Here is a 59,578-nt window from a genome sequence, read left to right as displayed (position 1 = left end):
AGTAGATGTCGCCATTGCTATATTAATGAGATTTACTTGCGGATGTTGGGGGGGAAAAATGTTTCAGGTCACACATTGGTTTCAACATTTCAGTGACTCTTGAACCTGTCAGTGGTCTCTTTGAATTTCCCCTGTAAAATTGTTTTTGTATGCAGAAATTGTCTAACCACTTTCTTTGCCATCAGCTGGAGTCAGAATTTATGATTCCATATTGATTAAACCTTCGTTTCTTGATGGTCTTGAAATTATATAGATATTACAATAAAGGGAACCGAAAGACGTGATTCTGCTAAACATGGTAGTCCTACAACTCAAGACCGTGAAGAAGATGGTGAAGTGGTATCTTAAACAAAAATCCTATAATCTGAGAGCTCTATTGATCTCTTGCTGACCAGCATAATGTGTTCGACATGCATGGGATGGCAGGGAGATGGAAATGAAAATCAGAACAAGGCATAAATCTCCGCAGTATACATTCAACACGGCACCATTTTTTAATGTGTGTTTGAGAGACTCGTGAGTATTATCATAATCTAATCTGATGTAACAGAAGGCAATGTGCGTGAGGCTGATTTGAGATGAGATGGGTAGAGAGTTTATGTGTGAGAAAAGGTTCCCATGCTCTGATGCTTCTAAAGACAGTGATGGAATCATGCAGGATGACCTTCCCTTTCTTTGGTTTGTCAGGACTCGTTAACAGCAGTGCAACGTGAGTGTGTCTGTGGCTTTGACGCATGTGATCAGTCTGACATGGTTTGTCCAAGACATACAGGTGCATGTGTGTGTGTGTGTGTGTGTTCTTGTTTAACTATATTCATAGGGTCCAAAAACCGGGAATACAGTATACTTGTGGGGTCCGGACAGCTTTGTAGGGCCAAAATGCTGGACCCCACAAGTTTAAAGGGCTGTTTGAGGGTTAAGACTTGGTTTTAGGATTAGGGTTAGAATTAGGTTATGGTTAGGGTGAGGGTAAGGATTAACGTTAGGCATTTAGTTGTGATGGTTAAAGGGATACTTCACCGATTTAGCATTAAGCTTTGTATCAGCAGAAACACGGTAGTATTTTTGAATGACCGTGCTTCCTTCCCTCATGTTCCCCTGAGAGGGGAGATCTCTGTATTGTGGGTCTTGAAAAATTTATACCGATGACGCAAAAATCGTCGTTTTACGTCATCGGTATTAATTTTTCCAGAGGCAAAGGACTACAGCCTGTACTTCCACATAGTCCATAGGGGGTTGGACGTCGGCTTTTTCCAGAGATTGCCGAGGTAAAAACGAGTGTCAGCCATCTTGAATCATCGCTTAGCTTCTCAGCAGAAACAGATTTATTCATTCCAAAGGAAATTTTAGAACAACAATTATGTGCATTCAAACTACCGCACACGTGTACCACCGGGATACATTGGTACAGATCGGAGAATATGCAGGACACTTTATTACAGATGGAATACTCAACACAGCTTCGCCCGCCTGCTATGGAGACCAGCGGTGTTGCTCGATGCCTCTGGCCGGTAAAGGGACATCATCAGCGGGGGACATTGAACGAGTTTGCGGGTGGAAAACTAACGTTAGCCGGCCACCTGTTCCATCAATCCTGCTTGCAATTGTCCGCTCATTAGACAACAAACTGGACTACATCCAACTTTAACGAAACTCCCAACGTGAGTTCAACATTGCTGAACAACAGCTGTCGCCGGGTAAGACTAGTGGAGGTGGGCTGTGTTAACACGGACTGGTGCTTGTATCCAACTAACTGCTAACTGCTGGTGGAGTTTGTGACTGTTAAATGCCGACCATTCTACATTACACGCAAATTTGTATACTCAATGATACAGCCCACCAAGTGCTAATGCTAGTAGCTAGCTATGTGTTAGCTGAACTTTACGGAGCATATCATGTGTGTGTACTAAATGTAGCCTGTTTTGTATGTTGTTTTCATATATTTTAATTGTGTAACCAATTGAGCCACGGTGAAACATTGTTTCGTGTATATGGTTGAAATGACAATATAATACACTAAAGTTGAATTGACTGTCTCACTGTCTGTCTGTAACGGTAGACGTGGCTTGGGAGTAGACACTAAAGCAGCGAAGCAAGTGCATTCTGGGATTTGGTGTCTTTCATCCACATGAGCCAAAAACACATTTTCTGGCTTTTCTCGGCCTAGAAGCCACCAATTTCTAAATGTTTTCACATTTCTACTACATAAGTGACCCAATTTAAAGATATATTCATCTTTCCAACTGTGAAATATCCCTTTAAGGTTAGGGTAAGGGGCTAGGGAATGCATTATGTCAATGACGGGTCCCCACAAAGATAGTGCCACACACTAGGTGTGTGTGTGTGTGTGTGTGCGTGTGTGTGTGTTTGTGTGGTAATCAGTGCTCTTAAGCTACCTGGCAGTGTCAAAGGTGCTCTCTCTGGAGGAAGAGAGGGAACATATTTGGTTGCCATGATGACTGCAATTCAGTCCCTCTCCTCTTTTTCTATTCTTCACTCCCTGTATCCTCTTTCTGTCTCACGTATGCTCTTTTTCCCTTCTTCTTTCCTCTCCATTCTTTGTAGCTCAACATATCTGCTCTTCTTTACGTCTGTTTCCCACATCTTTCCCTTTACTCCACCTTCCCCTTCTGATTCTTCTTCCTTCTCTGACAACTTGACTTCTCTTATTCTCTCTCTCTCTCAGTCATTCCTCATCGGTAAACCCATCGCTCTTCCAGCACTCTTAATTGGAAATAACTCATTTTAACACTTCCCCTCTTCATTATTTTGTGGCAGACAAGATCAATATCCAGGGCTGTGTTGTAAGTGTACTTGTGTAAGTGTGTGTGTGTGTGTGTGTGTGTGTGTGTGTATGTGTGTGTGTGTGTGTGTGTGTGTGTGTGTGTGTGTGTGTATGTATGTGTGTGTGTGTGTGTGTGTGTGTGTGTGCTTGTTCTGCATCCACTTAGATAAATTGAGCAATAAGGCTCGGGACTCACCTCCTCCCCTGACTCCTTTGGTTCACTGTACTCATACTGATGGTCAAACAAATATAAGGTGGGGTGTGTGTTGATTGACCTGATTGACCAGTATATGTCAAAAGAGGGGAGGGACACAAACCTGTGTACCATACACATTTCATAGAAATGTTACATGAGCTCAGTCGTAATGTGAAAATAAGTGTGTGTGTGTTTGTGTGTGTGCTGTTTAGACACTGTGATGCTTGTGTGAAGGACAGCCCTCCGGCCCTTCCACACACATCAAATCAATCATGTTAGGGCTTTGATTAACACATTCAAATCCCCTTGCTCAGAGTAGGCCCTGGAGGAACACACACAATCACACACACACACACACACACACACGCACACACACACACACACACACACACACACACACACACACACACACACACACACACGTGTGTGATTTCAGCAGACAGCCGGCATATCCTGTGTTGTCAGTTTCTTTAAATCTATTTCATGTGATGAGCACTGCGGATGTTTAACACATCCCTGTGTTTCCTTCACCTGTGCGATGTCACTTACTCAGTGTGTGTGAATAAATGTGCTGAAATGTGTGGAATGAAATGATTCACCTCAGCTTACATAAAACCTTTGTCTATATTTAGCACCAGCATGACTCCAGATTTCTGCACCGAAGCTATCAGCCACACATTGAGATGTGCGTGGGCCCGCTCTGAGCTGACTGCAGTCCTGGGATACATGTTCTGCGTGCCTGCCTCACCTTAGGCTTGATTTTATCTTAGCAATATGGTAATACATAAACTCAAGAGAATGTGTTGGTTTACAGCATCGTGATAGTGTTACGTTGGGGACTTCATATAAAGATTGGAGTTTATTTATTTGCACAGAAACCATAACATAAAAACAAAGACACAAAACATAACTGCTGTGCAGAAGAAGACAGAAATGTGGGAGGGTTGTAGGAGTTGTCTGAAAAATCAAGTCCCAAACACCAAGACAAGCAACAATAAAACACAGAAAAAACAACAACAATAAATATAACAACAAAAGACAAATACATGTGAGTTCCTTGTTTGAGGATGGAACACAACTGAAGGTAAGATGTGTATGATAAGGGGGACGCACTCAGAGACTTGTCTGTAGAGATGTTGTTTTATGAAGATTAGAATGAGTGTGGTGGATGACTGTATTGTGCAACATAACATTCAGCGAAGCCAGGTTTTAAATGTGGATGCCAAACAACCACATAGAACAAACATCGACATTTTGTGAATTATCTCAAACTATTTTGTCATTCGCTACAAACTGAATGCTTGTACAATCTTTTCAGGGCAACTTTCCATCTGGCACCTTAGTTTGCCATAAACAGGGGTGCATGGAAGTAACGAATTACACACACTGTCATCAATCAGTCATTTTACTTTTACCTAAGTATTTTTTTTTAAATCTCAAGTATTGTTCTTCGCTGTATTTCAAGTCGCATCCGTTACAGAATAAGAAGGCATGATAAAATGTGAGCTGCCGCTGAGAAGAAGCTGCTTTTGTCCAGAGAGGTGATAGCTGATTCTCGGAAACATGTCTTTACGTCCAGGGACACGTTCAATCTCAAAACGGTGTGCACCGTTTTGCTACGGTTTGCTGGTTGAACAACATGTCTCTGTGACAGATGGAATAATGTGTATTACCAGTAAGTCACAGCAAAAAGTAAAAGTAATGTGTATTAGCCTACCAGTAAGTCAAAGCAAGCAGTTGAGTAACAGCAGTTGAGGGTTCATATTGAGTAATTTTGGCATTTTCATATTGTAATGGTATATCACAGTTCATGGTTAAAGTTGTTATTGTCAGTTGCAGCAGTTACAGTACAGTACGTTTGTGATTTCTTATTTTTCATGTGCAAAATGTCATTCCAACACCAGCAGCAGTGTGAACAAGAGCGTTGTAGTTACTAGAGGGGGGGAACAAAGCAGGGGGAACGTAAAACTGTTGAGCTATGTTGAGGTGCACGTCGCCTCCTCCCTTCAGTCATTACACATATGATCTGAGTAAAGTTTGTGTCCGTGCATCTTTCATTCAACTACTCCCCTTTTCAGGGCTGTTACATATCCTCGGAACGGTGCGCAACCAAAGACTTTACGGTCTATGTGTGCAACGTGCTTTGAGTTATGTTTTCTGTCGTTTGGTGGGTGTGTCTCTTGTTTATTGGCTGTATCACAGGTGATACCCAATCAGCAGAGACGTGTCTCTAAACTCGTGTTATTAAAAAGGCAGAGCGCTTGTGCACACATCAGGATGTTCAACGCACCTCCGTTTCAGTTTTTTTTAAAAACGTGTTGCTACCATATGGACTATGGTTGCTACGTTTTGTGGGGGCTCAACGTGGCCCAGGTTAGGGGGTATGGGGATGCGATCGTGTGTGGGCGGGGCCAGATGGCTCTGGGCGGGGCTAGCAGGAGTGTAGTCCTACAGAATAGCACCACAATGCAATTCAATTAGGGATAACATCATGATAGGCTATGATTGAGATTGGCATGATTTTATCTCGGCGTAGGTAACAAAAAATGTCGCATTTAGGTTGATCACTGATTTTTGCACCACCCGTTAAGCACGCTGAATCAAATCAAACACACCAATGATGATAGTGGATCTAGCTAAAATAGAAATGCACATGCTCATGGATGGATACTCCAGTGGTGATTCCTATAGTTCACCCAAGTGCTTTTACCTGAGGTGTTTGAGGCCTTCCTGCTGTTTGTGACAATAATCTGTGTCACAGTTGTAACGCTCATTGAACTCAAAATGTGTGAAGATTTTGGATCGCAGTGGGACCAGAGAGCATGAGTGGACTTAATAGCCTATGTGTAGAAAGTTAAATAAAATATGCTTTGAGAATGAACGTGCAGAGAAGTTGAACCTGCAGCAGATTGAGGAGGACTTCCGGTGCCCTAAACTCACGACGTTCATACAGGTGAGTACAAGAACAAACGTTTTGATCATTTGTAACTCACTAGCCTACAGAGGACGTCAGCAACCGTTGGGTTGCCAAGAGCTGTGTGTATTTCTCTCTTTTTGCTATAGGCTACCTAATGTGTGAGTCTGTGGGTTGTAGTTGCTGTCAAATTTTATTTTGTCTTTACATCTCTGTATTGGCTGCCTTTGGTGATGCTTAATTTACTTATTTTGGTGATGCTTTTTTTATGGCAGTTCATAAAAAGAGGAGGTAGTCTAATAATATTGTTGCACCCGCCGCAGTGGCCATAGTTCTTTTTGTTTATTGTTGAGTTTTGTCCTTTATTCTGGCTAATTATTTTAAGACTATAGGCTACTGAGGAAGGTGGTTGTTTATATATAGCTGATAATCAGTTGTAAGCATATGCGCAGGCAGCAAATGTCTACTGAACATAGAAAAGGAATGTATTGTTGGTTTGGACCAAAGGACAGGCCTTTGTTAGATTTATTTTTCACTGCTACACTTTACTGTGTAATGGGTCACTTTCATGATCAGAACAGGTTCTGTTTTTTAATATTTAGTCGTTTTCTGTTCAGTCAAAGTGTCTCACAGAGAAGAAATTGTGCAGTTCTTCACCTGCAACTTGATATTCAAATGGTATAACTGACATTGATATTCTTTGGTGTGCACTGTGGCTGATTAAAACCTAAGCTGAACTGTGAGCTTGACACAGCTTGATTCTCAGACAAGTACCAAATAAAATGTCTATAAATATCTATCAGACTGAGCGAGCTCTATTGTACACTTATCCCCATTTGGTGCCATTAAAGGGCTTTACTGGAATCCAGTAGTGGATTGCTGTTGCAGTTTACTTTACAATTATGTTAGTTAGGTTTTGTGCCAGTATGATAAAAATGCTTGTTTGTATTTAATTGGCCTCTGTATTTGTGAGGATTACAATGTACCAGTCAATCCTCAATGGTGGAAGCCCAAGGGAACTTACCGTTTTGTCCCAGGCAAACCGCAGAAAAGCCCTGACAGCTAGGAGAGTACACTGTCATTGACCTGCCCTAGAGTGACTGTGACTGTGTGTGTGTGTGTGTGTGTGTGTGTGTGTGTGTGTGTGTGTGTGTGTGTGTGTGGGGTGCAGACATGTATGCACAGCAGCACAGGTGACCTTTACACAGAGTAAGCCCTTTCAAACATCAAGTGTCAGTCCTTAGCTGCACTGCACATATCTGGGTTATATTTGAAAGCTAATATTATCAAACCTGCTTTTAAAGCCTGCAGAAGCAGCAAAGTGAAATAGATGAGGCAGATACTGTAGAGCATGTTTTCAATTGGTGGCTGCGTTTACATCACTGAACATGTGTGCATCTCTTTTTAGGGGATTCAAGTAAAGCAATACATGTGACAGGGAGGGGGACTGTGCTTTTATGTTTCAGTATGAATCACCTATAACCTCCGACCAGATTTGTAATGCACCTCACACACGTTGTGTCAAAGTCATTCACCTTGTTTACTTGAGTTGTCTCCTTGGCTGGAATGAAGCTCATCGCCGTAGTAATGCTAAAAGACAGACATGGATTGACAAGGCCAGTGACTTTTAAATACCACTCTAAAGCACACAAACGTCAGGACCACTGGTTTGATGCTGCAGGCTAAACTGAGACTGACCTTTAGTATCATATCTGATAACGGATCTGTAAGACCTGATATTGAATTCTAAAGTTTTGACATTGTAGGATGAAAGTGAATACTTGCTCAAGCTCTGCTTAATTTAAACCTCCAGGGTGTGTGGCAGGAATAACTGTCTCTCACTGCAGGGTTATACTGTAAATACAGCTGTAGACTTGTATGCTTTACTTACAGTAACATTTTGCATTGTGTTTTTTCCACCACTGATGATAAACATTTCTTTGTAAGTTTTTCATAGCACTTTAGAATTATCTGCCAGTGTCCCCTTATGCCCGAGGCACATTTGCTTATTTTACAAAGTCACTTTGGTAAATCCCTAAATTCTTGGGCCAGAGACTGCAGAATAGAAATAATGGTTTCATAAATCAAACCTCCATTACAATGCATAGATCTACATTTATGTGCAATCCAAGGGGAACATATATTTACCTCTGGCAAGCATGTAATGAGTCACATTCAGGCCATGCCTTCATTATTTATATGCCAAGTCATTTAATGTTCCTATAAACTTGGACAGCACAGTCACGATGCCACCATTTTTTCTATCTGTCCACCTCTTGATACCGGTGAATTAAACTACTGATCCATTATATGGTCCATCAGGCAGCTGTTGACGCGGAACAGAGTTACATTGACTGTGCTCATTTAATGTTAATACAGTCACCAAATATTCAGGAAATTGTGATGTACCCTTAACATCAAGTAAACTGTGGACTAAATTGTGGGAGTTTGATGATTAATATTTGAAAAGCGTCTGTAAGAACAAATTATAACCTACTCCTCCAATCCAAAAAAAAACCCAGGTTCTCCTCATTCTAACAGTAAAGAAATAAAAAAAGATGCCTCCTAAACTTTTTTTGTTGTTGTCTTCAGACGTTGTGAGAACAGAGCTGTCAAATGAAACATTGTTCTAAATGACAAATCTACGCTGACGGAGCTGACAAGAAACGCACTGTGATTGTGGGTGTGCATCAGTGATAAAATAAGGAACCATAAACTCCACTGTGGTGTTAATCCAGATAACGCCCTTGTTAGTTTGCCTACTGTCGACGCAGGGAGGGAGTTTCAGACTGAACGTTCTTTGACATCCTCTTCCCCATCTGTCTGTTCAGTCCAACGTTAGCTCGCTTTTGTCGAGCAGCTTGCATACACGTCTTCCCTATTGTTTCCCAGTAGCTTTCATTCGTTTAAGTCACTTTCATCCTCTTGTGTTACAATAAGCTACATTCATTAGCATGTACGTATCTAAGTGCATGCATGCTCAGCGAGCGTCTAACAGTCTCCTGTGTTCCTGTGAAACATGCTGTGAGAAGATTTGTCTTCTAGTACGTGAGGAAATTGAGGTTTTACTCTTACTAATTTATCAAAGAATGGTCATCTAAACGAAGGGGTGTATTCTTCGTCCAGTACTCTCTCTGGGTCGCCGTGTGCTTTTTTTTTTTTTATATTCTCCTCTTTCAATAGTTTGTGGTCACTGAGCCTATGTTTGGTCAGGACCTGTCTTTGTGTTTTACTTCCGACAGAATGGACATTCTGGACATGCACAGCTAACTGATAATTTTTTTTTCTTAAATTCAGCTAGCAGTGGAGACTGTTGTGTTTTTGTATGTTCCCAATTGTATGTCTCCTTCTTCTATTCCTCACTTGATCCCCCCCCGCCTCGGCTCCTTCACACCCCTCTCTGAACTCATCTCTTCCCTTTATCCGCTCTGTTGACTCTCACCAACACCTTTCTCTCTCTCACCCTCCATCTACCGGCGTCTCTGAAGAAATGTCCCTCATAATCTCCCTCTTTTTTCAGGTTTACTCACCCTTCAGGCAGGGTGAGTCAGGTGTAACCACATCTCTGGTCAAGAAATGCCTGGGTTAAACAACAACAACAACACACACACACACACACACACACACACACACACACACACACACACGCACACACATCCAATCTCTACACCGTATTGCACACATTCCCCAGGTTTCTCATTCATATATGGGTTTTCATATCTTGCTCCCACACCAGCCGCGCCATGGTCACCTTCCTATCACAGTCCAGTGTGTGCGTACACATGCACGTGTGTATGTGTGTATGTGTGTATGTGTGTGAGGTATTTCTGTGTTTCTACACTGTTCAAATGATATACATGCTGTCAATTAGAATCAGTGTTGCGTGGAGCTCTGTACACCCACACAGTGAGTGAGTGTGTATGTACGTATAATGTCGAGGCATCAGAACACACACACATGCGCACATTACCTCACGTGCGCAGTATTACTTGGAAACATACAGGATAAAATGATATTGTGTATGTTTGTGAGATGCCATGGCTATCAATCTGAGTGTGTGTGTGTGTGTGTGTGTGTTTTTTACAGGTGGGTGCAGATAGAGCTCTCTCATTCTTTTCTTATTTCTGTCTCCCCCTGTCCTCATCCCTTCTTATTTCTTTTTTTTGTCATCCCTCTACCAAACTCACCCCCTCACTCTCTCACCTTTCCCCTTCTCCATCCTCAAACCACAGTGGCCTCTGCTGTGCTCCACTTGCTACTTTTCTTGCATGTCTCACTGAATGTTTGGATCGATAAGAGCCAGCTGCGTAATAGAATTAGGCTCTAATGGAAAGTACAAACTAGCTTTCTATTTACTAAATCCCTCCAGGGGGGTCCTGGGTAGGTAAAGAGCAGACTGTGAAATGAGACTGCAGTCGAAGACGTATGTGCACGCTTCATGTGTATGGTGGTGTGTGTGCGCATACCTGTTTGTGCATGAGGGGAAGAGAGGTACTGTATATTGACTTGAAATTAAGTTAAATTGGTTTAAGTTCTTTAGCTGTTATCTCAACGTCAGGTCCATGGATTTTTCCACAAGTGATGAGTTCTCCGTTTGTGCTTGTTGCATGTGTTTTTGTGAGAGCAAACACCTCTGTCTGGAAGCACAAACCGCATTAAGTTGATGTCTAGTAAAATAAATCAACAGTATTAACAGGCATGTTCATTCAACAATTTGTTCAATAAATACAAGTATTGATGAAGATATAAAACTACACAATGTAATGCAATAAAATGTTAACGTAGCACTACACATGCTGGCACATTTTTACCAACCACTTTAACACTCAAAGTTATCATGAAGTTATATTTAGCTGAAACCTGATGGGAAACGACAAAAAGTATGCAATTAGAAATATTGTTTAGTTTGTATGATTTTTGTTTGAAACAAAAACTTGCTGCCAATGCACAGAACTAACAGCACACAGCTAAACAAACAGTCCATCAGTCTGCTGGGCAAAATGTCACAGTTGGGGTTTAATGGAAGCAGAGTTGTTGTGTGAATGCTTTTGTTGTGTCGGTGTTTAGATTTGACAACCCGGGCATGTTAAATGTGAATATTTTAAGATGATGAATTTACTTTGTGACTTTTTGAAATTTGTTTTCTTTGGTTTCATTTTTATCTTTCTTTTTAACTTGCTTATCTCACCTCTTGGCTCTTCTTCTCTTTTGTACTCCCCGATCCTCCCCTCTTCTTTAATCTTTACTCCTCTCCTCACCCCTTTGAAAACCCTTAATTCTGTACGTTTCCTCTCATCAACCCCACTTTTCTCCTTCCTTCCTCTCTGCCAGACACTTTCTCCGGTGGCATTGAAAGAGTAACATGACCCTTCTGTGCCTCAGCGTAACGAGACATGACTGATGTAAAACACACAGACATTCAAGGCTTATCCACTCAAGGCTGAACACATGTCCAGTCAACTGGGACTCTGAATGTTTCATAGGAACACGAGGGGCTGCAGTTTAGGTTTCAGGTGTGTGTGTCTGTCTGTGTGTGTGTGTGTGTGTGTGTGTATGTGTGTGTCTGTGTGTGCTTTACATAAGACATAAAAGACAAAGGTTTCATGTCACATGAGATTATATAGAGAGGGCTGTCGTTTACTAGCTAACAACTGAACATGTCTGAAGTCCTCAAACTGAACTTCTTGAGGTGGGTCTGTTTGTATTTGCATGACTGCTTTTGTATATGTACAGTATATATCTATATCTGTTTGACACACACACACTCACCAACAAGCTGCATAAGGGTGTGTATGTGTTCTCGTGTCATCGTGGCTATACCTGCGTGGTATGGTGACAGTTGTTTTTAACAGAGTTAGATAGTGAGTGTGTGGTTTGAGCCTGTGGCACTAATCACTTTCCTCCAGATCCCTCCATGCTTCAGGTACCTCCAGGACTCCCCCTTATCTCTACCCAGTGAGGGAGAACACATAGTTACACACACACACACACACACACACACACACACACACACACACACACACACACACACACACACACACACACAGGATGTAGCCTATCTGCCTATCTCCACCCAGCAGCCCCGGAGGATGTACAACTGGCATCTCTGTGGAAACCAGCCTCTATCAACCACACTGACATACCTGATTTAAACAAAGTTTCACATTACTTTTTAGGCATGTTTAGTTTGTCCTACCAGACACCAGGAAACACATTTTATCACAAAGCAAACCACCTGCACTGTATTAGTACTGCACTGGAGGCTGGCCTTTTGGATTCAAAGCCAATGGGCCATAAGCCAAGATGTGTTTTAAGGGAGTCTGAAACACTTTACATCCTAAGCAGTTGTACATGATGGCTGGTGAAGAACTGTTACCTCAGTTATAATTAGCACTGTCTCTCGGTAAGTGTCAATAGTAAGTGAGTATTTGTCCTGGGTGAGTAATGTTTTCATTTGGCATCAATCATATGCACAACTGGATGCCATATTTGTGGTATAAGCATGCAGACTGTGGACACATTATGATCCTCAATACTGTTGGCATTTCACATTGGCAGGTTGTATTAAAAATCATGCACTGTTATCGTGTTTTTTACTTTAAAGACCACCATATGTTGTGGTACTTCCCGGTTTCTTGTTACTGTCATATTGCTTTGTTTTGTTATGATGCAAATTACTTGGTGTGACGAGATATGATGCAACACTCTATGACATTTTGTGCCATTACATACATACATGTAGTACAGTACAACATGGTGCTCAAAATTTCATTTGCACATTGTTTCCACACATTCCCACACTGTATGGTAAATGTACTAATGCAACCTAATGAGTTCTGTAATGCCCAGGTGTCTCTTACCAAGAACTTTTATCAGCAGTAACACTAAGTCGGTGACATATCTGTTGTTAATAACATTCAAACTAGATATAAAAAGACTAGTTTGCAAGTGTTTTGATCATTAAAACACACAAGGTACCTAGCTTTGTTTCTTTGTTCTGCCTACTAATTGCCTGACCCAAGCATTGTATTTTCTCATAAGTGCCAACCCAGACAAAGCAAACAGTCAGCAAATATCCAAATATCCCCCCTCAGTTCCAACTGTGTTGCCTAAACCTCTATTATTCACGACTTATGAATAACGCACTTTACCTCAAGCTGGCATACGGGGGTATTTTTGCACATGGCGCCTTGAATTAGTCATGACCTCACAATGGAAAAACATACAATTTTCATGCCTCTAGCCTTTTTCTTGTCCGGGTTATAAAAGTGCCATAATAAGTATTTTGCCGTCAATACATGTAGAGAGTGTCTAAACCTAACCCGTATGCTTAAGCTTCAAAGCGACCAGCTCGCGATGCTTTCCGTGCGACTGATGTGAAGGAATGTAGTCATGTTTAATGGATCTGAAATCTCTGCAGCCTCACTCTTTATATTGTGTGGATCAGCGTTATTTCTAATGACCGGCAAACAATAAAAGACATTTTTAGCTTGTAGAGCACTTAAGTTGTTATTCCAGATATTATATAAACACTGTGACAAGGCATTGGACCTCCATCATCAATCTGTTGCTATGATCTAGAAACAATGAATAACCATCAAATTAGCTCCTGCAGCCTTTTTTCCTTTTAATTACTGTATGTGACATAAAATAGAAGGGAGATTTGTCCCTCTCCTGAAGTCATGAGGAGGAAGACATGATCTTCTAATGAGGATCACTCAAGCTATTTTGAAAAAAGTTCAAGATTGACGCTTGTCATTTCAAATTTGATTAGGCTTAGTTGTTAAAGATGGTAAAACAGCAGTGCAGGTGAATTAAACTAGTGCTGGCTCTCTGCTGAAATCACACGTGTGTGTGTGTGTGTGTGTGTGTGTGTGTGTGTGTGTGTGTCTGGGCATTAACGCAAGAAATTATACAACACATACATGTATGTGAGTGGCTCATGAATAACTAAGATGTACTAATATTGCCTTCCTTACCAGTTGATTTTGATTTTTGTATCTGTATTAGGCATCTCTTGAGGCAATCCTCTCCCCCTTTCCCTGTCCATATAGGTGTTGCACTCAATTCAGTTCAATTAAGGGAGTGATTTATTAGGCTACTGCTGCTGTAACACAAGCACTTTCCAGATGGGACAAAATAAATCAGTGTTCGCTATATAATGAGGAGCATGCCCCCCAATAAGCAGTAGTTATCTTCATTCATTAGGTCATTGTTGCCCATTTCCCTAAGTGTGACTCTTTCTCTCTCTCTCTCTCTCTCTCTCTCTCTCTCTCTCTCTCTCTCTCTCTCTCTCTCTCTCTCTCTCTCTCTCTCTCTCAGAACTCTTCGCTGAGAATTCTTCAACGAGACGAGGTTTTGACGCACCGGAGATAAATGAATAAGCCCATGGAGCGTGGGGATATAGAAAATATCAACTTTTTTCTCCATCTGATCGCTCTAAGTGGAGGACATTTGTAGACATTTGTGGTTATTCTTTACCCATGGATTAGTCAGAAGCGATCCGTGGGTAAACCTTCGTGGGATATTTTGGCTGCATGAAGAGGCTGGCTTGTTGAGGCGCCCCTCCATCGCGTATTCCACCGGGAGAAGAACTGGGCGCATGGTAAAGTGAAGCATATATACTCTCGTAGAAATGTTAGTATTTTAGCCTGCAGGTGATTAACTGTTGCAATTGGGCTTGAAAACAGACACGCCTTTTGGATACAGCGTCTGGGAATAACAAGTTCAGCTCTGAAATTGGTGTCGGAATGGTCTGAAAAGATGTGAAGTGTTCCTTGTGCCAATTTGGAAATGGAAAAAAGAAGATGCGATGTAAAAACATGCTAGATTGGACAAATATTTTTCTCCTGCTTCGTGGGATTTTTTTGCAGTGTGCTCAGTCAACGTGACCGTGGTCAACAAAAGTGTTCCCAAATTCTTTAGCGCATACAGCTTAAAGTAGAACACAAAATTATTAATTTTCTTTGACATTTACTGGCACGAAATGGTTGTTTGGGAGCCCCAAAGTTAAACTTGGCGGGTAAAAAACCCTGAGAATTGCCGTTTGATTTTTTTTTTTTTTTTTGCTTTCTGGAAATGTGAGTCCAGTGGAGACCAGTGCGCACCACACAGTCGCCAAGGCTGCAACGCACAACCCAATTTTCCATCGGGGAACCGGGCTTTGCATCGCAGCATCGCAACGACGTCCTCGCCTTTTCTCGCCGAAATGCCTCTGTGTGCACCGATTCCATAAATGGCCAGGGGATACTGATTCTCCATGGTGTTCACCGGCCAGGTGTCTCGGATAAGGCGAAACGTTGGCTGTTTTGTTCAGTAAATCCTGGACACACCTTTTTTAATGTCAGTCAAGGTAAGTTTGACCTATTTGCACCTCAGGTCTTTGTCTTATTATCTTATTGTCTTAGTATTAATGGTTCTTTAAGAAAAGCTGCCTGAAAGCGCAGAGATGAGGCAGAGGTGTTGCGTGTTTATTAGACCTGTAGCCTCACTGATCCGGCAAGTGATCTTTTTTTTTTTGGTCGTTTTTACCTTAACATTTTTGCAAAGAGCGTGCACTGTTCTTTAAAAACAAGTTGCCATGAAAATAACTCGCCGCAGCTTTTATCAAACTGGCATTGGAAACATTTAAATTGGCAATGGTTAATGCTTAGACGGATATTTTTAGAACTAAAAAAGTAATTAGAACCAAAAAATGTCTCTGTGACTACAGTCGATTTTGCTGTTTCTGTATTTCTGCAATACCTTATGTTATGTTTCAGCATTACACAGACTCGATGTAATCAAAATTACAACACATTTTCTTTTCTGGTTTAGTTTGCAAGCTATCATAAAAAGGACAGTAAAATATGTTTAGCTCTCTCTCTCTCTCTCTCTCTCTCTCTCTCTCTCTCTCTCTCTCTCTCTCTCTCTCTCTCTCTCTCTCTCTCTCTCTCTCTCTCTCTCTCTCTCTCTCTCTCTCTCTCTCTCTCCCACGCTGTCCATGGTGCTGAACAGTATTCTGTCACATGCTGGTGCACAAAGTTGGTGAGGGCCTCCTGTATTGTGTCTTGTATACAAATGAATTAAACATCAATCTGATGCAGCCAAGAATCAGCATATTTTACTTTTTAATTAATTAATTTAATTTTTTTTCAAGGCTGACAGGAAGACAACACAAGGGTTAAAGAAATGTGTCCAATTTAGACAGTGGTGCAAACATCTGATCAAACAGACCATGATCTCACTAGTGACCGCCTCCTCTCCTCTCCTCTCCTCTCCTCTCCTCTCCTCTCCTCTCCTCTCCTCTCCTCTCCTCTCCTCTCCTCCTTCTTCTGGATGATGCTTTCACAGTCATTTAAGAGTAAAGGGACATTCGTTATCATATATTTATTGTCTGGGGAGACTGACTTTGACTCTCTACCAGTGATCGCTTGTATTTTTTCTAGAAATGTAAGCTCACTGTCCTGCTTCACCCATTCATTGTAAGTGACTCTGCATAACACTGCCATCTTAATGTCTACAACGTAATATAATTGGATTGCACTCACAGACAAACACATTGCCCCTATCACTCCCAGAAATAGACCTCCAGTCTGCCATCCCAAAATTGATCTTTTGTCCATGCTGGTAATGGCAGAATTTCTGCTTATGCTGATCTAATCTTAAGGCCTTACAACATTGAAATGTGCTGGAGCTGCACAATGAGAGAGGCAGCTGGCTGTTGTTTTAAAATGAACTCTGATCCTTCGAACAAAGCATCAATAAGCCTGATCATTCATATCCAACCCCCTCCCTTCCCTTCTATTGATGTTAGCATTTGGCAGTGGTGTCTAACCCGTCTCATGTTGATTGATGCTATCATCAAAAGCACTGTTCAGGGTTACATAGAGCATTTCTGTCCAACATCTAAGTGTTGCTAAAACGACTGTCAGCCGACAGTCATATTGGTTTCTATCAACTCTGAAAATGACTCACTTTAATATGTATATAAAATAGTTTTAATATCCTATGTTGGATCAAAACTAGTGGAAACGCAGCATTATCTGTGACCCCCAGTGATGATCAAATGTCCTATTCTGGAAATGCGAGTGCCACTCTATACTGAGTTACACAGGATAGGATGTTCAGTACCTTGTGTCCTTGAGTCTTTCTTTCCAGATTTTGTAGAGTCAGGATCTTTGGCATCCGCAGAAGGGAAGTTAACAAATGATGTGCTGCTGGTAAAAGAACAAACACTGCAGGGAGCAATGCAAAAATCCTCAGAATGATCATAAGGACAATCAAGCAATGCATGACTGTGACATGTCTGAGTCAAAGTGCACTTGCAGTTTAGTTATTCATGAGCCACTCACATACATGTATGTGTTGTGTAAGTTCTTGCGTTAATGCCAAGACACACACATTCACACATAAGAACACACACACACACACACACACACACACACACACACACACACACACACACACACACTCGGACGTCAGGCCTGGCCTGTGTGAGTATAGTATTGTGCTTCTCCATAGGGGGCAGAGAGAGGGCATTTATAGTTCTTTTGTAACAGCAGCTCACAATGACCTGAGAGTAACAGGGGGTGGCACAAATAGAGAGAAATGCTGCCTGTATAGAAAATGAGAAGGAACGAAAAGCAGAAGAGGGAAAGAGTCAGAGAGATGCAAAGAAAACGAAAGATAGAGACGACAAGGAGATGACCAGGGGATAAAAAGAGGAGAATAACTAAAAAAGAGAAAGGATAACATGGAGTGAAGCAGAAGGCAAAAGAAAAGTAAAAAGATGAGGATGAGAAGGTACAGAGGGTGTAAAGAGAAGAAAAAGGGAGTTAGGGGAGACTGAGAGAAAGATGGAAGATGGATATGAAAATGACAAAGGGCTGGAGAGAGCACAGAAAAAGGGAGAGGGACAGCGAGTGGGATGAGAGTGGGTTTGCAGAAGGCTGGTATTATTCAGTTAGGGGAAATGATCGGTTTATGTTTGACAACTGTGTGGTGAGGGCAGCCACATACTGCGCCTTGAGAGCCTCCTGTGAAGCCCAGAGGAAAAGAGAAACGGAGGGAGGGAGGGAGAGTAGAGAAGAGGTTTGGTAGCTGTGACTGTCAATATTCTATGATGGAGAATAAAGAAAGGGGAAATGCAATGGATGGACGGACAAACACCAGCAGAGAGAGGAAGACACAGACAAGACACGAAATGAGAAGCATACATTGCAAGAGAGAGAAGCAAAAGAGAGAAAATTGATTACATAACACATCTGCATCTTAGATATCTGGCATAAGGTTTATTAAGAGTTTTCAGTTTGTCTTTTACTTCATTGATATTATAGGAATGTATCTTAAAAATAAAGCACAAGTAATAATTTGAAACAATACTCAGAAGAGGCTTTTTTATTGGCCTGCTTGAAGTACGTATCATACATCAGGTGGTCTTGACTTCAGACCTACCCCTCTCTTTCTCTGTGTCTCTCTCCCTCTTCCTGGAAACGTGAGTCACTGTGAATGCCACCGGCAGGAAAGGCTGTTGACTCATGTATACTCACCCACAGGCTCTGCTATTGTTTCATACAGAACGTGATTGTGACCAAAACAAGTCCATTTGATGATATAGGTTGTTTATTCCGCCCCTAACAGTGGCAGGAAGTCTGACCCACAGGAACGTTTTCCCTCCTCATATCTAAACCAGAGAACGTAACGGAGAGAACGGACAGTGTCGACTGTGTGTGTGTGTGTGTGTGTGTGTGTGTGTGTGTGTGTGTGTGATCAGATCAAAAAAAAATATATGGGTGTTGACAAAATAGTAAAAACACCTCACTTTTTAAAAAACTGATTTTACTAAATTACAATTACAAATGCAGCTGCTCAGGTGGGTCACATCAACTTGAATGGCAATTTTACTGCTGTAAAAGGAGTCAAACTATCGCTGTCAGAGATTCAACAGACTGTCCAAAGGCCAAATGAATATAATACATAAACTCTTAAGCCATTAACAACTAAAAAACAACTTAATGAGGCATGGGGCACAGTCTTGACAATTATGACATTGTGTCAAAAGATGTTTGCAAAGAGGAACAGCAGTCGCAGGTTGGCACTCGTCGAGAGGGATAGACAAACACTTAACAAGGCAACTGATAAACAAATTACAGACATATTAACACAGACCTGAATCAATGCCTCACTGACAATAAATCACAAAAAACATGATATTGTAAGCTTAAAAAAGGTAGCATTTCAAAAGACCTGTTGAAAATAGACAATCAATTAAAATAGAATGCAAACTGCATATTTGTCCGTCGCAAAGTTGCACGTGTGTGATAAGCCTATCAGGATGCTTCCTCTCAACCCTAATGGCCCTTCCCTTATATAAGAGCAGCAGCTGCCCTTTTCCTTATCCACTTTGACAACAGCAGAAGAGACACGGTTGGCTTCATTGGGACTTCTAGGTTCTTATCTGGATCAGCTTGGTTGCTCTGGTGGACCTGCACTGACAGTGTTTTATTTTCAGCTTTCTAGTCTGAAATGAACAATACATATTTACCATATATTCTATATGATTTATTGCCTCACTTAGAAGACATGACTGATAGTGGTTGCTGTCATACCTGGTGAAGAAAAAGTGAAAGATGCTGTTTTGTGACAGAAATAACCCCTAGCTTTTAGAATCTGAAGGCCAGTTAACCTGATTGTTGTTTTACTGGAAATATCTAAATACATCCATACACCACCCCAACCAACCATGTCACGCGGAAAGTGGCGCTCTTATGGGATGTGCCCCCATAGGTGTTTTTTTCGACAGCAGGGATTGCACAGTTTCCCAGCATTGGATGCTTTATGGGCTCATCACTAACAGTTATCAATGTATCTTTAATGACCACTGACAGTCAAAGAAAACAGGTTACACCCTCCTACAACTGCGATGGCTGCACCTGATTGGACAAATGTTTCACTGTGGGCTGTCTGCTCCCGGATTTCAAACTGGACCAACATGGCGGCTCGTTTGGAAACTTTTGCTTATTTTATGAAAATAGTTCATTAAAAATGTGTTTCTGAAAACATTTTTTGCGAGAAATAAGCAATGCAGTTGCTAAATCTGTCTTAATTTTAGATCGACAACGGTCGGTATAAAAGATTTTCTGGAGTTCTCGAGAGGCGGCAAGTCGAACTGGACGCCCCTGATTTGCATAAAGTAGCCTGGATTCAACTTTATGCAAATGAGGAGCGGGCGACTCAATGCCCTATTCTGAAAAGTCACCGCGACCCTACCAGAATGTATTGCCCGGCTTAAATAGACAATGAAGCATGGAAATGACACTTGCCAGTGGAAACGTACCATTATACTTTGTCACCTTACTTCCTGCTTTGCTCCCATCGTAATTACTACAACCCCTAGAGGCGACGTCATTATAAACGTAGTCTATAACCACAACGTTCCACTTCCGGGATGTCTGGTACCTTTCGCTTTCTTTGTGTTGGAATTTTAAACTCCGGTCGACTATGGTTGACTGCTCCTCAGATCTCTGCAGGGTAAATCCAGAAAGCTAGCTAGACTATCTGTCCAATCTGAGTTTTCTGTTGCACGTCTAAAACAACTTTTGAACGTACACATATTCCACCAAAAGAAGTTCCTTCGCAAGGTTATTTTTCAGCGGCATCGTGGTTCTGCCTGGTGCTTAGGGCCGCCCATGATGATTGTGATTGGTTTAAAGAAATGCCAATAAATCAGAGCACGTTTTTCTCCCATCCGGGAATGCTGTGTTGACTAGCCAGACCCTCCTCCGCAGTGTGGTGGGGGAAGGTCTGGCAAAGCGAGACTATTATAAACATAATATGAGTCGTAAACACAAACGACTTATGTGGCCGTTTTTCAGGAGAGGACAGTTTGTATCACTTGTTTACGTCTTCCATTCATGTGAGTACATGCACATGGTGTGTCCTTACAGTATCACATTTAATCTAGGTGCTTTCACTCAGTGTGCTCAGGTGCGACAATGGTTACAAATCCACATACATACGCACACGTCTGCAGCTTATCTCTGTTGACAAGCAGCAGTCGCCCCATCACAACAACATCCCCAATTATAGATGATTGTATGCCGCACAGCATGTGAGGGTGTGGATTTATGGTAACTAGGTGTGTATGTATTTAGAATGATGTGTTTGTTATGTCAGGGATTATTGTGCAGTCTTCTGAATTCATGACAGGTGATGGATGCTGGTTAAGCTGCAGTTCACTCTGTAAATAAAATGAGCTGTTGGATTAGGAAATGAAGGTTCAAGTTGTTCAGACAAATTCAGAATTGAGATTTTACCCTGACATCTTATAATACTGTGCAAGCAGACAACAGCATATTTTAAATATATCCATAATGATGTCATTGTCCTGATTTATTTTTCCAAAAACGTAAAGCATTGGTTTCCTGTTTATCTATTTATGTAAGGTAGAGGGATTTGAGTTAGTAATCTTTAAATTGCATGCCTGCTTCCCCTTAACTGACTAACCACCTGCCAATGATTTCTTTTTTATACACAGTACTGTGTTTTAAGAGTTTGACCTTTACATCACCAGTTGCATTGGGTTAGACATTTCGCTAATGTAATCAGGGTGTCCGTGGGGTCCTAAATAAAAGTAAAAATCTAAATTTAGGCCTTAAAAGGTCTTAAATTAGTATTGTGTTCTAGGTGTTGAATAATTTTAAACAAGTCTTAATTTTCCTTACGACCATGCAGTGCTACCTCTAATGCTCTTTTTTATGATTCTGTAGTGTTGCAGTTCTTTCTTTCACTAGTATAGTATAATTTCGCTGTATTACGACTACAAATGAGACCAACATTTGACGGATTTATTCTTAAGCGATACTTGGCTTGAAAAAATTGAATTTAGGTCTTAGTTGATGTTGTGATAAAGGTCTTGAATTTTATTCATAATGGTCTTAAAAAAGGTCTTAAAAAGTCTTAAATTTGACTTTGTAAAACCTGCAGACACTCTGGTATTGTATTGTAATTGACTAAAATTATAGATAATACCTGAAACAATTTCTACTTCACCTGTAGCTATAAATAATATATCATAACAGACAATAGGTACTCTACTGGTAGTAAAGGTAAAGTATTCCAATTTAACACAACTGAACGATGGACATTTGCATTTCACTAATGTGATGTTTCCCCCAAACTTTACCCACTCTAAACATGAATGTAACCCCTATTTTTGCAAATTCACCTTTACTCTAGGTTTGTAAGGAGCTAAGGAACATAAACTGTAATAACCATAAATGGAAGTGCACAGACAACAAGGCAAATTGCAAAATGAAACATTTAGTACCTTAAATTTGCAGGCAATAACTCAAACATCTGATTTACATAATAATGAAAATAAAAAATGGCTTTTTAAAATAAGAGTATTTAATTGTGTTGATAGTCTATAAAATCTGTTTTGTGATCACTTTTAATATCTGTTTTATACATCGCCATAAACAAATATAAACTCATTATACATGTGTTTAGAATGCATTATAGACACAAAGTGACCAGCAATTATAGAGTATTATGATACTTGACCTTATAAGTCATTGATTATAGTTATAAAGCATTATGATTATAAGTGCTTATAACTATACTTATAGAGCGTTATAATCAGACATCACACATTATAGCTGTGTTTATAATGCATTATAGAGACAGGCTACATAGAAAGTGTTACCAAAAGTTGCAGTATGCTGTTACTACTACCACTAGTGCTTAGAAACAGATAGCACACATCCCCCCCAATGAAACTGCTGCATTGTTTTTACACTTTGGTTTTGTATGGATTCAACTAGTGAGCTTTAAAGGTGCTGATAGGTGGACTTGGTTAGCTTTGGAAAGAGCCAGGCTAACTGTTTTCCTCTGTTTGCAGCCTTTATGCTAAGCTAAGCTAACCAGCTGCTCGGTGTAGCTTAATATTTACCACACAGATGTGAGAGCGGTATGACTCTTCTCAAAGCGAATAGTTTGCAAAAATCTTGAACTATTTTTTAAAGTTCCGTACAGTTGTGGTTTGTAGACTTAGACCATGATTATTATTATGACAGTATGTTACTTATTTTTGTTTTATATATCAGACAATTTTTGGCAATTTTTGGTTTTGAAAACCAAACTCTCTTCAGTCTGGTCTTACTTGCATTAAACAACCTGTACCAAATAAAAAAAAAAGCAAAAAAAAAATATATATATATATATATATATATATATATATATAAAGTGGATGATGATGACTAGTCACTCCTCTGGCATAGTACATACAAATAATGTTAGATCGTGGTAAGTGTGCCTCTTCCGCAGCTGTTTTGTCACCTGTCAGGGCTGACACCATTAAGGAAGGCCATCTCAGGCCCGGTCTACCGTCACTAAGCCATTTTGGCGGACACCACAGCCCGTCGTTCAACTCCACTCTGCTCACTGCTCAGTGATGTGAACAAATGGTGCATCCGCCATGAAGATTTGTGACCTTTTTGGAGTCAGTGTGGCACATCCTTAGCGTTATTGTCTTATGATGTCCTGCACGGTTGATTGCATGATTAATGGATTATTTAGCACTTGTGAGAGATACGTAGAGTAATGTAGTAGAATAATTTCGCTGGGAAATTGTTATCAATCATAACTTAGAAAAGACTTCTGAAATGACTCATCTGTTACTCATCTGAAATTATTTATGCAAAATGATTGACAGCAAATTATGGTAATTTTTACAAGGCAGTAAATGACATACAGTAGGTAATACTGTAGGGTTTATCGATCTTCTTCCAGGCAGCGCTGCCTGCAAGGCACTAGGATTAGGCAATGGTTATGGTTATTGTTATGGTTAGGTTTGGGTTAAAACGCAACGCCCAGGATGGGCGCTGCGAAGGGCACAGGCACAAGGGGACCACTGGTGTGAATAAAACACTTAAAAAGCTCATTAAAAAACTGGGTTCAGTTATATAAAAGCTGTTTAAAAGAAGGCCAGATATTAAAAGCAGGTTAAAAGGGTTAAGGTTAGGGTTAGGTGCCTTGAAGTCAATGGTCGCAGCGCTGCCTATAAGGAGACACCATCGAGCTACTGTAGGTTCATGGTCAACAAGACGGTAACACTTCAAACCTGGATCATCTCCAGAGATCATTCATGAGATGCCAAATGATAAGCTGCAGGTTAGGACTGTTTATATATAACTATTACAGTATATCTAACAAAAACAAACTTTTTGCTTACTGCCTACCTAAGAGAGAAAGAAAACAGCCACCAGGACTCACGCCAACCTGTTTTGAAGAGTCTGTTAAAACAGCAGCAGCTTTGACTGAGCAGTTTCGAGACCCAGGGACACATTTGACTGGAGTCAGGGAGACATTTGACTGGATGATACTAGTTATCTCTGGAAAACAGCTCTCTGTTCCATCTGACTCTATCTTACATCATGCAGGCTAAAGAATTGAATGCATCTGTTACTGTCTACTTGCCTGCCATTCCACTTATTTCCCATTCACAGCAGAAGTAGTTTATTGAAATGCATGATTTCTGGTCAGACATGAGATCAATCTTGCATCAACAGCAGTGACTGAATTGGTGAACACCACATTTTGCAGTGAGGCTGCAGTAGAATCATATCTGATCATTCTTTAAGATCAGTCATGAATATATGTGGACAAATTCACACACACACACACACACACACACACACACACACACACACACACCCTCCATTGTGTCTATCTCCCTAGAATTCTCTTTCAGTGGCTTGTAAATTAAGGGTATTACCATTGACTGTTGCGAGAGGGTGTATGTGTGTTTGTGCAGATGAGAAAGGCAAAGCAAACTTGCTTTTGGCTGGAAGCCAGTTATACCCTTTCACTGCGAAATGCTACTCTCCTCCTAACTATCACTTTTGACTACAGTTGGACTCCCCAAACTCTTTTCTCTTTACATAATCACTTTTAACGCTTTTAAGGTAAAAAACAGTAGCATGAACATATTGGACATTTTCATCAGCAGCATCCTTATTATCACCACAAATACACATCACATTCATCAGCAGCAGTACTGCCATCATCATCATTGATCGTTCATCATTATGAATCTAATCATAAGCATCTTATCTCATTTCATTCTCTCACTGCTTCTTCGTCAACATGAACCAGTCTGAGGTACTTAAATATGCTTCGGTTAACAAGAGAGGCCTGTCAGAAAACCATATAATAAACTATTAGCCATGTTTTATGTAATCTCCATAAATGGATATCTGCATATGAATGCAGAATCTGTAGGCAACGGGACGAGATTTTGGTATCAGAAGTGTTCTGGTTTCCGTTTGTTGTCCATGTAGTAAAGTCGTCGAACGACACACAGAAGAGGAAGTCTTGGCCCGGATATCCTCTGGCTACACCTGAACACCTGATGTAATGGCAGTTGTCCCCAGAGGCTAAATCGTCATCAGACTGAGACAAGATTGTGTTTTATACATCATGTGGACATTTTTTCTCTCTGTCCTATGAAAACCTGTACATTGTGGCCCCTTTCTGCATAATAGTGCAGAGGACACGCACGCACGCATGCACACACAGCTGAGAGCCGCAAGGCTTTAAATCTCAGCCCTCACTCTGTCTATTTGTTGATAAATTGATTGATTGTGGACGCGCGTGTGTGTTTATGGCTGCGTGTCTGTGTGTGTGAATTACAGCTGCCACAAATTGTCAAAGAAACACAGACACACAACCGTTCAATAGTGACTGATGTTAGTTTGTTAGAGTTGCCTTTCAATCTATCATTCTAAATGTCTACTAGGTACTTGTTTTCTACGTATATTGGCTGTATTTTAGTACTTTCCATTCCTTCACTCCTCCTGTGTGTATCAAGACAGATGCCCCCACCCACCGAACACAGCGCAAGTATTTGGTGATTAACAGCTTGTCAAATCACACACACAGCCAGTTTGTCAGGAAACGGCGTCATCCCTGTCATGACATTTGAATCGTGCTCCTTCTTCCTAAGTGTCACTGACATGTTAAAATACATTAGTCGAGGACCGTTGATGATGTGAGGTAGGAGTTATGCAATAAGAGTAATTGGTGCGGTCATACTACATGACATAACTTGAGCTGAAAATGGCATTGATGGAGTTTGGAAATGAGAAGCCTGGGAGCCTGAGTAAATGTGTGTGTGTGTGTGTGTGTGTGTGTGTGTGTGTGTGTGTGTGTGTGTGTGCTGACATTTTGAGGCCATAGAAAAAAGGATGTGATGTTGCATTAGATAAGTGACAGTACAGACTCAGGCCATGCTGAATCATTGTATAAAGTTAAGTGATAAAATGTCCACAGAGATTTTCTTTTCTTGTATGTGTCTGTGAGAGATAGAGAAAAAGTAGCTATTGATTTGGTCTGGTGATTGGTAATAATTAGCTCAGGACTACAGGAATTTATCCCATCTAATTTATCCCATCTCGTAAGAGATAATAGCTGTCTCTTTGTGCCTGAAATTACCCACAGTATCTTTAGTTAATTTTAAAGTTAAATAAGATACTTTTCCTGATAATACTGAGGCTGCTGTGCAGAGGAGGTTGAAAGATACATATATAGGTAAAATATTTCGTAGGAAGAAAGTATTGAAATTGTTCTAAATCTTGGTTGAACCTTCTTTCATCTTTTATTTAAACAGTCTATAGTCAATGAGATTGATTGTTGAGAAAGAGTCTATATCTGTTCTACATTGAATAACTCGTCGTTCTCCAGCATCAAGTAAAGGCATAATATGACATCACACAGCTAAACTGTGTGACTTTCTGCTTTGTTATGGCTGTCATCTGTCCATCTATCACTCTCTTTCTCCCTTTCTACCTGTCTGATCTCTCTCTCTAATGCCAGACGTGTATTCTAAGGACCAGAGCGGGGGCTAATAGACATATGGAGCTATTGTGGTTGTTGATGGTGATGATGCTGCGGTTCCTTTGAGCACCTCCCCGTCATCCTGATTCATTATCCCTGGCCACTCATAAAGCTACTGAACACACACACACACACAAGCAGAAATAGGGAATTCACAAACCTACACACAGGCATAAACTAATATATGCAGAGATACAGGCATACATGGGTGGAAATGCACTTATAGACCCATGAAGACATTTGTGTGCATCACATACTAAAACATACGAACACACAGCTACACTAAATGCAACACTAAGACATGCACAATCGTTGATGCAGAATTATTTAGAAATGAATTCATACACACTCACACCTGCATAAATACACTGCACTCACTCTGTGCAAGATGTGCTGACACATTGAAGACACTCTGTCCTCTTTCCCCCCAAGGATTCTGGTAATTAGATTCCTACAGGCCAAGTCTCTCAATTTCACTGCATTTAATTGGAAACACACACACACACACACACACACACACACACACACACACACACACACACACACACACACACACACACACACACACACACACACACACAGGCTCCACAGGTCCACGCTTGTTGATCACAAGCCGGGACTGTGCCACTCTAATAATTAATTTTTACACTGGCCCCCCTCATGCGCCTCATTTACCAATCAATCCTGTCTTTGTTTTATGAATTATATTAAGTCAGCCCCTGTTCTGTTAGGATGAGATGGAGGGAAAGACGAAAGGCAAAAGTCCTAGGGATGCATTCTTGTTGCACGGCGAGTTAAGTGTTCATGGATGAATGGGCCGCATGGCAGTGAGCATGTCGAAAACGTCTGCATGTGGGTGCACACCCTAAGGTATGAAGGAAGACACATAGGAGGAAGGGAAGATGTGCACATCAAAATCCACATTCTATTCTCTGAAAAGCATGCCACTGATTGACACTGACATCTCAGCCCTGGGCTTTCTTCAGGTTTAAAAGCTCTGGTGCATCTGAATCCAGAGAGGCATTTTGGTGAAATTACATTAGTTGATCATCTATGTGTGTTCAATACATAGACGGTCTCTGTAACATCACACATAGGGTTCTGAAGACAGACATTTAAAGAGTTGGTTCGCTTTGGAACTACTTTCTACAGAATAAATAGTCCAGGAGAAAGCTGTTCATCCTGAGTAACTGTGACGTTATTTCTGGAAAAGTGAGTTGAATACCTTCAAACCTGGCCAAGTAAAACAAAAGTCATTTGCATGGCAAAAAATACCACTAAGTGTAATTGAGAATATACATGCTTTTTTTATAAATTGGCAGGATGACTGTTTAAGGTCATCGGGGACATTGATTATTACATAACATATGTGATATCTTGAGGAAACGAGAGAGAGAGAGAGAGAGAGAGAGAGAGAGAGAGAGAGAGAGAGAGAGAGAGAGAGAGAGAGAGAGAGAGAGAGAGAGAGCTACTCCTGACACCTTGCTTGGCGGCAGCATCTGTAGAGTGTATACTCAACTGGGACAATGACCAGAGACCATCTGGCACTTACTTACACATACACACACACTGACAGAAGAAAGGGCAGCACTACCTAGAAAAATACAAAACATTTGGGCATAGATAGATTGATAGACACATAGATAGACCGACAGATACACAAACTGGTCTACTGAAACAGTACAATAAGAGACAATATGCTCATTAAGTGCCACATAACCAATTCCAATGCAGTGCCCCAATAATGGATAGGCGTCATGTAATACATTATTATTCTTATTATTGAGAACTGGAGCAAGCAATTAAGGAAGGCAGATTAATCTGTTGTGGATACAGACACAAGCAGTGAACTAGACCATGAAAGCTCTCTATTTTTGACGACACTTCACATCCCTGGAGAGGCAGCTAGCATCCTGGGGCACTTTCACTGCTGCCTACACACACATATACACACACACACACACACACACACACACACACACGTAGTTGTGCACCCAGGAGAGGAAGGCTATACATGGTTGGTTGAGGACGTGCAAATACACCTGTGTCTATATGTCGATATGCTTTAGGAACATGGACAGATATTGTGAGTACAACGCATTTGTCCCTTTCTCCCTCCTACAGTCCACCAACATTCTACTATTTACCCGACACCTGTTTGTGTTCGGAAATGAGCCACCTGAATGTTTTGTATTGCCATTGCTTTTCTTCAAAAATGACTATTACAGGCAACAGCAAAACCGATTAAGGGAATCAAGACACTTGTTGAGTTTTCAAAACAAGATAGCTTTTGCTTGAGTTGAAACAGAATGGGGACTTGTACAAAATGTGCAGGATGGGAATAATAACACATGCAAGCCCTGGCTCACATGGAAATATAACATACACAGACACACACTTGCATAAGTCATATACCCCTACAGGCACAATTCTATGCCAGGCAATAGTGTCTGACACTCATCAGGTGTTTCACTACTACCCAGTGTTTCTTTCTTTTCCTTTTTTAAAGGTTTCAGGCTAACACGAGGATTTGCTTTCACAAATGCACAAACAAAAACAAACAAGTGCTCTTGCAGTCAGGTCTCCTAGTCTGATATGTCTCATTTACAAAGTCAGGAAAACACAAGTAATGTCATGTTAGGCTGAATCGTTCTCACACAACAATGAGGCTCAACTGGAGTGGCCTTTGACATACATAGGAAAGTATGCGTACATGTGTGTGTGGGTGCATATGGTGATGAAGAGGGTTTAATGTGTTTCAACATGGGCTGTACTCTTAAAAAAGACAAAGGTCATTCTCTAGTGCAGTAGTCACAATCTACAAAAGTCAGATATGTTATTGAATGCCATCAGACACAGTCATATCACCGATACCGTCGACATCATCTTTAGTCTGATGCCTAACCTTCATGTGTGTGCGTGTGGTTCTAAAGTCCTACTGAATAATGAGATAGAGCAGAGGAGCATTAGTATTTTTAGCCCCGTTAGCTTCACAGAAAACTGGGTGTTTTGTGAATGGTAAATTCTCTCCCGCTCTGCCTTTTAGTCTGCATGGCTTGTTAGGGAGAACTGCAGAGGGAGGTAAAGAGGGGGGAGGAATGATGGGAAGAGAGGGGGAAAACTGAAGGGAAGATCTTGAAACACACACACACACACACACACACACACACACGTTGAGAAAAGCTGGAACAGGGAGAGGTGAAAATGAGTCCAGCCTGAAGTGTTGCTGTAGGGTGTGATGTATAGCTCTGTGTAGGCCTCACCTGTTTATTGTAGCACTGCTGCAAGATGAAACTGTGCCTAGGCCATATTTGAATCTTCTCTCTGATCATTTCAGTTCATCTCACCCATCCAATGACAATCAGGAAATTTGCGGAGCTAGCGGGCACTTACAACTACTGCAATATTATAATCAAATACATTTCAGAGTGCTCTACCCAGATATGGTCCAACCTTGGACTGAGAAGTCTGTGTCAGTGTTAACCTTAAACTTGCAACAATGTTTTGAAATGTTTTGGCAGCAGGAAAAAATTGTAAACTCAACATTGACATATGAACTTGTTTGCAAACACAAAAAAGCTATAAAGCACTGTAGAGTTGAATGGAACTGCAGATTCAGAAGCTAAAGCTATAGGGTTTGTCATCACAAGTGGCTTCCTGATTACAAAGTTATGAGTCATTGTTGTTATAAAAATATATATACATTATAGCAGCTTTAATGACATATCTATCCATTTTAAAGATCCCTTAAAATAATTTTGCAACTCATTGAACAGTGGCGCTTCTAGTTAAATCCTATTTCCATTTAAAAAAATCATAGATTAGTAAAAAAACAAAAACTGAAAAAAAGAGATGAATGTGATGCATGCACAATCGATCAATCTTTTGAACTGTGAGTCTGATCTTCAAACTGTTCAGAAAAGTCCACGTGAAAAATTGGGAAATATCTGGCTCAAGAAATTATAATCAAGTTTCTATGTTTGAAAATGTAAAACTGCATCAATATTAGGCTTACAGGCAGATTTATTTTTTTTACAGGAAGTACAACTGGCGAACCGCCCAATGAATTAGAATTAGAATTACTAATCCATCTGCTACTTCAGCACCATGGCTTTATCAATACACAGTTAAGGCCCCGTTTAGACAGAGCATGTTTGTTTTTTTCTTTTATGAGACTAAAATGTTTTGCGTTGCTGAGCGCCTTGTTTTTTTGCCGGAGAGCCCTGAATGCCTCGAGTTGAAAAAACTTACTGAAAAGTAGAAAAAAATCCCTGACGTCATTTAACTTCACAGCAAAATAACAGTTGGCTGAGGATGTGTAATTCAATGGTTGCCTAAAATAACAATAACTGGTCTGATCGGGTCTTCAACTTAAAAGGCAGTGCAGCGAGCCTCATGTTTTGCAACCTGCAAACATGCTCTGTCTGATAGCAGCAAGAAGAGGCAGTACGCTCCAACTTTACCTAAACACTAGTGAGAAAAAAAGGACAGAGAAAAGTGATTTCAATTGAATCATTATCTCCGCGTCTCTTCTGAATAAGCAATCGCTGGCAACGTTATTAATGTCATCACTCTGCTGCTTATTGAAAAGCAAAAAGCAATTCACACTGAGAGTGGCAAGCGAAAGACAAAGGAGGAAGAAAAAGATGTGATAGATTGTGAGACAGAAAGAGAGACATCAGAAATGATGGACAGATTGAGAGATTGAGATGCAGAGAGAAATGAGATGGATTGAAATGAGGGGAGACTTTTAAAGATCAGCAGGTGAATCATTCCTTTGATAATTGCGTTGGCTTTTCATTGCGGTGCTCAGAAATGGTGTTTGTGTGTGATGTGCCTCCTTCACTGTCTGCAATCTGGGACACATTATAAGCATGTGTTCAAGGTTGGGAGTCTTCACAAACCAAATACTCTCATAAAAAATGTGTTCACTGTGTTGTGCACACGTGTGTAGTATATGTATCATCATATGGGAGTCTTTCTTTGCGTGTGTTGCTGCCACCATGAGGTTTTATATGTCAAAGAGCAGCGTGACATATAGGGGCTTAATGTATGCCTGGTTTAGCCCTGGTCATTGTGAATGATTTCATACAGTCACACTGGATTAGTGTGCGCATTTTGAAAATTCCTTTGACATGTACAGTATATACATAAATCCTGTCCTTTGCATTGATATAGGGGTGACTATTTATTCAAATCTACTCTGAAGTGGGGTCTCTTTAAATGGTCTAACACCTAAAGTAATCAATCAGCTGAGCAGATGATGCACCCATCACTGGCAGCATGTGTCAGCTAATTGTTGACAGGAGTCGATAGCTTGGGTTTACAAAGGCAGGCTGCTTCCAACGTATCACCACATCAAAACGACGCAGAAACTTCTGCATTGGGAATTAACATTTTAAAATATGGATTTTTTTGTTTTTATTCTTTAAATAACATTTAAGTACATATTTTAAACATTTGTCTTCCTGGAAAGACTGCAACAGGGTGCTATACTGTCACTGACATGCAAGGCCAGAGGACATACAATACTGTATGTCAAAGGATGGAGGTGAGATCTCACCACATCACATGTAAAGCGTGCATATGTAGCCCACTACCTCACTATCATAAGCTCTTTGACAAATATGCTCCATGATGAATCTGGTCTTCTGAAAGATTTCAATATTATGTAAAATTAAACTGCATACATTTAGTTTGACATTTATGTAAGGCCATTGCTCAACAGTTTTCTCTGCCAAGGCTGGGGTAATTGAATTTTGGATGTTGCTTTGCCTACAGGCATCCATGGATTACTTATAGGGCATGCAGAGCACATGGCCACTTGCCCCAGACTGCCATGGGTGCTGAGTGCTTTACTGATTAATAGTAAATGACATATATGTTTATGATAATGTGCTTTCAACAAAGAGCTCTGCTATTTCTATTGATCTTTAGCCAGACTCACATTTCTGCATACTGGTTCAGCTGTCTTCAATAGTTTTTCACTGTTGGCATAACTAGCAGACTTGTTTGGCTGAATGAAGGAGCTAGTTTGCATTGGGTTGAACAGGTGGGAGGGTTTGGGAACAGAGCATTGATGTGATGACTGTAATGAATAAAACTCTCTGGTCAGTAGTAGAATACTGTAGCAGTCCTCTGTTCTCACACACACACACACACACACACACACACACACACACACACACACACACACACACACACACACACACACACACACACACACACACACACACACACACACACACACACACACACACACACACACACACACACACACACACACACACACGAATATTTTCCACGGTTCTTTATTTACCGACCGTATCACCAGAGTGTATTGTCTCACAGTTCATCTGAAGCTCCCTCACTCCCACCTGGTCCGAGGCTCTCGGTCACGAGGGTATGAATTCTCTCTGCCCAGCTTCTCACACAGTGTCCACGTCTTCTTTCCATTTCAGCAAAATCCCCCTGCTCTGCCTCGCTACTGCTTTTAAAAGGGAGAGCATGATTAGACAACTTGCTACAGCTGTGACAATCAGACCCTCCCTGCCTGCTCACCTGAGCCACCACCTCCTCCCCACACTCTCTCTCCCCCCACACCTCCACAAATACCTTGCAAGTAAATGTATGTTTACTACTAGTCTTAACAGCACATTTTAGGGCCTCTAAATGTGTAGTTCATACTATTCATTCTAGGTTGCAGTTATACAGTGAATAATGCAATCTCATATAATACATTATTTAAGACTAGCTTCAACATGTGTGTGTGTTTTTGTACATAAATCCCTAATTGTCAAGAATGTCAAGTGTTGTCGTATCAGTTTATTTACTAATCTAGTAGTTTGTGTGTATCTGAAGGATGTGTGCTGAATCCTGACTGGTTTCCATCCTAAAGCTACCGCTAATCACCTCACTACTTCCCAATGGACAGGCCCAATGCATTTAACCACTCCTGAGGGAGCTGAGGCCTGACAGAGTAGAACGGCCTCTCTGCCCACTGTCACAGTATCTCTGCCTTTTCTTTCTTTCAATTATTCTCCCAACCTTCGATCTAACTTGTCTTCTGTCTGTCTGTTTCTTGATTTCTATAAACTCTACTTTCTAGTTGACTGTCTTCTTTTCTTTGTTGCTGTCATTCGGTCTGCCTCTCTTGGTTCTCTGCTTCCTCTGACAAGTTTTAATCTAAATCACCCCTGTGGAAAAATCTGATCATTTTAGCAAAAAGAAAAGAAACTTTCACTTTCAGGAATAAATATGAGGAGAAATAGGAATAGGAAACAACATAACAACTGGGTTAAAACTGGCAAATTCAACATAGACCATATGAGTGATACTATTTAGATGTGCAACAGGAGCCAATAGGATTTATTAAAGTGTTCATGTCATGCTTTTTGGCTTTTGTCCTTTCTTTTATTGTGTTATATATCTTTTTGTGCACGTTATAGGTTTAGAGTTTACAGGTTTTTACAGTGAAAAAGCCCAAAGTCCACCCCAAAGGGACTTACCATCTCCAACAGAAAACACTGTTCACAAACTGCTCCAAACAGCCTCCAACCTTTACTTCCGTGTCGAATGTGCGTCACATTGTAAGGGACTGTCCATTATTTATTTCAGAGGCCACCAGAGGAGTTTTGGGACCTTTAGTCTAAATAGACCTTACCCTCCCTTCACCAGCAATACATTTTGGATGATCCTCCAAAATGATACGGAAAAAAGGGCTGACCCTCCCCAACAATTTATTGATGCCTTCTGTACTGGTTTACACTTGGCAAAGACATACAGATAACCATTGTGTTTTTTTACAGCCATGACATATGTGAATAAACCTCTGCATTCTCATCTTAGGCATCATGTTATGGTGTGGTGGCCATTTCAGTAGATTTACTCACTAACATTGTTGTGGAAACGCAATAAGCATGGAAACTAAATGCACACTTCCTACATTACTGCATTACTTCAAATACTGAGTTACTCATCTAGTAAACAAGTATTCACATGAAATAAAACAATAAAACATTGAGACCATTCAGCAAAGCACACTGGGTAATTCAACACTGGTTGCTATGGACTCGTCACTAGGCTTCCTCAGTCATTGTATATTTTAGCATATAGGTAAAGCTGCCAAAGCTGAACATTATCCAAAACTCAATTTCTCAGATGAGCGTCAATTTGGGAGCTTGCATGCTACCACTCCTTCCTTCTCAAATGCCTTGAAAAGGCTGTCGTTTATATATATATATATATATATATATAATATCACTGGGACCGAAAGGATATTTGAGTCGGGTATGGCTGCAGCCTAGAGACCTCCCGTCTCATGCCCTCCCGGCTTGGTGCAGTCCGCAGGCTTTGACTTTTCAAAATAAAAGCTTGCATCTGGTCCATTATGTTTTCGTATGGTGTTTTGGATGTTTTTGACCTAAACAGTACGACAATCATGCTAATGAATACAATTATTTTTTCATCAGATGTTTTAGTTACAACACGATGGAGCTAGCAAAGCAGTTTTGTGTTTATATGTGCGAGCGGGATTTATTCAGTTTGGGAAATCCCACGGTCTCTAAAGCTACAGTTCAAATTATCTGGCTGACTAAATAGGGAGGGACCCATCTGCTAGCGATAGGGGCCGAAACTGAGAGAGCTACATGGAGCTACATGGATAAATATGCACCAAACAAGCCACTTTGAAATGTTGCTGTTCTCACGAATACAAAAGTTGGGTGACCCTCCCCCCTAGACTAAAAAAAATGGCTGACCCTCCCCTCAACAAAGAATAAAAAGACATGACCCTCCCCTATTTTCCTCCGGTGGTCCATTCCATAAATACCAAACAGTCCCTAACATACGTTATAATGCTCGTCTAGCTGCTAGCATGGCACTCCCTCATGCTCTGCAACTGACTAGCTAGCAGTACTTACTGCGCATGTGTGACTCCCAACAAAGATGGTACAGAAGTGAGATGTCTCACTCTGTAGCTAAAACAGAGAGCTCATCACACAGGGTGAAAAGAGGCGCTGCAGCAATGTGCAGTACAACAAATATATGGTGTTTTCTGAAAATTAAACCAAATAAACCTATTCTGGTACAACCTCTAAATACAATTATGAACCTGAAAATGAGCATAATATGAGCACGTTAAAGTAAAATCAACAAGTCTAGATCAGAAAAGTTAAAAATAATTGATGTATACATTTTCTAAATGATTTACTTATAATTTGCATGTGCATTTTTGTTGTTGTTGATTTGTTTCATTTGCTTAATTTTCACCTGGTTTGAGTGAAACAAATACCATCATTTTTATCATACTAGAACTACAGTTTTAATTGCTTTCTTCCCAACTCTTTCTTTACTCCCTTTGTTTGTTGGAGGAAGACATAGTTCATTACCACTAGACTTATCTGTTTTCTGATGGTTTGCTCCTCTTTGTCCTGCGCAGTGCTATTGTTTGGTCAATTGGACCGCTATGAGCTGGAATAATTGTGTGGGCCCAAAATGTTCAGCTCATCGACACTGCAGAAACACTCGGTGAATCTCACTTTGAGTCCTTCTATTTGAACATCTACAGCAGCCTTTCTGATACTGAAGTTATGTAACGCGCACACACACACACACACACACACACACACACACACACACACACACACACACACACACAAGTGGGACAAGGATGATTCATCTAAATGAGCACCTGAGCATGAAACAGTGTCACTTATATCAAGGCCTGTGGCTTAAGTAAAAGTTAAGTGTTAAAAGTAGTTGGAGGTAACGGATGAAATGTACATATGACACATAATAATAATAATGGCGTAAATTGCTTTAAAGACAAAAGCAATTAGCATTTGTGCTCTGTTGTTTTGTGTGCTAGGCAATGCATTGTAAATTAACAATGGAGGTACTGAATGATTAACAAGCAAGGAATGCAACATACTGTACTATTATTTTTGTCCCCATGGTCATTTATTCATGGCTCCATTTTAGGAGATTGCTAAGCACACACAAATTCTGTATCTACTGCATCCTTTGCAGTTTGTGAAAATGTGATTCACTGCTTTGAGCAAAAATCATATATTTCTGGAGGGATAACCTAGCCCCCCTTTCTCAGTTTTATTTGATAATTCATTTCATGGATAAGTCTGTTTTCTTTGGACTCCATCAGAACCAAAATAACTCAGGAGGATTCATAATGTGCTGATTAGCTGAGACTACATAAAATGTGTTTAAATTGTCAGCCTGCAGCCGAGGATAAAAACTGGGCTCAGAATCGGCACCGCGACAGAGTCTCTGTTGACAGTGCAAGTGTCAATGACATAAACCTTATTGAAGAGGCCTACGTCAACAACTGTGTTTGAGGCCTCATACATCACTTCCTAGTCCTTCAAGCTGAGCACCATCCATCCTCTTTTGGAGCGTTCTCAATCTCCTTCTGTCTCTTATATCTAGAGTATTCTTTCACTCCATGATCTGGCACACTGCCTTTGATCTGCCTCTCTCGTGAGTCCCTGGGATCCCTCATCTCCATCTCTGTTCAGGTTCTCTCTTGTTTTCCTTTCACTCTCTCTCTCTCTCTCTCTCTCTCTCTCCTCCACCTCAGTTTGACCTTCAGTCTTCTCCTGGAAGGCCTCAGCTTCCTGTTCCCTCCCTCTGCAAGAAGCTGAAAGAGAAAACAACACTGTGGATTTTCTTGGATTAGCATTTCTATCTGATTTATCTTTAGCTAATTAGCAAGGTAATGCATTTTTTGTCTGCGAGTAAAAATGGAGATGTTTTGTTTTGCATTATCAAAGCTGTGTGGCGAGGTGGAGCAATCCCAAACAGAAGGCTAATATATTCCGGTATGGATAAAAATCCGTACCGGCCGTTGGACTACATGAGAACTGACACCATTCCTTTATCTAGAAGACTCTTATTCAAGCATTCAAGCAGTTAAATGACAGAAGTGTCTAAAGCCACGTCCACACGTACCAAAACAATCTTTTTTTTCCCTGTTTAAAATTAGCATTGAAACAGATCCATTTGTAAATGACTCAACACGCTACTTCATATTCCAGGCCTATAGCTGGTGCTGTTTCTGCTACAGAAATTCACCAGAAACGGAGAAGAAGAGGCGGAGGATGCGCATAAAGCTTGCAAGCTGTATACAAACAGACAGTAGAAGAAGAAACCAAACACAAGCTAGCTAGCTATATGCTACAGTGCCGTGTCGTTGTGGGCATTAGGACGGATGCATGTTTATGTTGGTGTTGTTGTTATGAGACGTCGTCGCGGGGTAAGAGGTCGAAGGGTAGAGGTCGAGGGGTTTGGCGATGACATTATCGATATGCAAGTATGCGGCTTCGCCGTCCGAATGAAGCCGCGAGGTCGGCGTTTTCGAATTTCGAAATTTCGGAATTCCGAAATTCGTTTTTCGAATTTTTTCACCCTGGGACCAGATTTCAAAAAAGTGTGCCTTCAGGCAGTGCGTTTACAGGATTCGTTTGGACGATTGGCCAAAACGATGCAAAACATGTGCGTTTGCACCCAAAAGCGTTTCCGTGTGGATGGCCCCTAAGGGTGCAGGGTTAGTTAATTTCACTGTGTATGGAAGCGAGTGAAGAAACATTTTCCTCAGGAATCACATCACAATATATGGGAACATATGGTGTCGTTGGTGTTTTATTATTATTGATCACAATATCTTTACTAAACTAAAACACACAGTCTGTTCCCTTCAAGTTTTATGAAACCTAATCTCTGTTTAAAAATGATTCCTTAATGGAGTATATTTCTTTGACAGTTGACATGAGTGAAAGCTAACTCAGTCGATGATCAAACGTCTCATTGTTAGCTAATACGCTAACATCTGTACAACTGCCTACACAGTATGGGACATTTTGGTTAGAAATTAATTTAGTCAGTGTTATTTATTCTTGTTCAGCAGTCTTGCAGAGATGGATAGCCAGGCAATAGATCATCATTGAGATCCGCGAAATGAGTTTCTGGCCTTTTGACTTCCTCATTACCTTTCTGTTCTGGATAAAATATTAAGTGACGCTTGTAAAGGAGCGCTTTGGTTTGTGAGTCATAGAAGAAATAATTTGTAACAAGACACCACTGAGACGGTGTAAGGATTATTACTTTATAAATCAATGATTATTAAAGATATTAATTGTGATTAATGGGACAATAAGTTATGATGGAGACTGTACGTGTATAAAGAAAGGAGCCGAGGTGAACACCTGCTGAGAGCTGATTCCAGGAAACTTACTGTTCTCTAGATTCTCAATTGAAAAGCAACATTTAGCAGCGAAAAAGGAGAGAGTGAGAAAATGTAAATAATTAAGTGCATGTAAATAAGAAGTGTGTAGTGAGGATTTGGGGTCCAGATGGGAATATTACATTCAATTTGTTGCTGACAGGACGTTCCTACTTTTTCATCCCAGCTGCGTACCACATTAACACCAATATGACCTCATCACTAACGGTAGATGACCCCATAACGTCAACTCAAATTAAAGACCAGCCAAAACCAGAATGCTTATCCAGTGGCAAAGGCAAATAGTTAAACTGTGGATTTTAGCATTCTGCCAAAGTCACAAACCAACTTTGATTTCAAACCATGCAAATAAGTAAAGCATTTCTTAATCATTAAGTTGGTCAATACTGGCTCTCTACATGTGGAAATAAATGCCATTTTATACCATTTGCTTGCAGTTGGAATGGATTGGCACAGGAACATTGTTGATTTGATAATACAGTAAAAGTCTAACTTAAAAAAAGTCAAAGTCTTAAGAGCAATAGAGAATAAATATTTAACGATGACATGAAAACGTTGACTGTCTTTGTCATAGAGACTAGATTGAATGGATGTAGCTTTGCATGTTGGCTGAGCAGTCTTTTTGTCAGTGCTTTGTGTAATGTGATTCTTTAATGAGGGATTATAATCAACATTTAGACTCTTTACTTTTTTGATTGCTGTCAAAAGTTGTCTGTGATTAAAAATGATTAATCATATACATATTTAATCATACATTTACATTTTATGAAAAATTTCACTTTTATTGTGTACAGCAAAAGTGAAAATGCATTCATAACCACAAGTAATATCAAGAAATGCAATTTTAACTGAGAAAAAAAGAGACTCACAAGACGATTAAAACTATAAAAGGCAAGAGTTTCAAAATAAAATGTACAGGAGCTTATTGCAGATAAGTGGCTATGGACCACTGAGAGAATGTGCTGTAAATGGCACTGTGTTCAAATTGTTTAAAGAATCATCTGTCTGTGTTAATTGAAGGATTTCACGAGTCTAGTTAACCACCTGGAGACTGAGTTACTTCCTTCACTTCAATGATCACTTAAAGTTTTGCATTTTCTAGTGAAAAGAGGCACCATGAAATATGCTATGTAAGATATTTATTGAATGTTAGAAATTGTGGGAGTGGGAGCACATATTTTATATAATTTTTCTATGCTAGAAGTTCATAATACTCAAGAAATAACTCAAATTCCTGATATTGTATGTCGATGTGGGCAACCAAGTCCTCATATGCGTGCTGTTGTAGCAATGAAGCCCTCAAAGGCAGGACTGGTGCTTGTAGAGATATGCAGCCAAATGTGATTGATGCAATTAAAAATGAACAAGTTATTCCTTTTAGAACTAATGCAGTCCTTGAACTGATTTAGTTTAATGGCTCTTTTGTTCCCCCATGTTCAAGATACTGTAAAATTTCAAGGCACTGCATGTTCAAGGTATCATCATTTGCATGTTTGCACATGCTGACCATATATGTCTGTCACCACCTTTTTCCTCTGCTCACTCCCCTGCTAAAGCTGCTGACAACACGCAGGGCAACTACAGCCATTACTTTGGCCAAAGCAAGGGGACAAAATAATAACAATGCATAACTGCCAAATGTTTTTTTCTCCCTGTTCTATTGTCAGCTGCTCAGTCTTTCTCCCCCTACGCTTTCATGCAACCTCTCTTAGTCTTCCTCTATTACTTCATCCCTCCCCCTCTGCAGAGTGTCCAGGTAAAGGCCGTCGCCACCTGGTTGTTTTTGTAGTGCCCCATTATTCATTTTCTTGTCCGACTGCTTGCAAACTACTTACTGACTCTTTGTGTGAGAAAAATGCTTTGTTTACAGGGTATTTATGTGTAGTTGATTTGCCTTGATAAACACACACGTGTAACAGCGTTACACATGAATGTCTTTGGTCCAGATAACAAATGTATCTGGAAAAATTGTTTTTAGCTGGTGTGTTCGTTAAACAAACGTAACGTGTGTAACGTATGCATTTGCATTTGTAACGTATGCATTTGCAATGCCTGTGTGTGAGTAGTTTAACAAAAAAAAAAAAATGAATGTCTGAAATGAAATAGGATACTTTTGTGTATCACAATTTCATGATTTTGTATTTACCTGGGTGAAGGGCAGTTATGATAAATTAAACTCATCTTAGGTTTAAGGCATTATCTCTCTTTTTTTGTTGAAAATATGTCATTATTTAGGTATAAATGTGAACTCTCTGTCTCTCTCTCACACACACACACACACACACACACACACACACACACACACACACACACACACACACACACACACACACACACACACACACACACACACACAAAAAACACATGCTGGGACCTTCTTATCTGTCTCTTGTTTTTCTCTGGAGATGAGGCCAGCACTTGACACTTCATGGCCATTTCATGCTCAGCTCAGCTCTCTTCTCGATTCCACCCTCCCTCACTCTCTCAATGGAGGTTTTCCACTCAAAATGCAAAGAAATGGGCGAACAAGAAGGTTAGCACATTTTAATGAAAGTCTCTCCCCCCTCTCCATTCTGTTCATTTTCTCTCCGCTTGATCCCGTATCTGTGTTTCATTTTTCATCCATTTCAGTTTTTCTCTCTTGCTGATCCCTTCTTTATATTCATGGTTCTACAGTAGCCCATTCTCCTCTCCTCTCCTCTCCTCTCCTCTCCTCTCCTCTCCTCTCCTCTCCTCTCCTCTCCTCTCCTCTCCTTTCCTTCACCGTCCCTGTCTCCTCGAGCTTTCTCCCTTCATCCATTCTCTCCAACTCCTCTCCCTTGACATGTGAGTATGCACTCAAGTAGCGTCACAATCCTTTATCTTTACGAGTGGCCTATTCTTTGTGTGTGGATGGGGGGTGGGGGGGGGGGGGGGGGTTGCAGGCGAGCCGCAAATGCTCCAAGAGCCATATTCAAATCTCATTTCACACTGCTGAGGGTGAAAAGACCTGACACAGCACTCTGTGAGAAAAGGAGGAGAGGAAGAGAAAGAGAGAGTGAGAATGAGGAGTAGTGAAGGGAGGAATGTGAGAGATGGGAGTGAAATGATAGTAAAGACAGTGCTGGAAGTGGAAGAGGAGAGCAAGGGACATGACGTGGGAGAGGAAGAGAATAATGGCTGTTGGCATTAAGCTACCTACAGAAAAGGAGCAGAAAACAGAAAGGGAGATAGGGAGCAAAGAATGAATAGCACTCAGCCAATTGTTAAAAGGGAAGAAGAGGAGAATGGAGAAAGGACACAAAAATGGGTGAGGGAGCAGAATATCACCAGAGTACCAAGACAAGTTATGATGTTTTTCTCCCTGTCAGCAGGCATCGTATTTTTGTTGCAAGCTCTTTTTCGATTTCCAAAATAACATCTCTCTACCTAACTCCCTCTTTTCTCCAGGTGAAGCTCTGTTCCCTTCCTTTTCTTATGCTTTCCACAACCCACCTCCTTCCCTCTCTTGCACAATGTGCATGTTTATGCAAATGAGGTAATTAGGAAGCTGCTTGGCTTCCTTGGAGCTCTAAGGTTTGAGAAGAGGTGCGACGAGAGAAAAAGATAAGAAAGGTGGACGGATCAGGACTTAGGCTTTGGTGTTTGCTTGAAACAATGTTTGAGTGTGCATTTTTGTGCATCAGCATTACACATCCGTATATTATCACATATTCACTTTAAAGTATGTGTGTGTGTGTGTGTGTGTGTGTGTGTGTGTTGTGTGTGAGAGAGAAAGTGCAGTTTAATATGCTTTCCTATATTTCTATCACTGACACGTGTCTCTTTTTGCATGAAGAAGCCACAACTGTCCTGAAACCCTTCAGCTTACTCTGTTTTTCTCTTTTCCTTTTTGTCTGTCTCTTTTCTCCCTACTCCTCCTCCTCCTCCTCCTCAGCTCTCATGTTCCTACCTTCTGTCTGTCGCCATTGCTTACAGCCTTACCTGCTGCTATGTTGTTTTTCTCTGTTTCTGTCTCTTCTGTCTTGCTCGCCTCAGTCGCCTCAACCCCAGGTATTTTCATCCTCTAACTTATTTTCTTATTCTTTCATCCACATTTTTCCTATTGCATTTTGTTCATGGCTCCCGCTCTCTAACCTCTCACAGGCCTCTCTCTTATTTCTATGATTCAATCTTTTTTCCATCCCCATATTTCCCCTTGTCTGTTTCACCCTTCCTTTCTCCATGATGCCTTTCAAATCTTTGGTCATAAGCAGTTATCCTTTCTCTCGGTCTGCTTTTCTTTTTTTCGTTTTTATCCTAGTTGTTTCCTTCGCAAACACACAAACTCACACATGCAAGCATAAACATACTCAGACATAAACATACTGTACGTTTCAATGGCAGAGCAGGAAACATGCATAATCAGACCTCTACATGCATACACATGGACATGCACTCACATACGTGTGCTGTCAAGGTAGCTCTCATTTCTCAGGCTTGATATCAAGGCTTTTGTGTGCTCTTTCTCTCTCTCTTCCCACGGTGCTCTCTTCGTCCCATACTCTCTCTCTTACACACACAGACACAATGTTCTGAAAAAAACATATGCCTGCGCACGCTCACATTGCGCCATTTCTCCCTGAGTTTCCAAACTTTGGATGGCAGCTTCTGTCAGGGCATGAACGCAACTGGAAAGAGGTTTCTAAAAGGAGAGGAAGAGACAGTGAAGAGTCAGGGGGAGAAGAGATAAGGAGAGCTGACAGATGTTCGACTCAACGCTTTTTTGCCCCGCAGAGGAGAAAACGAGGAATGAATCTGACGTTACTTCTCCTCCTCCTCCATCACTTCCTCTTCCCTCTACTCTCTGTTTCTCTCCTCCCCTTCTTGTTTTCTCTGGTAAAGCCCACGTTAAACAGAATTGACTTCATTCCTTTGATCTTAAGGAAATTATGCTTTTAGGTAACTTTAAATAGAAACCAACAAAACGGAAGAGAATAGAACAGAGAAGATGTGCATCCCCCACATGCATCACAGACGGTGATGTAAAATACAAAAAGCTACATGGTTCACAAGTAAGTCTAGTTAAACTTCGAGGGAGGGAGGCTAAACGCTTCACACTGAAACTAAATCACAAAGCCTCTCAAAAGAAGTCCCACAGCCTCTCTCGCCATTTAAATAAGGAAGATAATAGTGCTTCTAGCCAATTAAGGAACACCTGTGACAATGATAACACCCACTGTCCCCATTACTGATACTATAGTTACCTTGTGTGTGTGCGTGTGCGTGTGCACGTGCGTGTATGTGTGTGTGTGTGTGTGTGTGTGTGTGTGTGTGTGTGTGTGTGTGTGTGTGTGTGTGTGTGTGTGTGTGTGTGTTGTGTGTGTGTGTATGCACACGCAAAACGGAGGGTAGAGGACATTGTAGAAAAAGAACAAAATCTAATGGAAGTCAGGATCTTGCACGCGCACACACACACACACACACACACACACACACACACACACACACTCACACACACATACACAGGCAAACTGCCGACATTTTCCGTACACCTGTCCGTATGAGTCAATGTGACTTGAACGTCCTCGGTCCCCCTGCCACTGTCAGTGTAGTCGGCAAGGAGCAGGCAACTCAGGTTTTGGAGCCTGAAAACACACATATACACACACTCACCAAAGCTGACAGGCTGCAGTAAAAGCACTCGCACATCAGCCTATAAGATTGACCGTTTGGTTTATTTTGCACGCCTACAAGTATGAGATCCTTCTGCCACACACACGGGCAGCTTGAGGGAAATGCATGTCATTTATCAGAGTGAAAGAATGACAGCAAAGGCTCTAATAGTAAATCATTTGCAGCATTATTGGACCTCCCCTCCCTCGCCAATATGGATTTGTGTTGGGAAGCAGGGGGAGCCTGTTATAAATCAGTCAATAACACACAGAAGTGTGTGCACACAAACTTCCACAAAGCATAGAAAGGACACCCCCCCACACCCCCCATCACTTAGCTGTAGCTGACACATGTATACACACAAACACACACAAACACAAACACAAACACACACACACACACACACACACACACACACACACACACACACACACACACACACACACACACACACACACACACACAGAATCATCAGAAATAATAATAAACTAGTACAGTTGAAAATGTGCCTGTTTGGAACGGGCTGATTGCTTGGCCTGTGGTATTGCTGCTTGTAGAATTCATCAAAACCAAATTGTACCCCAAACCTACTTACAGAAGGACCCCAAACCACTTCATATGCAACTCCCCTGTATACCCTACTACTAACTTACTGATTTAGCTGACAGAGAACGTCGCAGATTCAGAATGTAATCACAAAATATCACAATGACAATGTGGAGTAATCAGACGTTAGCGTCATGGACTCATGGCAGTGTGCTACCCAACTGGCCCGTTATGAGAGCTAATCAGCACATATCTGCGTTAATCAACCACCAGAACCGGACTCTGTGTGTGTGTGTGTGTGTGTGTGTGTGTGTGTGTGTGTGCGAAGAGAGAGAGAGAGAGAAAGAGAGAGAGAGAGAGAGAGAGAGAGAGACTGTGTTGTCTCGTGTGGTATGATCGTTAACAAATTTAACATTTCAGAGGTGTTAATTTCCATACAGGTTTAGTGGCTTGACAGTTAAGGGTGAAGTAGGGGATTTGATTCGTGGGGGTATTTTGGCGACTGTAATGTTATTAGTTAGCAGTATACTTAATTAACCCGGGGTGAGTCTGATGAGAAGTGCTGTGTCTGCCCGATTCAGCTCTGAGATTTTCTCGCATTGCACAGCAATGTGAAGGAATAATCTCCGAGATTACTTTATATTCTGCCTCTGGTTAGAAGTATTGAATGTAGGCTACAGTTCACAGCAACTTAATACTATATAGTGTCTGGCTTTTGTTTGATATTTAGTGTTGGCAAATGGCTTTTTGTTCTTAGTGGAAAAATAGACACGGAAGAAAGTAGCGCCTTTTTTTCGCCAACCTTATTCCACACAACAGTCGCAATGTTCCTTTCAGCTAACGTTATCTGCTCGTGCTCCAGTTAAGTGAAGACAAGTAAGTTTGGTATATCCAGCAATCATGTAGCTAACATTGGAGGCAGGAAAAGAGTCAAAGGCGGTAAAGCTGTTGTAAAGCGTTCTGCATGTGGCATTTGCGTGTGGCGTGCAGGTTTTGTGGGTCTGAGGTGTATGTCACATTTCAGCTGCCAAAGTGTTCACTCAGTGTGCCCTGTGAGAGGGGGAGTGGCCAGCTGCTAGAGCGGCAAAAGCCAATGTGTGCTTCTTTTACCGATATACACACACACACACACACACACACACACACAGACAGACAGTTCCTGCAATTTATAGATAGATGTGGTGATAACCAGCTTGTGACAGCAGTTGAGTTTTTCTTGTGTAGATCTCCTGCAGTTTTAATTCTGCTTCCTGTTCTCCGCAGTCCTCCACACTTATTATGAATCATATGTTACTGAATATACAGATATATTACAATTACAATTACAATATACAGACAAATCGTGCCATTAAGACATGTCCTCAGGCAGCTTTTGTAAACGTGAAGTAAATTAGAAAATCACAACTAAATCAAAACACAGCTATGATATTGATACAGTTGGTAGCTGACAGTACCATAGCTAGCATGAGTGAAGAAAAACTAAAGACTAAAGCAGCTATAGTCTACAAGAGGAGAAAGGCAACATTACATGGTGACATTTGAAATACCTGCTTTCTACTGGAACATGCCGACTCAAAATTCGAAATGCCTGATGAGCTTCATGAATCTACTTCTTTTCCCAAATTGAACTTGAATGCTAAACTGATAAAGATTTCAACATGAAAGTGAAATGACAAGATTACAGTCAAATGGGGAAATGAACAGTGATGTCAGCAGGCTACAGCATTGATGTATATAATAGCTTGTATAATAAAGTACTTTACAATGAAGTCCACTCCTTAATAGAGCTATGTTTGTAGTCTTTAGTCAATGTCTAGCCTCTGCACTCTCTGTGCAGTGAGCTGTGATCCAATTTGTAGGTCCTAGCCTCCACTCGCTTCTCTCCAGCTCATTTCTCAGCCTGTCTGTCTCCCTGCCGCCCAATGAATTCATATTATTACACCTGAATGGTAGCATGACCCAAACTGTAAAGGCTGTTAGCATGGTGCTTTTGCAATTGTTTCACTCCTTCATAGTGCAAAGTATTGTATTAACATCAGTAATAGGTTGTCAAACAATAAAGCACTCATGCTGACTTAAAGACACAAATATGTTCTTGACATCCGCTCAAACTGTGCATGCACAGGGATAGTCCCAGCTGCTTGGCAAAAGCTTATGCTGTTAAAACAGATTAGGCTTACGGGGGCCACTGCTCCAGTGTAATCGACCAGCAGCCACTCTTTAAAGATGATTTCTGACTCAGAGCTCAGTATCCTCTTCATGTTAGAAAGGGAGACAGAGTGACTGAGAGAGAGAATTAAAGAAAAGGAATAAGACGTAGAGAGGCAGAAGAGCTACAGAGAGCAAGGGAATGGGGCAACAGAGGGGATAAGAAGAGGAGATAAAGTGGAGGGAGAGGATGGGTAGAAATCAAAACAGATGGAAATTTAAAATTCCAAAAGGAAGATGTGAGATATAAGAAGAATCAAAGCAAATATTTTAGCTATTCCTAAAATCACAAAATGAATTACCAAAAACTATACTTGACAACATAAAGTACACATTAAAGTCAAGCTGTCTTTTCCATTCAAAACTTTAAAAAAAATACTGAAGGGAATACATCCTAACTCTTTCAACAGTTCCCAAGACTATCAACTCTTTGTCATGCTAAATGTTTGACCTTTTTGAACAGTCTGGCTTCAGTTCCCTACCATTTGTTCTAGGCAGCATGTGCAGCTGCAAACACTTTTATGTGAAGTGGAATAATTTTGGTTATGTCGGTTATGAGCTCAATAACTTGGGTGTTGATTCTCAGTGGTAACAGCATTATTAACTTCCAAACAGGAGTTATTTGGTTTCAGCATGAAAAATATAATTATATATAATATAATGCATCTTTTCCTCAACAGCCTGATGATGATGATGATACAGATGTATTACTGTTTTTAACCATGCAGTATATATTCACACATTAGAATTACCTTTGTGGATTTCCAAAATGTGACCTGTGATATTAGTGTAGACCAATGACGGGTTTTTTCAGAACATATGACTGTTCGGGGTAAATCTGCCACTCAGCTGGTCTGTGATCCATAACAGATGTCTGGGCCAATGTGGTTATTCTGCCGAGTCAGGATAACACTGCTGGAAGCTGGAGATGGGTACGACACCCATATGTCACCTACGAACTGAAATACCCCAAAAGTGTCTGGCTGTGGCTGCAGGTTAACAACCCATCTCCCTGCAGTGGATGAGGATATTTTTACCCATTTCAGGACACATATTTAAACTACCAAATTTGACACAAGCACAGAACGCTGAATTTAAGAGAAGAAAAATATGCCATACAATACTGTGGTATTGGTGATGCAGTATTTCCTGGGTTTAACTTATCCTACCTTGTGTAGAACTGGTATAAAACTGTTGTTTTGAGAATAAGTTTACATTTAATTATGGAGTGCATTAATACAAGCAAGTCTTAAAGGACTTTTACAGAGACGAGACTCAATAAAGAAGAAAATTATCGTCACATTTTTTCGGGCCTATTGACATATTGGAGCATTTCATAAATAAGCCCCCCTAGCAGTGGCAGGAAATATAACTGGTCCTCATATCTAAACCAGAGAACCTAACGGCCCCTTTTTCAAACGCATCGTTGACGTTGTGAAACGGTCGCAGTAGTAAACTACTTGGGTTAGGTTTAGCAGAACGTAGTCTATATCGTTCCACTTCCGGGATTGCTTCGGTGCTGCAGGAAATTCTGCTGGATGCGTGTTTTTTCCGGTTCCTTCCGCTTTCTTTGTGTTGGAATTTTAAATTTGGTGGATTTATGAGGACTATGGTTAACTGCTCCTCAGATTAGACAGACTAAGCAGAACGGGATGTTAGTTCCGTCTGTTCCATAAAGTTAAAAAAAAAAACCTCACCATTTGCTTTTATTTTACAAACAGGATATTAACCACAGACTCCTAGGTGAAAGTCCTAAATTTGTTTGAATTATCCACCACCCAAACCTACCTCCTTACATGGAATTTGGCACTCCTACACATCACCATACTTCCTGCTTTGCTCCCATCATAATTATTACCTCCACTAGACGGTGTTGCCATAATAAACGTATATATATGAGCCGTTATTGCTTTTGAACAAACAACTTATGGAGGCATTTTTCAGGGGAGGACAGTGTCTTTTCAGTTCAGAGCGACTTCTCCCAGAAGTTGCCTTCTTCTTTATTCCACCATAAGCCAATGAAGAACAGCATGATTTATAATAGTACAATAATACATAATAATTGTACATAAAATACAGTGGATTTTGGAATTTCCCGAAAAACATTTGGCATTAACATGCTTTTGTCTTCAGTTCAGCTCTATTTAAAGCTTTAGTGCCTAACTTTTAAAATTAATATTAATATTAACGAATGTCCGTTACATTCATGCCATTGCCAAATGAGTTGCTACAAAGCTATCAGCTCCACACAACTCTCTGTGTATTTCTCAGTATGGCTATGTTCAGAAGATTGTCTCGTCCCGCGATTTTCGCGCACAGAAACTCGAGTGAAGATAATTACCTCTTCTGAAGACTCATGTTTTTTTAATCCTCCGTGTCCTCCTTGACTACTAGCAACTGTGTGGAGGAGAGGTGGGGGGATGTGCAATCACTGAAGGCTTGTATCATGTGGATGCCCCGACCGTTTTGCTATCATTACTTAGAATTCCTCATGGGGCGACAGAAACTACGCACTATAGCTTTAATTGATCTTCTCATAATTCATCTCAAATTCACCAGCAAATTGACACTGAGCTCTGATGTCTGTGCTTGGGACACTGCTTGCCCTATGCACTCTGATTGTAACTAAAATCAGACATAACATGAAGGATGACTGAATCCCATGCACACTGCCCTGTGACAGCCTGTCACAGATAGTGTTGATGCAGCATGTTCACTGCCTCCTTTACTTTTCTAAGAGGAATATTCTAGGTGCTCTGCTCCAACAACAATGGCCAGACAGTTATTTAGTGTTTTCTTCCTCCTTTTGATCTCTTAAGGATTATTCAAAGTAAAACACAAGGGTCCTTATTTCGTGTTGTCCAGACATAAAGCCAGGCTGGTGTAATGTAGAAAGTGGCACAACTGAAAAGAAAACAATAATGCAGAACTGAAAATGAAAAAATAAACTCCAACAGCAAGGCACAATTATATTAAACTGTTGTGTAAAGTTAATCCAAACCCATTTTGAACGTGCAGTAAACATGTTGCATCAAACTCCAAAGTCTATTTATGTTGACATATTTAAATATTACTATGGCACTAAACCAGACATATTGTGTTCTTCTTCATTCTGCGAGTCACATTTATCAGATTTTAGAATGCTATTTTATAGTGCTTTCAAAAAGCCAGCCATCTTAGTCAGCGGTGACTCTCCTGTCACTGGCTGCTTTCTAAATACATTATACTGTCATTGAAAATATCGATAGTCTAAATAACAAGGTAATGTGTTGTTTTGATCACTCAGCAATAGGTGTCAAAACTAGTTTGTCTCGGGTAACTGGATGAAGCATTGACTGACAAAGCTGACGAGACAGGGAGTGTGTATGTTGTGTAGTCTAAGTTGTGTTCTCAAAGGGGTGATTATAATAGCATTAGCCACTCTCTGTGGCTGAATAGTCCAATGGTGCATGTTTCTTCTGAGACATATACACACACACACACACACACACACACACACACACACACACACACACACATCCATCTGGGACGGTATAAATCATCAGGGATCTGCCCAGTGTTTTCTCATATGCTCAATGTTCTTGCTCATTTTTCAGCCCAGTCACACACAGCTGATGGTGTGTGTATTCAAGTCATGATATTGAGCTTCCTCTACTGGGTTTTAACACAGTGAGAGAAAGAATTTACGAGACGTTTAAACCAGGTGCAGTGTTAAGTTGGTGTGACAGTCAGATCCCTGGCTGTCTGTGAGTGCTATGCTGGGCTTAGCATTGTCTCAAATCACCTGACACACAATTCAATTTCAATTCAATTTTATTTATAGACACCGGTACTAATACCAATACTGAGACTTTGATACCGGTTCCTAAACAATACTTTTTTTGATACCAATTTTATAAAACAGAAAGGTTTCTCCTGTGTGTCTCTAGGACGTGTAACATACGAGCCAATCACCAGCATTATTAGATCTTGGTAGAAGCATGCTGCATGCTTATTGGCTCGCTCACTCTGATGAGATTTACTCCTTAGGTATTAAAATTGGGTATTGAATGACGCAGCATTTTTCAATACTCAATACTTTAGAGGCAATTCAGTCGGTGCCTAAAAAGTATTGAATTCGGTACCTAGCCCTAGTATTATGTCCTACGATATGTCAAATTTGGTATCGGTTCTTTTCAAAGTAGATTTAGACTTCCTTGAAAAGCAATATTAGTCCTATGCATAGCACAATAGGAGATGTGTGCGGACACCAGGAGGTAGAAAAGAAACCTGCATCACCATGATGTTTTGCGAGTAAAACTGTACAAATCAAGGAATTCTAGTTAAAGTATCTTGCTCATACCAATACTGCCTAAGTTCATCAGTTCAGTGAAATGTTCATTACACCGGGTCAGTCAGTGATATTTTAACTATAACAAGGAGAAGCAGCTTCACAGATACACTACAATGGCACATAGACATAGAGACGTTGTTTCTCCTTGTTGCAGCAAGGACTGATTTTAGCTTTAAGGAACAACACAACAAACATTCTTCTTTAAAAGCACTTTACACGTTCGTATAATACTAAACATGCATAGCTCACAGGCATCAAGCACAGATTTGGAAGCTCACATAGTTTCTTGTTTTAAGCCTTCAATTCCTTATCTTGAGCCTTAACTTTTGAGCTTGTTCAATGACTCACTGAGAATTGTAGTAATTACTTGTATGCCTTGGGTATCATACATCAGATTTTTGATCTCTGTGGAAACAGCCAGCCAGAAAACAAACACCTAAAAACACAGCTTTTCTCTGCTTTTTTACAGTATATTCAAATTGGCAGTATGAAACGATTGAAATGAAGAATGTGTTGCCCAAACCCCTTATGGATTCACAGTATGTTTTTCGCTGTTGTTTTCCTTGAGCCTCTTCCTGTGTTTGCCTCAGACTGTCGCAGTGACTGTGTGTGGGAGGGGGAAAGCAAGTTTTTCAATGGCTTATCGCAGCCTTTAGCTCATAGTGCAGCTAAATGGGTGACTGTATATTCACTACCCCAATTAAGGGTGTTAATGTGTGAGAGTATGGATGTTGAGGAAGTGTGAATGTGTTTGTGTGGGGGTGCTGACACAGCAGTGGGGGCCTTGTGGGTAGTCTCTCTCTCTCTATCTCAGTTTCTCTGTGTCAAACGAATGCATTCATCATCAGTCGTCATCACAAAAATCACATTTAGGGGAAGCTTTCCCAGCATGCAGGAATATTGTAGCAGCGATAGTTAAATAACAAATTTAAGGCTAATGGCATACTTTTCACTGTCTTCACTACAGACACACCGTAGACAGACAAATAGTCATACACAGAATCCACATAACGCACTCCTTTCTGCAAAGCCATCTCCTGCTTAATTGTAGTTGCCCATAATAGCTGCAGGGTCTCTCTAAGGCCTTGTTCACACTACCAGCCCAAATCAGGTTTTTGGTATATCCAGATTGTATCTAGATTGATTTTAGAAAGTCCAGACAGCAAAAAATCACATGAAATGCGATTTCTGTAAATTGGGTCCAAACCACATTTGGAGGTGGGAAATGCGATTCCAATCGGATTTCTGTCTCAGTCCCGAGACTGGCCGCTCAAATCATATTTCAAAGTGTCTTTTGCGTCACTCGTGTAGCTGAGGGTTATGAATTACTTATGCAGATAATACAGTAAAATATATAAGAGGCTCTGTAGTCAGAACCAGTCAGAACCAAAACAGCCTATTAACTTCCACATTGTTAACGGCAGCGCAGCTTTACTCTAGGGTGACCAGATCACCGAAACCGGTCACCGTCACCGAAACCGGGGACTGTCCCCAGCTGGAGCTGTCCCCGGAAATGTCCCCGGTTTTCACTGTGACTGACAGACCCAAAATTGGAATAAAAGAAAGAAAACATTGACCAAATGTATAGTCGCGCACCTACACGCGCAGGCTCAAGACAGCCAGAGCAAGCGCTGCTCAGTGCTCAACTTCGGTAAAGTTAGAAAGATATTCACAGATTCGAACTTCCGGGATCAATTACTCTGCAGCATCTTTCCTACCGTAGTAAGGTAAACAACGAGCTACAAACTCATTTTCATCAAAACGAGCCGTCCTCCAACCTGGAGAAATAACATTGGTCTCTACGAGCAGCCGGCAGTGAGACAGTAGTAAGACGAGTGCTTAGGGACGGTCTATAAACTACAACACCGAAAAGAGATACAACAAAAATATTTATTAATTTAATGATTAAATAAGGTAGTGTCTCCAAACTTACCTCAATTATAACTTGTCTCCTGCTAGTTGTACTACAGCACTTACTTTTCAAAAATAGGCATATGCCTAATTTTGGGGAATATTTTTTGCCAAAAAAATTACAGAGTCATGATTCCAAAACTACTCCACACATAGATGCCCCCCTGCTGGTTGTACTACAGCACTTACCTTTAAAAAAATAAGCATCTTCATAATTTTGGGCAATATTTTTTTGCCAAAAACATTTAATATTTGAATAATTAAATAGAGTTCTGTCTCTAAACTTCCCTCACATATAATTAGTCTTCTGCTGGTTATACTACATCACTTACTTTTCAAAAATAGGCATATGCAAAATTTGGGGGAGTATTTTTTGGCATAATTTTTTTTTTATATATGTCATAATTACAAAGAGGCATGTCTCCAAAACTACTCCACACATAGAACACCTCCTGCTTGTTGTCTGAATTTATTTTCAAAGTGCACCAGATTGAGGCATTTAAACGTTAAAATAGACAACATTTTCTAACAGGGGAGCATGCCCATGGACCCCCCCTAGGGGGGCTTGTGCCCCAGTGCAGCTCTAGGTCTAGTGACGCCCCTGGGGCAGTGTCCCCGTTTTAAGTTTACAAAGATAAAAACATTACCTGTTTTGGAGGTATTTTGGAGGTATAAAATGTCCCCGGATTTTGTCTCAGAAATCTGGTCACCTACTCCTCCATTTTTACCTTTACAAAAGCCCAGCTTAAATTCACTGCGAGCATTTAGCTAAAATGGTAAATCAACGAAATAGCATAACATTACTCGCAACACAACACACAACGACAAATCCAGAGTGACGGAAGTGCTGAGCAGAATCAATGTTGCTATGAGGAGAACAACAGTCCTTCAAACAGCGCGATTGTTTGATCTGAGTTCTGATCTGATTTCAGAAACAAATCAAATTTGCCTGCCATCTGAACATAGCCTAAGAAGCTTTGTCACGGGAAATAAAACACTGCAGAGTCAGAATAAAATCCCTGCCTTCACTGGAAGCAGCTGTTGCCATGGTGAAGCTAACTCAAAATGCCATTTTTGGAAAGGCAAAACAATATGCATGTGAATGTAATGGGGTAATACATGCATATATACAGTAGGTATACTACCAGATAATTATGAGGCAGAGAGAGAGACTTCCTGAATCAGTGTATCGCTGTGTGTGGTGGGTGACTTTCCGCTTTCTAATGTTTTGATCTCTCCACCTGGTTTTAACATCTCGTCAGAGTATTAGCTCTGGAGCTGAGAGAGATACCGGGTACTAAATCACCACTGTCCTATATTCTTAGCTTGTAATGAATAGCCTTTAATATCATTATCCTATAAAAATAAAGTCTGCTCTCCCACTAGCACTTAATCCTACGGTAGGATTTAGTGCAAGCAAACACATTTAGTCATGCATGAATGCATGCACATAAAGGAAACCACACCTACGCATGCATGTTTGTAGTTATCTGCTTGCGTTTGTAGCACAGACATGCAAATATCACAGATGCTAAAGTCTGTCTTTGTGTGTGTGTGTGTGTGTGTGTGTGTATATGTGTGTGTGTGTAAAAGACATGTACATATGTCCAGCCTCTCGCTTGGCTCCTCACCTCTTGCTGGCTACCTCCTTTGGCTGCCAGTTAAAAGCAAGAGGACTACTAAGTCCAGTATGTTATTATGCATTCACTTAAACTCTGGTAATGGTTGACTTGATTGCCGACTGTCATGTTATGTGTCATTGCTCTTTTTTTCTTCTTCTTATATTAGTCCTCTGTTTGCCTTTGAATCCTTGAAACGACATGTGAACTCATGACACCACTTCTTTATAAATTGAAACTCCAGTATTTGGCTTTTTTTTTCTTACATGAGCCAATGCACGTAAAGCCAAATTATATGCAGCATTGCTGCTATTGTATCTAATGTTTTAATATACAGGCCTGTGTTAAAATTGCACATTTGATCATGCAAAAACACGTACACATTTTGTGTGTCTATGTATATGCATGCTGATCTATATACACAGATAAAAGTGAATACATTCATGAGCTAAGTGGTAAGAGATGGAAAGCCATTTCCTCTCCCACAACACTGTGATGGGTCTAAATGAATTGTCAGTGAATGTGCAATGACTGTTGACATTGATTTAGTATTTCTGCCATACCCCTCTGTGTGTGTTTGATTGCGAGAGGTGATTGTTATCAGTAAGCAATGTGTTCCGTTATGCAGACAAGTGAGTTTATGATAAGAGCAGTTGCTTATGCAGGGCTAAGAGACAGCGAGAGACTAATGGGCCTTTCAGTCTGGAAAACAACAATTATTAAATATCTGTGAGTTGTGAGGTGATGTTATGACATGGGGGTGATCAAGTGGTCTGTGTGAGTGACTGCATAGCCAAAAGCCTGCTTGTCCAGTCAAGCCATCATGAAATGAACCATTTTAATTGCAGTTAATTTGCTGCAGTGCATGCAGTACTGCATGGTAATTAAATCCAAGCAGTCCATTTTTTGTTATCTAAAGTCTCATGGAAATCGGTGGTGTATCAAACAATGTGATAATTATTTCATTCCTTTAATCCCAGTGTCAACTTGCGTTGTCTTTCAGATCTCGGCTTGGTTGCCATGACGAGCGAGGAGTGTCCTGTGCCGCTGGGGAGCATTTCCTCAGCAGGGCCAGGGCAGAGTGAGGAATACGGCTTGGCGCAGGCTGATGACATCATTGAGGAAGTGGGTTCAGGTGATGACGTCAGTATCGGCAGTGACCTAAGCACTCTTGTGTTGCCCTACCCAGAGCTGGCACCTGTGGTCTTCTTCTGCCTAAAGCAAACCACCTGTCCTCGCAACTGGTGCATCCGTATGGTCTCCAGTCCATATCCTTTCATTGACTGGTGGAGCTGGCTCCTTTTAACCTTAACCTTAATGATAACATTTACTTCATCAATTATGCTTCATCATTCTCTAACCCTTATTATTCACCTGTACACGTAACAGCTCCAAGTGCATGTTCAGTTTTAAATATGAAGTTCATGCAATGCACTTTAATTGTATCTGTTTAAAACACTCACCTTCGTTAACCTCATTCTTAACCTCTTCTGTTCATTGGTACACCTTTGATGCAGCATATTTTCATCTCCTCAGCTAACACTGGTGCTCCAGTCGCTTTTTATTAGAGCCTTTTGTCTGCCATCAGTTTCTCTCCTTTATGATATCTTCCTTCTCTGTTTTGTGTTCTTTTAATACACTTTTTTTTTATCCATCTTGATCCTGACTCCCTATCCTATCCTTTCTCACTCCTTTATATTTTTGGATTTTCTACCACATTACAACAGACATCCCAGAATCTACTCAAAGTAAGTGTGTTTGACATCTTTATACAACCACAACTATAGTGGTCAGCATTGCACTACTTAAACAATGGGATGTGTGTGTGTGTGTGTGTGTGTGTGTGTGTGTGTGTGTGTGTGTGTGTGTGTGTGTGTGTGTGTGTGTGTGTGTGTGGTTTTACTCTGCACCTACACTAAGTGGCAGTGAGACTAAGTGGGTGATCCTTTCACTCCTTATCTTATCTTAAGACCACACTTGGCTGGCTGCGGCACTGCTGCGAAAGTGTATGTACATCTAAGTGCAATATGACCATGGCCCTATTAACAACCACTAGTCGGAGTGTAGGGCTCCAAGGATTGCAATGTCAGTAAGATGTTTGCTTGGTCAGTCGGTTAGTTCAAACCTTTTTGAACACATGACCTATCATTGTCATCTGTAAGGGGCAACTAGATTCTCAAGCTTTTTCTGTTTAAGTTTAAATTTAAAATACCAAATACCAGAATGCAGTACAATTAGAAAAGAAAAGATAGGGAATGAATGATGGAGGGCATAGGCTGTGTTAAATGAATCCATGTTGAGCAAATGTCTTAATATAGACAACAAGACAGTGTTTTTAGACAGAAAATTAGTTATAGCAAAAGCCCATGAAATGCATTATAAGTTAGGAGTTTGACTTTACGGTATATTCAACCTGCGCATTTACTGGAAGGAAGCATGTGAGGATAGACTCACACCATGGTAATATGTCTGTATCACAAACAAACAAATGGGTGGCCAGAAAATCAGGACATCAGAGGGAGAGTGCAGGCAGTCAGATAGACGAAACTGGACAGTGAGACTTTCTGTTTGCCTTTTAGACTCCATCTTTGATGTTTGGAGAAAAAGAGGTTTCAGAAGGATTTTACACTGCTTGCTAATGGCTGAGTTCTGCTGCTCTCTGTTGGCCCCACACCACAGGGGAAAAACATGCGGCGAATACACACACACACACACACACATACACACACACACACACACACACACACACACACACACACACACACACACTCCAAATCTTATTTCACATTGCCTGAGCTTCTATTGCAGCTCACTGGTTGCTGAACACCCATTGTGGCTGAAACTGTAAGCATGTTAAAACACAGAGAGACACACCTGTGTATGTGCGTTTGTGTGTGTGAGAAAGAGAGTGTGTGAGAAAAATATAAAGTGAGTGTGAGAAAGTTGAATAAGATCGAGGGTGTGTGGTAAGTTGGAAGGTTGTTATTGCAGTGACTTGAGGTGATTTTCCTCTTGTGGAATCAGCTGGAGAGTCAAGAAAACACATAAACGCACACTTCAGTCCATGCTGGTTAGTTAAGTGTTACTTTTGCCATTTTTGACTGTGTTAGTTTAGACCAGGGGTGGCGAACCTGTGGCTCTTGAGCCATATGCGGCTCTTTGCCTGCTCCTGTGAGGCTCTTACTGTGTGGCTGTGGGCTGTGTCATTGGTTGATTGTTGTTTTTAACTTTTCTGAAACATACAGTATTTCAGATAAGTAAAAAAAAAAACACATTTGAATGCATCTGCCAATACATTTGCCAGAGTTTTGAGGACAGATTCTGCAACCTGAGGAAAAACAGCGGCCACAGATCACCTTCCTCGTTAACCCTTTCACTGCTGAATCCGATTGTTTGAAAGCCCCTTTAGTGACAAATGAGTGAGAGAGTTGCTTCGAGTGGCCACAACCGAGTTCAAGCAAGACCTGAAAAGGACTGTGGATAACAAAGACTGTCAGGTTTCCCACTGAGTCAATCTAAGTGAGAAAAAAAACTATGAAAACTGCTATGTATTATGACTGTCATTAGATCTGGAAGACACTGTTGCTGTTGTAGTGTGGACGTGCATTTGTTGTGTGGCTTTTTGCTATGGTGCGTTTGTTTTTGTGGCTCTTTATGCTGAACTGGTTGTCCACCCCTGGTTTAGACAGTTTTGAAGTTGCTGAAGTGTGTGTGTGTGTGTGTGTGTGTGTGTGTGTGTGTGTGTGTGTGTGTGTGTGTGTGTGTGTGTGTGTGTGTGTGTGTGTGTGTGGGATGGCAGTATATTCACAGGCTTTGTGCCTTTTCTTCTGTAGGACTAGGAAGATGTATGTGTGCATCTACTGTTTGTGTGGGACTTTGGTGGAACAATGATTTGTACCCGTTTGAGTAGGTGTATTGATCGTACTAAAGCAGACAGCACTGTATATAGATATGTTGGTTTGCTTATGTACTGAGCAAATATGAGCACAGCACAGTTTTGTTGTGAAGACTTTGCTGATGAAACAGTATGCTACCGGACCATAGTGATACAATGACAAGATCAGCCTCATTTCACAGTCATCAAATAGTTTTGCTTGTGCTCATCCAGTGTAGATGTGTGTGTAGGGGGGCAATAAGTGGTTGTTTCACCATCTCTTTGCAGATCAATAATTCTGTTCACAACACAGTAACTGTGAGAGGCCTTCAGTGACTGACACACACACACACACACACACACACACACACACACACACACACACACATACTATGATGCTCTCCCACGCTTGCCTGCAGAGCACC

At 40.8% G+C, this 59,578-nt stretch overlaps 1 long non-coding RNA gene across 1 annotated transcript; it reads left to right on the top strand.

Annotated features, from left to right (window-relative positions):
* Positions 1-5,601: 5,601 nt before the first annotated feature.
* On the top strand, positions 5,602-57,144 carry LOC118494112. The gene is made up of 3 exons (XR_004896171.1): positions 5,602-5,934; positions 14,218-15,247; positions 56,283-57,144. It is a non-coding gene; the product is annotated as an uncharacterized LOC118494112 (long non-coding RNA).
* Positions 57,145-59,578: the final 2,434 nt, after the last annotated feature.

Source organism: Sander lucioperca, chromosome 21 (assembly GCF_008315115.2).
Source record: "Sander lucioperca isolate FBNREF2018 chromosome 21, SLUC_FBN_1.2, whole genome shotgun sequence".
Lineage (NCBI taxonomy): Eukaryota > Metazoa > Chordata > Actinopteri > Perciformes > Percidae > Sander > Sander lucioperca.
This window is presented reverse-complemented; position numbering and strand designations above follow the sequence as displayed.